At 40.4% G+C, this 55443-nt stretch overlaps 4 protein-coding genes across 5 annotated transcripts in view; 1 reads left to right on the top strand and 3 right to left on the bottom strand.

The window, feature by feature from the left end:
• Positions 1–6223: 6223 nt before the first annotated feature.
• Positions 6224–20808, bottom strand: prodha (proline dehydrogenase (oxidase) 1a). 2 transcript variants are annotated; one of them, XM_076303143.1, is made up of 15 exons: positions 20386–20808; positions 19755–19963; positions 15053–15087; positions 14849–14890; positions 13936–14085; positions 13164–13228; positions 12309–12425; positions 11951–12030; positions 11715–11796; positions 11167–11259; positions 9623–9769; positions 8883–9058; positions 8495–8593; positions 8210–8298; positions 6224–7719 (listed from the first exon to the last, which is right to left on the bottom strand). In XM_076303143.1, the coding sequence occupies exons 1-15, from the start codon at positions 20728–20730 to the stop codon at positions 7529–7531; spliced, it is 1920 nt and encodes a 639-aa protein (XP_076159258.1). In that variant the 5' UTR covers positions 20731–20808; the 3' UTR covers positions 6224–7528. The 2 variants fall into 2 exon arrangements, with proteins under 2 accessions (XP_076159258.1, XP_076159259.1); XM_076303144.1 differs by lacking the exon at positions 14849–14890.
• Positions 20809–33996: 13188 nt separating this feature from the next.
• uqcr10 (ubiquinol-cytochrome c reductase, complex III subunit X) lies at positions 33997–34768 on the bottom strand. The gene is made up of 2 exons (XM_076302611.1): positions 34616–34768; positions 33997–34368 (listed from the first exon to the last, which is right to left on the bottom strand). Exons 1-2 carry the CDS (start codon positions 34754–34756, stop codon positions 34318–34320), a joined length of 192 nt encoding a protein of 63 aa, XP_076158726.1. The 5' UTR covers positions 34757–34768; the 3' UTR covers positions 33997–34317.
• A 478-nt stretch (positions 34769–35246) lies between these two features.
• zmat5 (zinc finger, matrin-type 5) lies at positions 35247–42115 on the top strand. The gene is made up of 5 exons (XM_076303142.1): positions 35247–35582; positions 35772–35834; positions 37518–37598; positions 37927–38044; positions 41101–42115. The coding sequence occupies exons 1-5, from the start codon at positions 35456–35458 to the stop codon at positions 41240–41242; spliced, it is 531 nt and encodes a 176-aa protein (XP_076159257.1). The 5' UTR covers positions 35247–35455; the 3' UTR covers positions 41243–42115.
• A 6212-nt stretch (positions 42116–48327) lies between these two features.
• The window catches only part of cabp7b (calcium binding protein 7b), a 7206-nt gene continuing 90 nt past the window's right edge, over positions 48328–55443 (bottom strand). The window contains exons 1-5 of the mRNA XM_076302609.1: positions 55425–55443; positions 50453–50596; positions 49962–50074; positions 48898–49045; positions 48328–48455 (exon numbers count right to left, since the gene is read on the bottom strand). The exon at positions 55425–55443 is cut by the window's right edge and continues 90 nt beyond it. Of these exons, the coding sequence (XP_076158724.1) occupies positions 48328–48455; positions 48898–49045; positions 49962–50074; positions 50453–50596; positions 55425–55443 (552 nt within the window). The remainder of the gene's footprint in view (positions 48456–48897; positions 49046–49961; positions 50075–50452; positions 50597–55424) is intronic.

Genomic DNA, 55443 nt, shown 5'->3' with positions numbered 1-55443 from the left:
ATACAAGTAAAAAACACCAGAGGTTCTTCTTAGAGCATCAGTGACATACTCCAGATATATAATGTGGATAGATTGGTCTGCTGTAAATTTCTATGACGCAAAGGCACATTTTTTAAAAGTAAGATGCAAAATAAAAGCAAAAGGATGGAAGATTATGTTATGAAGACCTTACACTAGGTATTTGAATCAACCTTTGATGCCATACACTTAAAATAAAAAAGAAGTGCATTTCTTGAAAAGCAAGATGCAAAATAAAGGCAATATGCAGACCTTACATAAGGTATTTGAATCAAAACTGCCTTTCAAACAAATGTAACATGGCTGGTCTTTGTTGCCTTAATGTCGTTTTTTTAGGAGGAGCAGAGCCGCTTCTTCTCCTGTGTTCAAAGCTGATTCGCTTAGAAGGAGCCCGGTCTACTAGGCTACATGGTGCGTCACATGAATTTCGTGTTACATTGCAATCAGAAAAAATGACGAAATCTTTTAATTGTAGCCTAGTGATAAACATAGCCTATTGCCAGTTATATTTAACTGAGTGATGAAATTTGGCTTAAATGATAAGATTTATTATTTGAAATAGCGTACTGTAAATACAACCCCTCAAATGATTTTGTTACAAACTATTTTTTTCAAGCCTGCAAAATACAAATGACAACATAGGCCAACGCTAAGGTAATTAAACTACATAGTAGCCTACATCTAATTAAAAAACAACTGCCCATGTCTGCCTACAGCTAGTAGCATTTTTGTTAAACTGATCAGTTTGCAGTCAGTAGCATGACTTTACAAATGTTTTCGTGTAAAACTTTTACATACCTGATATAATTGTCACACAGGAGAGGGCTACCATACACAAAAGTGGCCGTAGCTCCATGGCCTACCTACAGGCTAGCCTCGTTTGTGTCAACCGGGGACAACTTCTAATGAAGTGTCTTTATTGTTTCAGCTGGTGTTCAATTAGAAGTCTAATTGACGTCAGTCAGCAGTGCGTGACTGGGTAACAAGCATGCCTAATCACTGAAGGATATATATATATATACTTAATCATAACAGTTTACCTACACTACAAACTGTTTAGTGGTGCTTCAGCACTTATAGACAAATGCATGATTTTGATTGTCCGTGATGGTGACCCTCGCTTAACATTTTTGTAATGTTAGTTTGGAACCTGCAGATGGAGTCGTTGTGCTGTTACAGTCCTGTAAGGAATTGTATCATAGAGATCACATAATGTTGACAATGTTTGGGGATATATATTTTCTACAACACAAAAATGCACTTTGACTATTATGTCATTCCACCAATGGAGTGAAATTTATTGTAATAATTTAATTATTTTTAGTTGACAAGTCGAATATTTCTTCCAATAAACAAAATACTTTAGTAAGATATTGGAAATGTGGGCCTCAATGTAGAAACAAATGTAATAAGTATATGTGCTGCTCAATATAGACACTTGTGATGGTTATATCATGACCTGTAAACACTAGAACTTTTTCAGAGTTGACCATTGATCATGTCTGTGGTCATGTCTGCATCATGGCTCTACATCGATAAGAATGTAAACATCTGATTGTGAGACTTTTCAAAGATGGAATACAGAGGAAGATCAGTGATGACCAACTTAAACAAAATTGGTTCAACAATCATGACATTGTTCACTAGGTACATTGAGACTCAGTATGACACAGCGGCTGTCCTAAAGTGACGCCACATTCAGGGTGCTACTTGCACAATCTAACCGAGTGGGAGGAAATGAAAAAACAATAGTGGGAGGAGATAAGATTGTGTAAATAACAAGATTGTGTAAAGCAAGAAGAGGACACCTGGATCTTTACATGATCTTTTTTCCCCCAAAAAAAGCTTGACGGACCATGACGGAGGGATTACCTTTCAGGCATAGGATGGCATGATGCAAATTCCCACAACATAAATTATTTTATCACCAACAAAGAACAGAGGGGAAAATGGAAAGCACACAAGGAATGACATGCAAAAACTTTTCTGGCAACTTTGGAGTTTCATCAACCGCAGATTTCCAAAACAAATACCTTGTGAAAAAGTTGCATAGAATCAATTTCTGAACTTGCTTCAAACTCAAAGGCAATATGAACGCCCTTGAAATTGCATTCCCTTCGCTGGTTGGAGGACTTCAAGGCAGTGCTGTGATCGTCGACTTCAAGGCACCTAACCCTAACCTTAACCTTATTTAACACTTAACCCTAACCCTAACCTAACCTTATGCAGCGCTGCCTGGAAGATGCCGTTAAGTATAGTATACTCTTTTGATCCCGTGAGGGAAATTTGGTCTCTGCATTTATCCCAATCCGTGAATTAGTGAAACACACTCGGCACACAGTGTCACACAGTGAGGTGAAGCACACACTAATCCCGGCGCAGTGAGCTGCCTGCATCAACAGCGGTGCTCGGGGAGCAGTGAGGGGTTAGGTGCCTTGCTCAAGGGCACTTCAGCCGTGCCTACTGGTCAGGGTTCGAACCGGCAACCCTCCGGTTACAGGTCCGAAGTGCTAACCAGTAGGCCCACGGCCGTTGGGGGCTTAAAACACAAACAGAGATAATGGTGTCAGTCTGACCAAACCACAGTGACTGTCCAGTAGCCTACATGCTAAACTGTCGGTGTTGGGACTGCAACCGTGTTGTCAAAAGGGACTGATTTTAGCTGGGCCATTATTGATTCAACATTTGGGCAGCTGGGGCCTACTGGTTAGGGCTTTGGACTTAAAACTGAACGGTTGCCGGTTCAATTCCCCACCAGTGGGTGGAAAAATGTGGTCAGGGTAAGTGGTTGAGCACTGCTCCCCCATGCCCACATCCACGGCTGAAGTGCCCTTGAACCCAACCCCTCACTGCTCCCCAAGTGGCACTGCAACAAGGCAGCTCACTGTTAGTGTGTGCTTCACCTTCACTAATTCTAAATGTAGAGACCAAATTCCTTGTATATGCAAGTGTACTTGGACTATAAACCTGATTTACACTACATTTACATTTACATTGTGTTCCATGTCAGACTGCACATGCACATGTCTGTCAGCAGCACATCTAGCAACAGACTCTATACAGTCTAATATAATATATATGTCAGTTGGACCATCATTATGCAACATGACAGGTCAAAGTGTAACATCCATCAATACCTCTAAGTGCCTGCATGTTTTCCAGAGGGCACTTTGCGATGTTCACATGCAGTGTGTGCAGATTATGTTTCTGGCAGAAAAGCCCTGTAATGTCAAACGGCCAAGAGCTACCAGGGCCCTTTTCCATTATACGTTTGCCTGGCTCTGGAATGCAATGGCAGTCATTCTTGTTCTCATATGGAATGTCTTCTCATTTTGTGATGTGCCTTTTTCTTATGACAGCAATTATTGAGACCTAGAGAAGTGTTCTCTCCAGCATGTCATGCTGTTTGTAGTCACTGCTTCAGCATTCAACACACATTGCAGCCATTTCAAACCAGAGTTGTGACCTCTGTGTAACAGTCTTTTGTCCCTGTTAGCCTTCTTTTGCACCAAAGCCTATTTTTTACCATGTATGTATATAAGTGTTAGAAAATAATGTGTGTATTGGAAATATTTTGCCCCTGTTAGCCTTCTTTTGCACCAAGGCCTATTTTTTACCATGTATGTACAGCGGGGAAAATAAGTATTGAACACGTCAACATTTTTTTCAGTAAGTATACTTCCAGAGAGGCTATTCGCATGAAATTTTCACTGGACATTAGTATTAACTTAGGTCATCCACACATATATAAAAATCCAAACATTAATGTCTAAAAGTAGTGTTATGAGTAAAAAAGTGGAATGGCACAGGGAAAAAGTATTGAACACGCTAAGATAAAGCAGTACACAAACGCAAGGAATGGCAAGGAACAAACTGGAATCTATAAGTAGTTAGAGAAATTATCCCTCCTATCTGTGCAAATTGATATAAGCTGGGTTAGTACATACTGGTGGGCTATAAAAAAAAATTTTGTTAACAAGGTGTCACACAAGAAACATTTCATGATGGGTAAAAGCAAAGAGCTCTCCCAAGATCTTTGCAACCTTATTGTTGCCAAACATATTAATGGAACTGGTTACAGATGCACTTCAAAACTTCAGAATCATCCAGCAAGCAGTATTGGAGCCATTATTTGCAAGTGGAAGGAACATCACTACATCATCAACTGGCAATGCACAGGATCTCCTTGCATGATTTCTGACCAGGAAGTCAGAAGGATAGTCAGAAGAGTAGCCCAAGAGCCAAGGACCACTCTGAGAAAGCTCCAGAAAGATTTGGAGGCAGCAGGTACAATTGTTACAGAGAAAATCATAGGTAATGCACTCCACCGCCATGGCCTCTATGCACGCTCATCCCGCATGACTCTATTGCTGAAGAAAAACATGTCGAAGCTCGTTGAAAGTTTGCTACACAACATCTGAACAATCCTATGAAATACTGAGAGTATGTATTCTGGTTAAAAATTTAACTTTTCGGATGTCATACTACACACCATATTTGGAGGAGAAATGGCACTGTGCATCACCCTAAAAATACCCTACCAACAGTGAGGTTTGGAGGTGGTGGCATCATGGTGTGGGCTGTTTTTCATCTCATGGTACTAGCAGACTTGTTGAAGGAATGATGAATGGAGTAATTTTTTTCTGGGAGAATCTTTACATCCACCAGGATGATGAGGATGAGACATGGCTAGACCTTCCAGTAGGACAATGATCCTAACCATTCAGCAAAGGAAACTCTCAATGGTTTCAGAGAAAGGAAATCAAGGCCCTGACATTCAATGGAACAGTTTTGGAAGTTAACTAAAGATCAGGATTTACAAGAGGGACCCCGGAAATCTTCAATATTAAAGGACTATCTGTTTAAAAGAATGGGCCAAACACACCAGAATACTCTGACTGATTAGTTTCATCATACAGGAAATACCTTGAAGCTGTCATTACGAATAAAGGCTTTTCCACAAAGTATTTAAGAAATGTCAGCAGGCGTGTTCAATACTTTTTTCCTGTGTCATTCCACTTTATTGCACATAACTCTACCTATGGACTTTAATGTTTGGATTTTTTTATATGGGTGGATTATCTGAGTTAATACTAATGTCTGGTGAAAATTTCATGCAAATAGCCTCATTGGAAGTATACTTACTGAAAAAAATGTTGACGTGTTCAATACTTATTTTCCCCGCTGTATATAAGTGTTAGAAAATAAAGTGTGTATTGGAAATATGAGTGAATTGTATTTATGCAAAGGGAAACATTATTATGATGAGGTGTCTTCTTGATGGTATTGATGCCGGTATAGTGAGTCATGTGATTGTCATGTGTGGTATTGCCATAATGATGGTGAATGGATATGTCTGTGGTTGTGAAACCAGCTCCCCTGCATTACCTACCAGCTTGGTTATTCATGGTTCTAAAATGACAGTGTGCCTTTGAGGAATTTGTCAAAGCAAATTTCAAGTTTTACAAATCCTCAAACGTTTTGCCCTGCCATTCAATTAAGCAAGGGTGTGACTAGTTACACATAACATTATACTAATATTTTTTTTTTCATTTGACTTGAAAATATACAACTAATGAGCTGAAAAAGTGTTTTGAAATGTCACTCCACAAACAAACCTAATTTGACGATACTGCCACACACCCAGGACTGTATGCTCCTCTGAATTTCCCCACTCTGTGATGTACATCTTCCCTTATGTTTAGTGCATTTAATTTAATTGCCCCACACCTCTGGGTGCAATAGGTAGCAGGTGTGACTTGGGTGTGGCAGGAGTTGTTTCCCACGTTGGCTGACATTACACGTGTAGGATTCTCTGGTTGTTGCATTGTGTTTTAGTTCTAATGGTTGTATTGAAGATGGTCAATAAAGCTTGACGGCGGGATCAGGATCGGCGATTAGATGATGATTTATTGTAGATGGTACAATAATGAATAACAGAACACAGGCTAAGTCTCGAACAGTAAAACTGTGCAGTCTAACAGTTGTGGTTGTTGTTAGAAGCGGCGGCTGAGCCTTCCGACAGAAGATGCTCCTTGGTCGCTTCCTCGATCCGTCTCCGAGTCAAAGACAAAGCCTGTTATACGTACGTAACGTACACATAGGCCTACCTGTAGTATAGTGTTTTGTAGCCAATCATTAAGTTATTTTAAATTTAAAATAATTAAAAAAAAAACACTAAAGTACAGCAGACAGGACAAACAAAATGTTTAATATTTTTCATTTATTTGTGTTCTGTAAGATTGGTAAAACAACAAACAACAACATGATTATCTTTATAACTATTACAGTTCACAGCTGTACCCTTACATTTCTTTGAATATTTAAAATGAAATGAAATGTAAATTAGGCACTAGACCGTCTATCAAAGCCCAATTACTATAACCTTTTCACAACTAGTACAGAAAAAACACAAGCAGACAAAAATTGACATTAATATGCAATATTCACAAGCAGAAACAGCAGCAATCAGAAAATCCCATGATTTATAAAATGGCTAAACCCTGTAGCACTACACAACCGTTGAAGTAGAGAATCCAGGAACAAGCTCAATGTTGAGCAGTTTACACCAAAGATTCTAGAACAGAGCTCTTTTCTAGAATCTTTGGTTGACACTATTTATACAGTACTAGTGTGTTTTACACTATTTGCTCCATAATTCTTTATGGATCATTCACACCCATGAAAGCAAAAATCATACCACAACACACATTCATGGTACCAAATTCTCTGACCTGTTAAACCAGCAAAGAAACTATTATTTAAATATTAAATACAATCCAAAAATAATATTTATGTGTGATCAAGTACGACACACATTCTACACTAGAAATGATCAGAAGGTAATATATACAAAAATGAATGCTACAGTAGCAAAGGTTTTTTTAAGGAATGTTTGGGAGACTGTTAGGTCCATTCCCTTAGAAACCCACTAAAGCATAACACATGATCTTGTGCATATACACATGAGGAAAGTAGTTTACACCAGTAAGGTCATTTGTGGTTTTTCAAATCATAACAGTTACAGTTCATAACAGTTGTCGCATGGATATAAAAGCATGTAAGTTTAACGGATGCCAGCTAGCTTAGCTGTGCGTGTGGAACGTTGGTAAACCTCATTCCCCGACGCCTCAAGAGTATTGCTGACATGAAAGCTAGTAGCCAGGGCTTTTGGCTCGATAGTGAGTATGCTCGACTCCTGATCCGAGATGCTACTGTTTCGCGGGTTCGAGTCTGGCCGTGTGCAGGACTGAACCGCGCAGGTTCAACACAACGCAGGTTACATACGTTTATGTCCAAACAACCTACCCTGTCTACTGTCTACACCTGTCTACCCGTCTATTACTGTAGTTATTTACACCTCCGTTTCTCTACTCCTCCTCCCTCTACTTTCTTGTGCATCATCAACTTAATGTTTCACTCGTTCACTTCTTTCTGCATTCCTTTGTCCCTCCTTCTCCACCTCTGTGCTTTGTGCCTTAAGTCCTTCTAAAGAACCAGGGTTTCCTCTTCAGTAGGTGGGCTGGTAGCGGATCTGACCGCTGACCAATCGCCGCTTGAGTTCTTTCCACAGCAGGTTGCGCTCGCGGTGGGAGCCCTTCATGAAGCCGCGGTTCTCCAGTGCACGGCGCGACAGGTAGGGGATGACCTCGTTCACCGGTCCGTAAGGCACATATTTGTACACGGGGAATCCAGCCTGACCTGTAGTCACATAGGGGCCAGACAGAAAAACAAAATCAAACACATGCTCACTGACACAGACACACACAGTTAGGCATTTCATTTTGGCAAGGGCCATGTGATTAGCAATATCTGAATGTGATCTGGGACAAATTATTATAAGTGGGACATGGTATCGCCTGCCATTTACATCAGCTTCAGTGACTGGAAGTTCCTGATTTCATTTGATCTTATTTCATTTTTGTGTGTGTTTGAAACATCCATATATTAACTATTTTTACAAAATTATGAATCCAAATGTACCGGTACATATAAATATAACATTATAAACACTCAGATTTATAGACCAACTACTTTTTGTATACCGGTAGTTATATATTTTACATTCATTCATTCAAGAGTACTTTCTATCAGTTCTGCACAGAAAAAAAAGTGAAGAGTCAGACTGGGCACAGGTGGCTGCATACGTAGCCCCAGCAATAACCAGTCCATCCCAGCCCACACCACTCACCCAGGGGGAAACTGACTTGGTCACACATCCCCAGCAGCTGGCCGAAGTACACTTTGTTTTCCTGTGGTAAGAGGCCCATCTGGTTCATCCTATGGGGGCGGGAAAACAGAGGAGCTTCGAGATTACAAGAGTTACAGAGAGAGAGAGAGAGAGAGTTACAGAGTGCATCAGAGACATACAGCTCCATGCAGTGACCCGTTGCGGGAGAGGACCACAGACAGTGGAAAAGCACAGTACAGATGAAAGGGGGTATGTGTTTCGTATTAGGCAATAAGAGGTGCATACTTTTCGAGAGTAAACTTCACGGTGTCTTCGTTGTGTGATGCAACCATGACGTTGGCATTCCTGTAGAGATCAATCTCTTCCAGCACGTACTCCAGGCACCTGATGTAAGATGAGATAGAACCTGTTTAGTCCAGTGGTTTCAATGAGTGTTTCACCAACCTATCACAAGCTAAAAAACTTCACAAGCACATTCCCTACACCATTATTCATTTATATCAATTTTTCAGTTTAACTGTATTCCACATCACATCATATAAACTAATGTCTGCTTTTTATGACTTTATGGCTGTTGCCATCAAAGAAAACTGTACACGGCTGCAAATTATCAAACCTTTAATATACTGGCTTATCACCACACAAGCCGAGTGCAGGTAGTGGAAACCCTTACTTGTGGTACATCCTGTTGGTGGCTTCATAGTCTGGGTTTATGGGGTCCTCGTAGCCAATTTCAGCAGCTCTGGTCCGCTCCTGGTACATGTAGGCCCCACGCACAAGCTTGGCCCCAAAGTACCAGCCTTCACGGCGGGCCAGCTCCACGTCCACCGATACGTTATCATAGGCCTCCTGTGTCGGGGGGAAAAGAGGACAGCCTGTCAGCCGACGACTTAGCCGCAGGAATTTTGCCTACCCCTGATAAGAAACAATTTCACAAGGCTTATCACAAGACTTTTTTTCCTATTTTCCTTGTTTGTTTTACTTCACCTGACCAAATCACCTCATAATTGTCTAGACTCTAGTGCATATAACTGCATATATCATGGTATCACACAGTTGCCCAATTGCTATGGAGTCAAGCAAGTTTATGTGGTGCTTTTACAGTATGTAATATACAACCGAATGATAAGGTAAACCTTCCACTAGGTTTAAAGAGGGAGTCATTCATTCACTTTGGAAAGTTTCAAGTCATGCAACACATGACATCAAATGAATACAATGGTAATTCTTTATCAAAATAAGTCAATGACCTCCCAAACCTGATGCAAAACAAGCATGACCATTTTAATAGGGCTCATTTTCTTTTACACTAAGGTCAACTCTAAACTTACTTATCACGTGAGCATGAAATAATGAAAGCCGGGATAACTGTGGGGTAAACAACCTGCCATAAGAGAGGCAAACTGGACTCACCTTCAGGTAGCACTGATAGGTGTTGAAGATGATGGGCTTCTCCCGGTTAAATTTCCTCTGCATCTCCAGGGTCAGTCGGCTGATGGCAGGCTGGAAATAGGTTTGCTCGGCGTCCACCATGAGTCTCACGCCATGTTCCATTGCATGCTGGGAAGGAAGAAACACAGGAAGTAATGTGCGTGTCTGCACATGCCTGGTATACTGTAATATTCATGATAGACATACTAATTATGGTACTCTTCACTGACAAAAAACACATAATCTGTGTACATTTGTTTTATAGACGAATGAGTAAATTCCAGAGAATCCTAACATTAACTTTAAGATTTGTACTGTAAGGGAACTTGAAAAAACTTCTACCACCTTCAGATCTCCACACCAACCAATCTTGTTCAAATGTAGATTATTTAGACCCTATACTGTTCTACCGCTACAAAGCTCTGCCAACATCACACGTATAAAGTCTACTAATTTGACTCATTGCTAAACCAGAACACTGGAGATTATCCATGAATAAGATTGAGTTTCCTCTTGTTCATTAAATAAAAAAACATTCAAAGCTGACCATGTTCTAGTTTTTGCATCATTACAAATTCATTCCCACATGCCAGTGGATTTCCAAAGATGTTGCACAACAGATGTTTACGCATTTCATGATCTCCCTTTTCAGCCATAATTAAAATACTGGAACTGCCTGAAACATCTCACTCAATATGGTAGAAAAGCGTGGTGCTCAACATTCTTTCCCTGACTCTTTCCCTCTTTCCACTAATTCCTAGACCAGAATGTTCCTGACCAGTAGATATTATGTTGTTTGTTGGCCTAATGGCTAGAGGGGTTGAGGGGTAGAGCATTCTGGATTGATGCCACCCTTCCAGATCACAAAGCAATCTGTTCCGAAGGCACTCAATGTGCCCAACACTGCAGCACTGTTTGGGGTTGCCATGCAGTGCCAAGCTAAAAAGGCTTGCTTTAGAGATAAAAGGCTAACAAACTCACTGATTCATGGCAAATGCGTTGCTAGTGACATCCGGACTCCTTGATGATAATATTTGATTGTTTATAGTTTGTGGCATAAAAAAAAAACCACACATACAGTACTGCTGATCTCAGTTCAATTTTTTTTCAACTAACATTGACATGATGTAAACATAAGAGATTAAACATAAACATGACAGCTAATGCTAAAGGGATACCAGGCAAGCCTGATGCTTTTTCCTCTATGAAACTCCCCCTAGCGTCTGTACGTGTCGATACATGCGCGAGCCCTCACTCGGTCTGAAGCTCAAACAGGATGAACAGCCCAAATAAGAAAAAAGTGACATCACGTTGACAATGACAATGTGACTACTGTTTGGTTGTACTGTATGTACAGTATGTGTTTTGTAAGTGGAAACTAGAAGAATCTTGTTCTTGTATCGTCTTGTTCACTCGGAACGGAGCCTGCAGGTTTGCAAGATTAGCAAAGAACAGCCTCACCAAGCGAGAACCTGCCATGCATGTCCCTGAGGGTGCATGAGTGGGTCAGTGGTCTAGTGGTTTACCTTGGCCAGCACGTCCATCCTCTGCAACATCCTCTTCATCTGTTTCTCCTCCTCCTCAGTGAATTTGTCCAGCAGGGGTTCCAGGTGACCGTTCTAGAAAAAAAGAAATCTTAATAGTTTTCTCATATTAGGGGGCAGCCGTGGCCTACTGGTTAGCGCTTCGGACCGGAGGGTTGGTGGTTCGAACCCCGACCAGTAGGAATGGCTGAAGTGCCCTTGAGCAAGGCACCTAACCCCTCACTGCTCCCCCAGCGCCGCTGTTGTTGCAGGCAGCTTACTGCGCCGGGATTAGTATGTGCTTCACCTCACTGTGTGCTGAGTGTGTTTCACTAATTCACGGATTGGGATAAATGCAGAGATCAAATTTCCCTCATGGGATCAAGAGTATATATACTTATACTATACTTACTTTACATATCTATTGCTCATACAAGACACACAAAAGTCAGTTGCAATTGTTTATGTGTATATACAGTATGTACGAGTTTTCTGTTGATCAGTATGGGGTGGATATGATATGCAGATGTTTTTTTACTTGTGAAACTTACCTCAACATTTGGAATCACAAGCAGATTTGAGATCTTGGTCCTGTCATTGATCAGACTGTTCCAATCAAGGAGGTCAATAGTTCTTTAGGAAAGAGAATAAAATTAACATGGCATCCTTTTCCATGCACACCTGTACACATCTTCATACAATAGCCTATAAAAAATATTTAAAATATGTTATACCAACTGAAGACATGCTGGAGGTCTAAATTATACTAAAAGTTCAAGAGTAATACCCTGATGATCCAAGCTTTTCTCCAGTCAGCCAAGACTCAATGTCAGACTTTGTCCCAACACCAAGCTGAGTCAAACTGTCCTGTGGGGGAAAGTCAGAATTGAGAAATGAAATATAATTTTATATACCGGTATGTTAGTTACAGAACATTCCACCAATAATAAACATATCTTTTTTATTTAATCGCTCTTTGGTTTCACAGATTGCGTCCAAAGCTAACATTTGAGCTTGGCAAAATGTTGTTCAAAAGACATTTGACTCTTGTATAAAGTACAGTTTGTACAGTATGCTCATTTTTTCACTTTCTGTAACATCTAACACCCAGTAATTACAATGTCTGAATAGACTTCACAGCATACCTGCAGTTGCTCCAGCTCGAGTTTCTGCTCCAGAGCAGCCATGCCGTCCTTCCCCTGCTGCGCAGCCAGGAAGTTGAAGAAGCGCCGCCATTTCACCAGAACCTCGGAGAACTGGAGCTGATGGAGGGGAAACACAGCCAGAGAACACTTAGTACTCCTTACGGAGTTGCAGTTTGTAAAGATGTATGGTTATTTATATTATATATATATATATATATATATATATATATATATATATATATATATGGTATATATATATATACGGTGTATATATATATTTGGGCGGTGGGTGGTTGGTGGTAGTGTAGTGGTTAAGGAGCTGGGCTGGCGTGCAGTAGCCTGAAAGTTATCGGATCAATTCCCGGCTTCAACCGTTCTGCCCTTGAGCAAGGCACTTAACCCCAAGTTGCTCCGGGGACAATGTTATCCCTTGTAATATAGCTGACATATTAGGTCACTTTGGTCAAGAAGTGTCTGCTAAATGTAATGTAATGTAATGTAATATATTTATTTATTTAAAGGTTATTATTTATTTATTCTTTTTTCTTTATTAATTTAGACCATATGACTATAATATAAATTATTCATTATTCTGTTAATGTAATGTCTATTGATGTCCCTGTAAGTCACTTTGGACAAAAGCGTCGATGAAACATAAACATGAACACAGACTCAGTGTTGACAAATCAATCGACCTCAGAGAACCAAACCCTGGTGCCCCTGTGTCAGGGACGGAGTGGTGTGAAACATTTGGTGGCACGGTAGTATTTTAATCATTAACAATGTCTGGGGCCAGTTCTTAATGGAACAGCCATCATCTCTGAATGACTACAAGGAGGCGCGGCACACACACACCAGAAACTGTGGACGGCCCAGGGCAGTCATCTTGATCGCAGAGAATCCGTCCACTGCAGCACCCCCTATGAGCACAGTCAGGAGTTTAGTGAAACAGTTACATGGAGATGTCTGCTACAGAGGAAGAGCCCACACAATAGACAAGAAATTAACAGGAAACTGTGAGGAAACTGCAAATGATCACCTCGGCGTTATTACCTCAACAGTTTTACTACTCATTAACCTTTTAAAGGCTAATTCACACCAAAGATTCGCGACAAGACGAAACTGTTGTAGCAGTTAAACGGACATTGTTGCCAGCTGTTGCAAGTCGTTGCAAAAGATTCATCATGTCAGATAGAAGTTTCAAGGTTTTAGAATGCGTTTACCTCAGAGTGAGTATGACGTGTTGTCATTCAGTCGGTCCAGCAGAAACGTAAAGTCAACGTTTTTGCCAAAGGAGAGGCAGAGAAAAACGTATTACAGTTTTTTCTGAATGCTTAAACACATTTTTTGTAACTATGGCTTTTTTTGCAAAACTCTACACACAAATGGCAAAACCACAAATGGCAAAACCAACTTTTTTAAATGTATGTTGCAGCAAGTTGCTGGTTTATAGAGTGTTGCAGCTCGTGTCGTCGTGAATCTTTGGTATAAATTGGCCTTAAGAAGAGGCAGAACCCTCTGTTGGTTGGATACTTTACAACTCTGTAAATATGATCCAACAATAGCAATCAACTATTAAGGCTTGGTCTGTGCTTTCTCTCAGCAGCAGAGCAGCAGACAGACCCACCAGAGGCTCTGATGCAGTTTAGGAAGGTCTCCATGTGCTGGTCACACTTGGCCTCGTCAGCGTAGAAGTATGTGCGGGCGCTGATCACCCCTCCACGGCGGTCCCCAAACCGGCGGTGAGCTTTGTACTTCTTCTCCCTGTGATCCTTGCCTGAAAAATGGTACATCGCTTGGTTACAAATCATCTGACATAAACTACCTGAAAAACAATAGTTGACCTTAAAACATATAACTCATATTGAAAAATACCCTGGACACATGTTCATGTACATGTACATGTTATCTGTAAAAAAATGATAAGCCTAAAATATATTGGACCAAATCTTGTAGATAATAAGTAGTAAAATTACTTCTAGCAGTTTCCCCTTCCTTGAGTTTGCTTTAACTGGGGGGACTAAATGACTTAATATACATTTTTATTTCTTTTTTGAAAAGTGCATTTAAAAGAACACAGACCTTCAAATGCTATGTATACAATAACCTTTAGTGACACTGAACTTTCTACAAGCACATAGCCACATAACGAGCATAAGAACTTCAATACCACGTGAGTTAAAAGTTCAGATGGGAAACAAGGTTAATCAAGGTAAAAGTGTCCAACAGCCAACAAGACACCAGTGGAAAGAAGAAGGGTATGCTGAGCCCTCACACCATGGTACAAAACCTCAATCCAGATCTAACCAGATCCAACAGCCCTTCACCCCCACCCCCCACACCCCTGCCAAAGTGCCGAAACCTAAATGCATCTATTTCAATCCCTGGATGGCTGCCTATACATCTCATGAATAAGCAATGGACCCCTGCTACATTCAACACCTGTAGCAGCCATCCTGGATTGACTGACACAATGAGGTCACACACAGACTTTTCCCTTCACCAAAGATATAGCAAAAGATTCATCAAAATTACAATACAGTCATCGTTGAGGGTCACTGTGTGCAGAGGAGATGATGCTGCTACAAAGAAAATGATTGGATATGTCAAAACTAAGTGGGTCAGGGAAGTTTTCAGGCTGAAATCTGTACTGTGGTGCTGTGCTTCTGGTAATAGGGCTGATCCCTTGGGGATCAATAAAGTATCTATCTATCTATCTATCTATCTTCTAAAAGAAGACATACCTGGACTCTCTTTCTCTGCTGCAGACACACAGGCACTGAAAGGATAAAAAAATGGCCATATTATGATTCTTATTTTAGAAAATCAAAGAATAATGTCTCAAAGAAGAAACATTTTTAAACTTCAAGACAAACAACAGAAAGCATTAAAGTCCTACATGTTACTAAATAAAAATGTTTATGTTGAATTATTAACTCATTACTAATTATTATCTTTAACACCAACATTTGTTTTAAATGTGTAATGATCACCACTGTGAATCACAATGTGATGAAATGCTGCAGTATGTGGTCAGGGTGAGCAAGTCCCGCCACGATGACCCCTCTGTGACGTAAATAACACCCGAGATGCTTGGCAAGCATGCACGTTGCACAAACTCAATGTGTGCACACAGGCATTCTGGTTGCGTCTGGTCACAGTGGCCTTCTCAGATTCACGTGGGGTTGACACATGTCTCATGGTAAGGGTGATGAAGACCAAGACCTGTGATGAAGACCAAGACCTGTGGTTGTGTGTTGCATGCTAAATGAAAGTTTAGGGCGTGATGGGAATCGTTGATTGTGAAAGTAGGCCAAAGCTCCTGAATTTAGAGTTCATAGTTTAGAGATCTGTGATTGGTTATCTTAGTTCCCAGGAGCTATGGTCTGCATTTTGTTGTTCAATATTATTGAAGCTCATTCAAACAATTAAATAAGGTAATAAATATCCATTCCCAATTTCTTATCTGCCGCTTAACTCATTGAGTGCCAAGTTTCCTTTCCATGCGTTGAGTGCCAAAAACGTAATATTACATTTTTAGCTTTTTTTTAAATTACGAAACTAGACACTCTAACACACCTTATATGTGATTTTGGGAACTCTGTGATGAATGGAAATGAAATATATGACGATCGAAAACTCATGAAAACGCACAATCTGGACATTTTATCATAACTCGGTTGCCGCTTTGGGTCGAATCAGTGACACATGCACGTCAGGTCAAAACCAGGCCATTTTCGTGGGTCTATCACTAGGTGGCAGTCTCGCCAGGTCTCGCTGATCACTTCCCGGAAAGTTTACACAAGTAAGTAACAGGCAACACTTCATATTTCATGAAAGACGTTATATCTCCATTTCTAGAAAAAAACAGCGATTTTGATGAAAACTAGCCACTGTTTAGCTTGGGATTTCTCAAGAACAGAGGCGTGTAGAAATACATGGTTTGCACCCACCGAGAGCTTAAAGTCTCACCTTTTAAACGAGCCATTGTATGTGTTCATAGCTATAACACAGAATATGCTGTGGCTGTACAAAAATCATCAACAATGGTCTAGATTGCTGGCACTCCAGGACAAAGCTCCCGAAAACAGCTTGGCATTCAATGAGTTAAGTAAAAGGAAACATATTTTAATTTATTTGTGTGACCACAGAACTTGAGCCTGGAGTAGACATTATTTATTTTTTGCATTAGTCATTTCGTTTGCACAAAGCGTGGGCCCCTTATTTGGAGTTGATGAGCACATGGTGTAGGGGTGCGTGAGTGTGTACAGGGTGCTAGACTAGAACTCGACTTCAATTACTGGAACACTTCAGGGAATTAGAAGTCACAGAAACCTGAGCATGGATGGGGAAGCTCCTCGGCGAACAAAACTAACAGTTCAGCAGTATCACAGACTGCTGCTTTCTATACTAATAATAATCATGCAGCCTACGCCTTTTCTTCAATAACATACTGCTCACTGTACAGTGATAAGTCATTACATGACCTACCACATGGTAATAGTCCAGAATGCCTTGGATGATTTTCTCCTCTTCACTTTTCAAAGGCTTCACTTTTCAACATCTTGAGTCAGTTTCTTATAAAACCATTGGTTTGGGTTCTTACATAACTGGTTCATGGCAATGCTATCCCAGGATGGTGTGTGAGAGGGTCCCCATAACTCATACCATATGTTCCACCATAACATCAAGGCCTAAGTCATAAGCTTGTATCAAACCCACCTAAATCCACACTGTTATTCCAGTATGTCACAATCTTTACATTACATTACATTTAGCAGACACTTCTTGACCAAAGTGACTTACATATGTCAGCTATATTACAAGGGATTACATTGTCCCCGGAGCAACTTGAATTGAACCGACAACTTTCAGGCTACTGCACGCTAGCCCAGCTCCTTAACCACTACACTACCACCGCCCACAATCTTCTACCATTCAATCAAACAAGTCATAAACTAATTATCTGTTTATGCCCAAAATTACAGACTGGAATGAAACATTACACAGCAACAGAATATTTGGGAAAATGCTAAAGTCCTGAATACACACTGAAAACCATCAAGACAAAGATAACCTCCGTCAGTTATATTCTCTTTAACACCAGATAAGCGCAATTATCGCAGCTCCGTGCTACCAGAGAAATGAAAGCACGAACTATCAGTTGCTTAGTTACATGACCAAAGCCGGAGTGTTAAATACTTGGATACATCAGCAGAGGCTGGCAGCTAATATGATCATCAAATTAACACATGCTTAAGAAAAAAAACATTATGCCTATATGGCATTTAACAAACAAAAATATTTTAGTCTGTAATAGACTACTTTGCACAGAAAGTCCCTTTAATGTTTCGGTCTCTAAATTAAACTGGATCCTTCCTGGAGCCATGTGAGAGGGACTGAGCTGTTAACAGAAACAGCAGCCTGCAGTTAACCAAAATTTAAGAGAAATCTACCACGCTACAATGGAAAAACACTATTATAAGGCTGTTCACAGTGAACTCTCTGCAAAGATCACCCTGCGTGCAGCTAAGGGCCACTAAGGTCAGGACTCAGCTTGAAAGAGCGTGGAGGAGATCCTAAACAAACATAGCAACTCTCCTTTTTCCCAAAACACCTTACGCAACACTCACACATGCGCGGTGTTACCCAACAGGCTGGCTCTTTCGCTCCAGCTCATGTGAGTACCAGGGGGCCGGCCAAGAAAGGGGGACAGTTGTCCATCCACCTATCAAGACAAAGGAGGCCTTGGCCAAACCGACCAATCAGGAACGAGCAAAGGCTGAGACTAAAAATACAGCATGGTTTGGTAAGTGCTCGGCATGCCACGGACAGGCAGGCAGCGGACAGAGTGCGTTGCTAGATTACTCCTGGGTGGAAGCCAGAGCATGTAGACAGACACTTTATTGATCCCCGAGGGGAAATTCAAGATTCACATGTTTTGTGTAGAAGAGGGACACCCCACAATTCCCATTTGGGGGTTTAAAAATCTGGTTTAAAACCACATTCATTAACTATGATAATTGTATAATTGTTTAAAAAGTATTTTACATAACAGTGCCCTGGAGGTTTTTCCAACCAAATTACCATGACAACGTGACGTAAATAACAGGCAGTTTAACAACACGTTTGATTTAAATGGTACTAAAGCTCAAACTGCAGCTCCCTCATGTCCTATTTAACATTCACGTTAGTAAAAGGGACGACACAACCGTGTGCCGTGGTGTTATGGACACGTGACATTAACAGCAGCCACCACATATGGCATGGCATCTCTAGAGCAGTACATGGTTTAAAGGGATGGTATTGAACAGGGACACACCCAACAGAATGGAACAGAACAGAACAGCACAGCACAGCCATAGCTGAACAATGAAATCATTATTTGGCAACTTTAATTTACACATCCCAGAAAACTGCCCAACGAAAAATGTAAACAGAGCTATTGGTGATACTGAGGGATACATACTAGCTGTTAAAAACAATAGCTAATCACAATAAGATTATAAGTAATAATAAGTAAGTATATAGTAAGTAATTATATAGATATAGTAATAATAATAATAAAGTGTTTGGCCTTTAAGGCCTGCAGTTTAACACAAATCGATGATCTATTTTGACTGGAATGTTTGGAAAGCTTAAATGTTTACATCTGACGAGCAAGAACGGCAAGTAACCAAACACCAAGTATCACTCTCTCTCACACACACACACACACACACACACACACACACACACACACACACACACACACACACACACACACACACACACACACACACACACACACACACACACACACACACACACACACACACACACACACACACACACACACACACACACTACAAGTAGATTAAATACGGTTAGGTCTACTGTATGTACAGCTATAACATTTAAGCAACACTTCTGGGCATAGACTTGTGCAATCTGTGGTCGTCAATTCCTACACTCAGGACAGTATTTCTGTGTTCCTGTTTCTGTCTGAGTAGTGTGTACAGTATAAGTCTGGATCACATAAGATCCATGTGCCACTGCATAGTTAACTAAAGACATTAGAGTCCTTCCAAAGGGGGTGGGGCACTTGCAAAACCTGAATGACCATTCTGTTGTAAAGGCTGTGCCCGTCTGCGTTCTGCAAATCCTCTGGTTTGGTGCGCATGACTCAAATGTTTGCACAACATTCACTGGAACTGATAAGAGCCAGGCAGCCACCCATCTTTTTGAATAAGTCAGGACAAAACTACCCTATGATCTGATGTTGGGATTTTGTTTTTTTTTATCAGATGGTCATTGACTTTCTGTGTGCTAGTGTGATTTTATTAGATTAAAAGGCATTAGAATGAAAGTGTTTAGATCGGAAATGTGTTCCTGCTGTGGTTAGCCTACTCTTCTTGACTCATGAAGGATATACATAAACGAACCCATGTTGTGGCGCCAACTTACTCCATTTCCTTTTTCTCTGCCTCTTCCTGAGTGAGGTCCTCCTCCACACTGTAGTCAAGTACTGAGCCAACGCCAAAAGCCTGGTTCTTGCTGATCAGAGGCTTGATGGCATGGTGGTCTTCCCCCGCCACAAACTGGCCATAGAAAGTCATCTTCATCATCTTCTCAAACAGTCGTTGGCCCAGAACTTTCTTGCTGAGGTCCATCAGCTAGACAGATCAAAGAAAAGTGAGGATCCGCACACTGAAGAGAAGTTATTTTTATTTAGTGACGTTTCCAGCCCTTCTTCAGACTTCTCAGAGCATGAGCTTTAAACAGAGCATCAATAGTCTATCATGAGTCCTTCCTGTCTCTACAACACATCAAACAATTTCCTTGTTACATGAATGACATTATGTACTCGAAACCACATGGGACTTGCATACAAGAACTTAGCTGCCATCTTAGGTGTGCTTGTCATTATTTTGTCATGAAGAAACGTAGTAGCCTACAATATGCTGAATTATATATTATATTCTGTCCATACACTCTATGCATTTTAAAATGATCTGCATCATAATTTCATTAAGCTACGTCATTTTACTTTAGTCGCACGCACCATAATCGCACCATAATTTCACAATTCACTTACCTCCTTATTTTTGTCCACCAGGAAGTCAATTGTGCACAGCTTAAAGACTAGTAAACTTCTCATGAGTTCTAGAGTGTTTTTGCTCTTGTATGCTTCTTGAGTATTTTCAAAGTCAATTGAAATGTTTGCCTTGCGATTATCTGCATTTTTGGTCTGACTGATAAGGTCCACATCGACTGGTCTCTCGACCATAGTGCATGTTTGGTCGACAGAATCATCTGCTTTCAGCTCTTGGCGCTGAGTTGATGCTACTGTTGATCGGAGCCTTTCTTGAGCAAACCTCATTCGCACTAACTTGTCGGAACTGGCTCTAGCAAAAGCCGGGGCAATCTTTGCGTAAGACATGGTTTTCCCTCTAAGTAAATCTTCTTTTTAAAAGTACAAAGTCAATCACAAGTCTCGGCTCCTTTCCCCTGAAAGATCACGGATGGATGGGCGCTATATAACAGAGCGCGCATGTCGGAAACATGCAAATATATTCAGCATTCTGAGCACGGATTGGCTGCAATGTTCTGACGTCAACCTTATCTCTCGTCTCTGTATGGCGCTGGCGTTATCCACATGTAGGCTACTATGTAAATATAACCACATGTACACGACTGACCAACTGAATATTCTCTCAAATCTCGTCATCTTCTGTATTTCTTGAGTCATATAGCCTAGCCACCGGTCAGACAGAATGTAAAAAGAATGAAGACTGATTGTTTGAAAACTGGTCTGTCTGTCTGTCTGATCAGATCAAGTTGGATCTTAAATTAGTTAATTTAGACTAGGCCTACACTAAAGGCAGCAATATAGCATCAAAGTGCGCGATCAGCTTCCAGTTGGCCCCCAACAACAAGTCTCATCTTCCACATCCTCCATCTCTCGAGCCATTGAATCCATGCATACATGTCTTGTCTGCTGGACATGACCTTTAGCCAGATGATGTGGATGCACTGCGAAAATAAATACTAACAAGCAGAAACAGAGCTCGTCTAAATCAATGATCACTATGTGAGGGGTTTGCTCCTGGGGATTAGCCAACTAATTGAATCTGACACCCCTGTCCCCTATCTGTTCAGTTAGCTTGCTGATTAAAAGTAATAATGTTTGAGGAAAAAGTCAGTGTTTCTAGGCTTTGAAAGAATTGTACGACTACTACTACTACTACTACTATACTGCTAGCCTACCTGCCTACTGATAACAATAATGATCAATTTCAGCTATATCAGAGAAACTAAAGCACCTTTATAAACCACTGTCACTGCACCTTTACAGTGATTTATGTTCTCTCAGTCTGATATTGTTGTTAATTTTGTACTTCAACCACACCAAAGTCTTTTAATAGCCAAAGCACTTTATTGAAGTTGGGCATAAAAAGGTGCAACACATTCACACATACTTTATCGTACTAATTTAGTGCAGTAGATCCAAATGTAGGAGACGTCCATATCTAGCCTGGCGAGCCAGACCCACATTTACATGTAGGGTCTGGACACTGACTGTTCGCAGTGCTCAGTCCAAGGGGCGGGATAATCAGTTGTCTTTCAAATTCCCTCTGCACGCAATAGGACAGCAGCAGAGTCCCATGCGTGTCACACTGTTCGCCAACAGCAACATCCATCTTATTTGTTTTCAAGTAGCAGGGAATTCAAGCCAAACCGTTGCAACTCTGCCATCAATCATTATGTTAAGCCCACCTACCGACTCTATACACGATTTCATTGGCCCGGCGAAGTCTGGGGATCTGGAGCTCACAAGCCAACGGAGAGTTTCTAGACTAGCCCTGGCTGCCGCTAGGGGCGCGTCTAGATTTCTAGGCCAGTGGTTTTCAAAGTGGGGGCCGGGGCCCCCTGGGGGGCCGCGAGGGGGTGCCAGGGGGGCCTTAGCAAGTTGGAAGGAAAAATAAAAGCAACAAATAAATACATTTGAAAAATGTAAAATATACCTATTACTATGAGGGTTGTTATACAATGCCGTTATAATAATTTGTCGCATATCTGAACATTATATTTTCCATGATAATGACTGACAGTAATAGTAAAGTGATAGCTCTCTAGCAAAAAGCCCCAATGCAATTTTTACACACTGCTCCATCGCGAAGTGCTTGTGGCTAAAATAATTATTAGGATTAGCTATGTATTTTTACATTTTCCGTAGTATTGTCGATGGGTTTAATAACACATCAAGGGGGTCCTTGGCCAGAACCTAGTGGGGGCCTTGTCGTGGAAAAGTTTGGGAACCCCTGTTCTAGGCTAGTCCATATCCACAGCCAGAGCCATTTTATCAGTACTGCCTCTGGTAGGCTAGCTGAGAATGGAGGCAAATACCACGTCAGTAACAGTCAAACTGCAGGCCCGACAAACACGGGACGTCCCCCGGACCTTATACCGACATTCAGGACGTCCCCGATTGTTCCCGAACGTCATGTTCTCTAGCGGACGTTCCAGTGACCTTATTGACGTCCGGAGCAAGTTATCGTTTGGTTATTGCGTGACGTCCGGTGCAGGACTTTCTGGGGACGTCACCGTCAGGTACCTCGGATGACATTTGCATTTGGTCATTTCAAATACCTTCTAAGGACCCGACAATAACGTTATACCGGGACATGGGGGGGACGTTTGTTTATTCACACATGGCAGCGGAGTTGAGAGCGCTCCCGCCTGCAGGACGGAGACATCACATCCATGCACGACTTCACGTTACACGTCTGGGGATGACTAAAGTAGGCTATCTATCTATCTAGTCTGTTAGTCTCTCTAGCAGAGGCGTATCAAGCTTTTTAAAAGCGTGGGGGTTGTGGGATAGGAAAATGAAACAACCTGGCCAAATTATAAATAACTCCCTACAGGCACGTTGTAAGTATTTTCTGAGAGGGGTGCGGACTATATTGGTGTCCGGGAGTTTCTCCCCCGAAATGTTTTTGAAATTCTGATTGCTAAACACACCATTTTAATGCAGTTTGGGGGGGACAGAAGAAGCAGCGCCCCTCATATGTGTGGCTCATGTGACATGTAGGCCTACATGATCTACCTGCTATCACTTCACTATTTGACACTACCCTACATGGAGACATATCTCATGTTATAAATCTAGAAATAATTTCAGAAATTATGTTTTGTGCATATGGGTTAGCAGGCTACAATAAATTGCCTAACAGACAGCAGCCTAATTTCGAGGTATCACGGACACAGAATAGTGACAGAACTGTAAGCTCAAATTCAAAAACGTTTGAAGTCTACCCTAACATATGCAAAGGGAATATAAATAAATAGTGTTGCATATAGCCAGCTTAATTAATGTAAATTTAAAGATTATGATTGGCAGTTTCTATGCTTTTTTCATTGATGATTACAGGAAGCTAGGCTAGTTTAAACTATTGTTGCTTCTAGTCCACCTTACCTCCAGTTTCACTTGCTGCAGGGACGCACACATTGCATGAGCGCTCATAAGCGTTCTATTTGAGTTCTACATGCTGGAAATCTTAGTTCTCAGATGTAGAACTCAAATGTGTCTTGACGCCGCCGTTTGTAAGATCAAAATAAGATGTTTTAAATGGAACCCAATCGTATTTAAGACATTAAGATCTCCAGTATGATGTAGCACTACGACATACATTGACAGTGAAATGCCGCCGACGTTTGATCAGATCAAATAAGACGTTCTAAATGGAACACGATGTAATTAAGATGTTCAGATATTTTCCAAGTGTCTTGGAGACGTATGTGTGCTGACTGGGCTATGTCTTGATGACACCAAATTAAAAAGTAGGCCTATTTCTGATTCGGGAAACTTTTAGCCTAGTTTTTTTTTTTTTCATTCCGCGGTTCCATATACATTCAATCTTGCTGCAAATGATCAGACGTGTGAAGCACCGGGCATAACTTAATTTCGCGGCTACGTGGACCAGTAGGTTAATTGTTGAGGAGGCCCATAGTTTGAGAAAAGCTGCAGATCATAGACAGAGAAAACATAATGCTCTGAGAACAGTAGCCAAAAGTTTTTCTGCAGAAACAACAGCCTTGGTGCAGGCACCGCCACTTTCACTTTGTCTCCCTGCATTTCTACATTGTGACAAAAACTGTCATTTGTGTCTCTGTGTTTGCGGTAGATACGGTTCCAACTCTTTACGGGAGCGTTTATTTCCATATTTTACTTTCATTTTAATCTGACAAAAAGTGTGGGGATAGAATCGTGTTCCAGCAAAAGTGTGTAGCGTACGTTATAACACCCACATCCCCCACGCTTGCTACGCGCCTGCTCTCTAGCAGTAGCTGCATTAGCCTACCGTAGTCTAAGGCAAGATATCATACAGTTTATGAAGTTGTGCGTCTATTTGCTCATAGACGCACAACTTCATAAACTGGGAAAAGGGTTGTTAACGTTAAACTCAAAATGTAGGCCTATGTAGCACACACATTTTGAGTTTAACGTTAATGTATAACGTTACAAACTAGAGAAGGGATTTTATCAAATTCATGTTAGCTGATGTGATGTAACGTTAGCAAAGTCTGCGTCTAGCTTAGCCTACAATGCGCATTTCTTCAGATAACTGTCATTATGTGATGCATGTAACATGCTCTAAATAGGCAGTGGTTTATTTAACGTAGTCACGTAGGCTACTTATTATCTGTTTTATTTTCAGAAACACACACACGGCCGAATTGGGACTGAACCGACTTTTGGAGCTGAATTATGATGCAATAAAACTAGAGAAATGTTAAAAACAGACCACGTAGCATTTGTTTAGGGTTGTCTAAGAAGTGACTACTTAATTTGTAAAGCAAAACGATCTAGCTCTACATTGCAGAAGAATTAAGGACACTGCTTCTTCATGACTTGTTTTAAAATGTCATTGTAATTTATTTGACGCATGCTCGCGTTTAAAAGTGTCACGCATAGCTGTCCCCGATGTTACAGCAGCTCCTTGTGGAAACAGCAAAGAGTGCACATATCCGATGAGATTTCTGACGAGGAGCAAGCTCTCTGCCTCACCAGAGCCTTACTGTTTATTACAGTTTTTTCTGAATGCTTAAACACATTTTTTGTAACTATGGCTTTTTTTGCAAAACTCTACACACAAATGGCAAAACCACTCACTGAGTTCGCAAAACTAAAAGCACAAACACTGCTTTGCACTCAGTTTGCAATTTTGTAACACACACTTTGCACAACTGTAGGCACAATGGCTATTATTTACACTATTTTGCCAACTCTCTGGCACACTTTCTCATGTGAAAACTGTTTTAGATAATTAGTTCACTTTGCAATCAGCCTAAGCACTATAAATAAGCCACAGGTAATGTACAATGGGTACAATGGAGGGAACAGGAAGAGTGAGAAGAGAAAGAAACAGCCCTTTTACAGACAAAAAAACAGTCTACATGTGGGGATATTGTCATGTCAGGCCTGGATACGTCATTCTAGAATATATTTTTCCCGGTGCCTTGGACTAGGACATTGCATATGATGTAGACAGAAGTTTGAGAGAGACGACCCGATGTAGACTGATTTGTTTTGTCTCAGTGAAAAGCTATTTTGTGTTTTTACTTGGAAAAACACACTTGTGTTTGTTTTGATGTGTGTAAATAAACACTAATACTTGAAGTTTGGATCCCTGTATGTTTACAGAACTATGACAAAAGTATGACCTCAAACTGACATAGTCTACCTTGTGCACAGAGAAAGCAAAAGCCAGATGTGTTTTTTATTCATACCATCAGTGTGTTGTTGGCACATTGTGTGCTTACTATTGTGATGGCTTGTGTTTACTGTTAGATACGAAAACACCATTTTTACGAAGGTGTGAAGAGTTAAGCAAGGTGTGTTAGCTTTTGCAAGAGAACTACAATGTTTTGCTGATTGGGTGAGAGGTTTTGCCATTTGTGTGTAGAGTTTTGCAAAAAAAGCCATAGTTACAAAAAATGTGCTTAAGCAATCAGAAAAAACTGTAATAAAACAATGATATAGAATAGAAACATCTGGAATCTATTTATTTCATCTTAAAGTTGGCTACAAAGAGCATTCAGAGAAAACGATACATTTTTCTGTATCTGCAATGTTCCAGGACTTACATTTATAGGCTGTCCCTGTTTGATCACAGGTCCAAGAAAACGAGTGGATATAACGTCAATGCATTCTAGTTATGTTTCATGTACTTTATTTCATGTTGAGTTTTGCTTCCCAGCATGCATTGCGATTCATTTAGTATTTTTGGCTATTATTAGTTTTTAATATTTTGAAACAATATGGTTTGAACCATTTATCTTAGGCTAGCCTAGGCCTACTCTGATGATGTTTTGAACAATATGCTACGGGATATGCCCATTAAAACGTCGTATTAGTTTACAGTTTTTTTCTGATTGCTTAAGCACATTTTTTGTAACTATGGCTTTTTTTGCAAAACTCTACACACAAATGGCAAAACCTCTCACCCAATCAGCAAAACATTGTAGTTCTCTTGCAAAAGCTAACACACCTTGCTTAACTCTTCACACCTTCGTAAAAATGGTGTTTTCGTATCTAACAGTAAACACAAGCCATCACAATAGTAAGCACACAATGTGCCAACTACACACTGATGGTATGAATACAGTTTTTTCTGAATGCTTAAACACATTTTTTGTAACTATGGCTTTTTTTGCAAAACTCTACACACAAATGGCAAAACCACTCACTGAGTTCGCAAAACTAAAAGCACAAACACTGCTTTGCACTCAGTTTGCAATTTTGTAACACACACTTTGCACAACTGTAGGCACAATGGCTATTATTTACACTATTTTGCCAACTCTTTGGCACACTTTCTCATGTGAAAACTGTTTTAGATAATTAGTTCACTTTGCAATCAGCCTAAGCACTATAAATAAGCCACAGGTAATGTACAATGGGTACAATGGAGTGAGCAGGAAGAGTGAAAAGAGAAAGAAATAGCCCTTTTACAGACAAAAAAACAGTCTACATGTGGGGATATTGTCATGTCAGGTCTGGATACGTCATTCCAGAATATATTTTTCCCGGTGCCTTGGACTAGGACATTGCATGTGATGTAGACAGAATTTTGAGAGAGACGACCCGATGTAGACTGATTTGTTTTGTCTCAGTGAAATGCTATTTGGTGTTTTGACTTGGAAAAACACACTTGTGTTTGTTTTGATCTGTGTAAATAAACACTAATACTTGAAGTTTGGATCCCTGTATGTTTACAGAACTATGACAAAAGTATGACCTCAAACTGACATAGTCTACCTTGTGCACAGAGAAAGCAAAAGCCAGATGCAAAGTGAACTAATTATCTAAAACAGTTTTCACATGAGAAAGTGTGCCAGAGAGTTGGCAAAATAGTGTAAATAATAGCCATTGTGCCTACAGTTGTGCAAAGTGTGTGTTGCAAAATTGCAAACTGAGTGCAAAGCAGTGTTTGTGCTTTTAGTTTTGCGAACTCAGTGAGTGGTTTTGCCATTTGTGTGTAGAGTTTTGCAAAAAAAGCCATAGTTACAAAAAATGTGTTTAAGCATTCAGAAAAAACTGTATTAAGAAAATGACACCGTAGATGTGAAAGCAGCACATCCTAGCCCGGTATAAATGTCCATGTCTACTCATCATTAGTGTAATGCATTTGGAGGACGTGATTTCATACATGCGTGAAAATATGAGACGAGTGAAGTTGATTGTGTAGTTGTAGAACAAGTCATTAATGCGTGTTCATGTTCCTTCTCTCCTAGCAACGCTGATCGTTACAGGATATAATAGCCTACCATACTAAATCACACTGCATGTTTTTTTTTTTTTTTTACCATCGCGGAAATATAAACGTTGCGCGCATAACGTCGCGGTGACCATTACAGGCCGTCCTCTCAAAGTCTCGTGGACGTCTTTTAGACCTCCCGAACAGAGGTCCGCGGGACGTAAAGGGAACCCTACACAATGTCGAGGAGGTGACGTTCGCCAGGGGACCTTTAGGGGACGTCGCCAGGACTTTATTTTGTTTACTGGGGGTGCTCTGTGTTTTATAGTACAGGATGTTCTTGTGTGATATACATGGCAAGCAAGCAAATGGAGAAACTTCACACTGAACTCAATGAGCAGTCAACAAAAGCTACTGCTTCTCTTTCTTACTTTGTTAAACAAGTGATAACTGTTTCTAAGATAAAAAGCTACCAGATGTCAAGATGGTCTTTGTTAAAATTATGGATTTTCACTTTTGTTCATCAATATAATAAACATCAAGTTGTATTGACCAGAAAAAAGGAAATGAGTAGTTGCATAACTCCCCTCACTAGATGAATCAACATAATGTAATAACTGACCATTGACAAAGGCCTGCTATCTTATTGGTATTTCCTTAATATAGTAGTTTTACCAACATTTTAAAACTGTTCAGTGTTACTTTTTAACTATTGTGTTGCTTTATTTGAAAGTCACTTTAGACAAAAAGCATCTGCTAAATCACATAACCATTACTACCGGGTTAATTGCACACACACACACACACACACACACACACACACACACACACACACACACACACACACACACACACACACACAAACATCCATAGAGGTTCTCTTTCCACTGTTATAAAACAAACTATAAAAACAAGATTATAATTTGGCTCTTTCAAAGCCTTTTCAAAAGAGGCAAGGATACTGGAAGCCAAAGGCTTATGCTGGAGGGATGGGCTATTCTACAAAATCACTTTTGACATTATCACAAAATCCCCAGATTCTGCACATAATTTGTGCACTGAAAATGTTTGTCCTTTGCAGGTCTTAACGTCTCCTAAAGCACCTGAAGGTAGAGTAAATACAAGATAAACAGCCACTGAGCTGTTGTTAGGAACAGGAGGCATGAAAAACAGTCATGGTGTTTCGTCCAACCTGTTTTCTGTGAGAGTAAGGAGTTCAAGGTTTTAGGTTGTTTACCTAGAAGATTTTATATGCACACAATTTGTTGAATAATTAGAGACAAAAACAAGTCTGACAGTTGATGGGAATGCATTTCATATCTCTCTCTCTTTCTTTCTCTCTCTCTCTCTCTCTCTCTCTCTGTGTGTGTGTGTGTGTGTGTAGGCCTATAATAAAAATGAGATGATAACTGATTCTATCTGAAAGCTGTTCAGTGTTAAGTGGCACAGTTTGGTTTGGTTGGAGAGCATACCCTATAAATATTCATCAATATTGTTAGAGACCCTGACATGAGTACATTGAACACAACACTAAAGATTAAAATGCAGTCATAAAATAGGTTATATACACACAATTTAAGAGTTACGAGTACAAAATTAGAAACAAAAACAATACTGTGACAAATGATGTATTTGGCAGTTGATAGTAAACAACAACCTAAAACCTTCTTGCTCTTGACTCCTGAAAGTTTATATGTCTTTTTTTACATTGTAGAATAAAACTAAACACTCAGAACTCTGAAATAACTGTGCCTAAACAAAATAATGTAAATGTTAAAATAGCAAAATATTTTAGACTTTCAAAGTGGACAATGTTTTGATGACAGCATTTCACACTCTTGGCCATAGACTGTATACTCTATATGCTCTTGGCTATCTCCTACCTGAACGGTTCCTATTGGATACATGATGAGGACTTCTTAGCTGCTTCAATCAAACATTCCAGGTGACTATTTCATGAAGCTGGTTATAATGATGCACAAAGCAGTCATGAAGGCCAATGGAGGTTATTTTGAAAAATACATTTATCCTTTTAACAGAAGAAAGCAAAGCCTGATTCATTATATTTTGAGTAGTGACTACAAGGTAAATGTATCCATGCATTAAATCTCTTACTCATTAGATTATGTTCATGGGTAAATCTTTTGATTCGTACAGTGTATAAATTATACACTGACTGTTATAAAGGCCTAAATGTGACGTATTTTAATGAGGCTGAGAAAGTCCAGAATTTTGCACACAACTCTATGAGAACCATTGATTGTCTGTCTCCAGACCTATTATGTATTGAAAATGTGTTGACTCCAAGGGGGTCAATAATATTTTTCATCACTGTATATGTAACATGCTTGTTTCTGAACGCAAAAATATGCATATTTATGCTTAGCTGGCAAACCTGGTGGTTTGACTTTGATGTTCCAACTGTTATCTGTTTTAACTTGATTAAAGTACTGTAGTGACACCTTGTGGCCACTTTATTGAAAGAGGGATATGGACTAGCCTCAAATTTAGATGCTGCTCATAATGGGCTTTTAGAGGGAGAAGGAAATCAATACAGTGTAGTTTGAGATAGGCCAATCATAGATAGTTTTACATAGCATTTGTTGGCTGAATACTTATTAAGATGAAACCATCTACAAGACTAGGACCTGTTCCCCATGACTAGGGCCTAGTCCCCATGTACATGGATTAAAGGAAAATTCCGGTGTGATATTGACCTAAAGTGTGTTGAAACATGATACCGAGTGTGAACGTATGTCTCATAGCCCATCTCGGCTTGTCCCCTGCACTCCAAAATCTGGCGCTAGTTAGCCGATGCTACCAACAGCTTTTTCAATGGTGGTGCTTCGGCATCGGGCTAGCCATGCAAATAAATCACTGTTTTACACCATTTACGAGGCTCAATGTATCTCCACACTTCATTGGTAGACTACCGAAGGCCCTGACATTTAAAACGAGACATTGAGAACTTTGAAAAAGCACTGGTAGTTTACTTACAAGACGATTTATACAGACAGTATCTTCACGAAGTTTAGCGTTTGCAGCCATCTTGAGTATCTTGAATTTAGTCACGATAAGTCGAGCGACGAGTAAGAATGAACAGGTATGATAAGGGATCAGATTCCAAAAATAATTCAGTGGAAATGCATGGATTCCAATTGCTGAAGAAACTGGAATCCATGCATTTCCACTGAATTATTTTTCACTCTCGGTATCATGTTTCAACACACTTTAGGTCAATATCACACCGGAATTCTCCTTTAAGGCTAGCCCTGAATGCTTCATAAAACAAGGCAACACATAGTCTCCGCAATTGTGTTGCAATCTACTAAAAAATACCTTAAATGAAGAATCTTGATGAATGCAATGCAACCCCTCCCCCTCCCTCCCATGTAGACTATAATGTAATACTGTTCCCTCATGTTATTTCATTAATTATGGGATGTGTGGACACAACTTGTTTTTAAAAACTATATATCTTTAAGGACCTTGGCTGACAAAACCTCAGGTAGTTAAAGTACTAGTGAATAGTGACACCTTGTGGCCAATTTTTGTTTGCAAAGTGTAGGCTATCCACTAAAATGTAGATGTCCTTTTAAAGGAGAACTTGGCAACTATTTCAACGTAATAAACCCATTTAGAAATCATTCGGATAGTTAAATGACCTGTTCCGGTGAAAATGGTGACTTTCCCCGCTGCACCTAGCGTCCCCAGGCGGAAAACCAACCTTGCAACATTGAGACTTACCGTCCCGGAAAGAGAAGTGAGAAACAAGAAACTCGTTTTAAATCGCGTTTCTTACCTGGTAACATCCACATAGTTCTGCCAAACTTATGCTAACCGTTCGCTAGCTTGTAAACAAATCCATGTGCTTTATCGTTACCTTTTCCCACAGTTTGAAATAGCATAATGCACAATTTCTCCAGCAGAGGGGGAAATCCTGCCAATTTTCCCTTTAAGAAGTGACATGTGTTGGGCTTGGTGCTAAGTTACGCTGGATTGAGTGATTTGTCCAGAGATGGTAAAAGAACAAACCCATAATATTTTAGAGCAGATCTGACTCAGGGGCCAACTACAACGCTCTTGTTACCGTTGTGCCATATGGCATTCACTAGTTTGCCCTCCACCGTTCAAAGCAATTGTTCTTTACAGACACTCACCCAAAACAGTAACTTTGGGGTTCATGAAATTGTGTGTAGGTGTTTTCATGACAGAATTTATCAATTAATGGCACAATCGGCGACAATGCAGCATTTTCATCACATTGATTTCCTTAAATGTGATGCACATCTGCTATAGTGTTAAAATCTACATATGGGGCAGCTGTGTGGTTAGTGCTTCAGACTTGTAACCGGAGAGTTGCCGGTTCAAACCCCGACCAGTAGGCACGGCTGAAGTGCCCTTGAGCAAGGCACCTAACCCCTCACTGCTCCCCGAGCGCCGCTGTTGTTGCAGGCAGCTCACTGTGCTGGGATTAGTGTGTGCTTCACCTCACTGTGAGTGTTTCACTATTTCATGGATTGGGATAAATGCAGAGACCAAATTTCCCTCACAGGATCAAAAGAGTATATATACTTATATATAAAAGCCAATTAAACAATGATTTCTTAAGTTTGACTTGCACAGACCAGAGATAACCTACATGGCCTTGGCAGAGATCTGCACTCCGAGTGACCTTGTAGTTCTTACTTATCTTCAGTTGCCTGAACACCAATTAAGCTGCAACTGCTCTAAGTCCACATGAAGCCAGAATTTGAGTTTTGAGTGATGACTATTATCAATGTAGGCCTACAATATAATACTATATTGATATACCTAGCACCTAAGGATGGGTATGTGTCTGCTAAATCTAATATAATATCCACAACAGCAAGGGATTATCAGTAAAATCTGAACAATATAACGGGGAAAGTGGCTGAGCACTGCTCTCCTATGCCCACATCCATGGCTGAAGTGCCCTTGAGTAAGGCACCTAACCCCTCACTGCTCTCCGAGCGCCGCTGTAGCAGGCAGCTCACTGCTCTGGGTTAGTGTGTGCTTTACCTCACTTTGTGCTGTGTGTGTTTCACACATTCATGGATTGGGATAAATGCAGAGGCCAAATTTCCCGCATGGGAGTATACTTATACTTACTATATACTTCTCATGCTTGCCTTTCATAACTTAATCTTATATGTCCAGTCTTGCCTTAAAGGTATGAAAGGGCAAGTTAAAATTATGCAATACCACACTTCTGGTTTCTAAACTTCACACTTGGTCCACCAAGTGGCAAATACTTTTGTCAACCTAGCTTCATAAAACTGAATCTAACCAGTCTTTTCAGACTAGCTTCATAAAACCAAATCTAAAAAGTGTTATTTTAATTATGCTCGATGGTGTTTTATGCCCCCAATGTCGTCTTCCAGGCAGCGCTCTAACCGCTGACTTAAAGGCACCTAATCCTAAAACAAACCTCAACCCTAACCCTAAACCATGCCTAACCCTAGTGCATTCCAGGCAGCGCTGCCTTGGAGACGTTGAGAACGTTGGGGGCATACAACAACAAGAAACTTGAATTATGCTCTGCTGGTGTCCTTTAAAGACTCTTCAAAGTCACAGGGCAAGATTTAAAGCCTGTGGATTACGCAAACTTCAGGTATGAGGACACTAAATATGCCAGATCTTTAGCGCATTTGCCATACAGGACAGGCCAAATCTAATGGATAGAAATTACATTTCCCTATGTTTGATCTACGCACACAAGTGAAAGGTCTGGTTTAAGTAGTAGCACAAAGACTGAAGTGCCATATTTACCCCAGTCAAGAAGGATGGTACAATGATTTATTTATGAGTGCCCATCTGAACTCTTTACTGAACCACTGTAGGCAGCAGTCAGTTGTGGAGGAGGCACATAGTCTATCCTATTTCTATCTGCAAAATGTCAGTAACACAAAACACATGTCTAAGTGTAGGTAACTGTTAGATTTATTAACGTTAACATAAAATTAGCCATTTCCACACAAAGTAATAGACATGACGACGACATGGGAGGCTGCATTAAAGTATGACGAAGGAGGAAGAGGAGGCGACACCAACAATCCAGGACTTTTGAATCCTTCAAAGTCTTTAACATAAACGTTATATTCCCACACACTTGGGCTTTGTGCCAGATGACGATGGTTGTGGCAGATGAGGACACAGTCCATGGTGCTGGTGTTGTCAGGGTCAACTCTGGGAATGGGAATGCAGCCGGCCTCAGACCCACTGAACGCTGTTTCTCGAAGTTATTCTTCGTCTTTCTCTTCGTAGTTGTGTTTGATGTGTTTCCACAGTTTCTGTCAACAAAATCGACAAACAATACCATATACTCAAATTTGTCAACATTGAATATCAATGTTAAACCAGCTCTCGATCAACTAGCTACAGCGCGTTTGCTAACCATACCGCTAGAATGCTGCAGTATCTGATGAGACTGTCAGCTAGCAGCTAACGCTGGGTTTATAAGCTAACGTCAGACGTCCTCTCTTACGAAAGGTCAGGCCGAAACCCCGGTCATCTTATTTTAATATATTCAATACTCACCCCGCGATTTATCTGCTCAAATATCGCGTCTCCACCTTGGTCAAACATTCGCTCAAAGACGATAGCTCCAACCATAATGGTTATGGCGAAGGTTGACGTCCTCCTGAAGAGCAAGTTGTAGACACTCTTTGCTAGCGCCATGTTGGTAGAAAGAATGACGTTAAGGAAATCAGCCTGGATAAGTAGAAAAAAGAAAGTCGAGACCATTTTTGTCTTTCAAAATAAAAGTTTGATACTTCTCTTAGCCCGTCCAGACATTCTCTGGTTTTAGCCATGGTTTTACCATTAGTCTGGGGTTTACGCAAGGAGAGAATGCTGTCAATTAGTAGACATCGATGGGAGTTTTGATAATTAACATTGTTGATATCCTAACATTGTCGACCTTTGGGTGTGGTTAGATTTGAATACTCATCAATAAATACCCAAGCTGCTCTGCTTTCTGCAATCAGAGAAATTCTCCTTCTCTGCATAGTTTGGCATGTGAAATGTTTACAACAAAATAACTAACAATCAAAATTGGTAAGTGACAGATAGCTTCAGTTCATGCTATTTAAAATGCAATATTGACGCGACTTTTAATTTGATGACATAGCTGTAGTGACCTGGAAGTTATATGAGCTCATATCGGAAAATGGTTTGTGTGTAACGCCGTGGTCAACAGAAAGAAAATAAGCGCTAGATTCTAAGGAAATTGTATAAAATGCTGTTCATTCAACTTGCCATATGTCATAAAAGGACTTTTAACGTTAGATGTAGATAACGTGTTGGTTGAGCCTAACGTCCGTTATTCGTTAGTGTAAGTAAGTTAGCCTAATTAACATTGGCTAACGAGAAGTGACCATGGGGAAGCGTTACTACTGTGATTACTGTGACCGAAGTTTTCAGGACAACATGCATAACAGGAAAAAACATTTAAACGGTGTTCAACATCACAGAGCAAAGAAGGCATGGTTTGACAATTTCCGAGGTAAGGACTGTACCATTACTAATTTTCTGTGTTCATAGTAACCCATTCTTTCTTATTCACAGAACATAAACACACGTGTCCACTTCAGCCTCGAACACGAGATATTATTATGACAGTGTGTAACAGCTTGCACATGAACAGAAGTGGATGTTAAGTTTGGGTGATTTTTTTTTTGTTGCCTGTCCACAGACGCTGCAGCCATTCTTACAGATGAACAGACAAAGAAACCTTGTAGGAAATTCCTTCAGACAGGTGAGAGGCCGTGCACCCATCAGTGACATCCCATTCTAAATCCATAGGCATTAATGTGGAACTGGTCCCATAACAGCTTCCACTAATCTGGGAAGGCTTTCCACAAGATTTTTGAGCGTCTGTGTAAACATTACTTGGTGCATTTAGATCTTTGGGAAATATATCACTAAATAGGGTTAGAAATTGTGGTCCGCGACTTTCGTTCAATGACGGTAATGTTTTTGAATGAGTCTTAGGCAACCCTTGGGTGACTGACAATCAGTAGGCCTACTTATTTACCCCTAATGTATACAAAAGGATATCAGAGTAGGGTTTAAGTGCATTTATCTCTTCAACAAAGATGAATGCACATTTGAGAGCTCACTGGCGCAAAAAACATATTCACTGCTCTACACAGAGATGTGGAAAAGCGATAAAGTTGGATGAGGCACCCTTCACCAAACTCTTCAAGAAGTGGGCAAGTGCATCTGTGGCGTACATCACGAGTAGATGAAAAATGAAGGGAGGACACACACATCCCCAAACACTATGTGTTGGGAGCAGAGTCAAAGCAAGTGTAAAAAAAAAAAAACTCACACCGAAAAACAGCTCCCATCTATACTTATGTGTGTGATGTTTCAGACTGCTTTTGCTATGCCATTTTAAATGCATATGACATGACGCACAATGCGCCTATTCTCGATTTATATAATTAAAACTTATTTTAAGCTCAGAAAAATATGTACAGTGATAACACAGTGTACAAGATTAGCCTATACATAGAAGTGGATAGTACTTTTCACATTCATGCAATATATTTCTATCATTTCTATCTATGTAAAGATAACAGATTAAGGGCCTGACCTTGGGCTCAGTGAACACCTTAAAAAAATAGTCCATTAACGTAGAACAAATAATGTGTGAAAACATTGATACACTGACATTGTATGCACATCACAGAAAATTTTGATATCAAAATCTTCCTTAAGGCCTTTAGGAGCAAGAGTACCTAACACAACACTGGGAAGAAATGGAACACTAAAAATGAGTCCTGTTTAGTGGTCTAACTCCACAAGTTAGCACCACACAGTTTGCAGTCTCTTGACACATTTTTTCAGGAGTAGCTTCCTAACCTATACATGATATTGTCTCACTGACAGTGAGGTGATCTGGAGGCTCTGCTGTTCCAGAGATTTGTAGAAACTGTGCTGAGGTGCATTGAAGTTGTTCTGGCAGCTTGTGTTGTCCCAAATTCTTACTAAGACACATTATGCTATTTTATTCTATTTGTCACCTGCCAATATAAGGAGGGGATCAGTTACTTAGCAACAGTGGAGACACACAAAGCATTTTTATGTTGGTTGATCCTATTAGCAAAATGATTAACTCGTTGATGTGTATCGGTTGTATGATGTAAGGAATGTGCTTTCATGGTTGGCTGATTTAGATGGAATATGTTTTATCATCACAAAGAGAAGATTGTGACCAAAGTCATGAAAAAAACCCCATAGTAATTTTAAGTAAAATAGGAATTTATGAAGTAAATCAGTGCTGAATGGCACATACATTTGTTTTGTGGTTTCAACTGTTGTTCACCCAATTTATTTTACACAACATATATACAGTTTACATTATTTTGGATGTTTCTTGAATGTTATCGATGCTTTAAATGTACTCACATTGTGGTCTTCTGCTTTGTTTCAGGCCAGTGCGTGTTTGGCACAAACTGCCGTTTTTCTCACATGACTGAGCGAGAAATTGAACATTTGAAGAGATTGGCAGCAGGTACATGATTGGCGATGCTCAATACTGCCCTCAAGTGGTAGCCAGCCAATCATCTTAGATTGCCTCTATACTCACAACATGGGCCTATTCCATTGAATATAATACTGGTTAAATGGATTAAGTTTACTAATCACGTTTGAGTTCAGATGGTTCAAGAGTTCAAGAATGATGCCATGCCAGATGCACAGATACAGTTCTTCCGATTGCGCTTAGTTGAGTGCTCGCTCAACATTATCATTAGTGGATAAGTCACCTGTGCACTGTTCCTTAATAGAGCTCCTCAGAGTATAACACTGTCATGATCGCAGATCTTTTCACGTTGGCCCAGGTTCAGATGGCAGGGACCCCAAGGCTGCGTCTGGACGGAGAGGGGCCGTGTCTGAGCCTTCAGTGGACGAATGGCTGGCCCGGAGGGAGAAGAGGAGGGCTGCTCAGGGCAGCGGAAGGTTGGTGTCAGACGCGGACAGTGGTGGTCCATTTAAAGGAAAAATCCGGAGTAAAAACAACCGAGGGTCTATTTATGGATGATAATGAGTTTGAACTTTCACTTGGGAGCACTGTCACTATCCACAAATATACTCTAGGGCAGCGGTCCCCAACCACCGGGCCTAACCGGGCCGTAGCCTACGACAAGAGTTAAAAAAAAAATGCATGCAAACTAAATAAACTCAATTTAATTCGCAATAATGTCACATTCGCAATAATACCCACTGACGATGGTGAGCCAGATACCTCAAAGAAAAAGAAGGGGTCATTCAATACGAAATATGACGGAGTCATATTTAAAATATGGTTTCGCAGAGACCGGTGACTCGCATGCACCAAGTCCTTTATGTGTGGTATTTGCCGATAAGTTGTCAAACGAAGCAATGAAACCATCATAGCTAATTCAACATCTAGAGTCCAAGTATCCTACACTTAAAGACAAACCCCTTGAGTTTTTTGAGCGTAAGAAACGCGAGCAAGAAGGACAAAAAACTAGTGCGTAAAGCAACCACATCGGTGAACGTGGCTGCGCTAAAAGCCTTATAGTGGCTAGTCGGATTGCTAAATCTAAGAAGCCCTTTACTATTGGGGAAGAGTTAATTCTGCCTGCTGGTAAAGGCATGTGCAATAACCTCCTTGGGGAGGCTGCAGCTAAAAAAATAGCTCAGGTACCGCTTTCTGCAAGCACTGTCCATAGGCGAATTGATGATATGTCAGAGGATATTGAGGCACAGTTGTTAGAGAGGGTGAATGGGTCACCGTGGTACGCTATCCAAGTTGGTTGGTTGCAGGTCACTGGCCAGACTGTTTGAGTTGCGAGAGCCGCTGCAAAGATTTCTTACAGGAAAAAAGTCACCGTTAGCTGCATATTTTAGTGATGAGGGCTGGGTGTCAAAACTCGCTTACCTGTGTGTGACATATTCGGGTTGCTTAATGACCTCAACCTGTCACTGCAGGGGAGAATGACGACTGTCTTTAAACTGGCAGATAAAGTCGCTGCATTTAAAGCCAAGCTTGATTTGTGGGTACGATGAGTGGATCGGGGTGTATTTGATATGTTCCAAACAGTAGTGGGGGTTTTGGGAGAGACTGAGGCAGGCCCTTTCTCTTGCAGCTGGTGCGCGATCACCTTGTTGCGCTTTCAAATGAGTTTGATCGTTACTTCCCATCCTCCAAAGATCCACGGCAAACCAATGAGTGGGTCCGCAACCCATTTGTCAATATCCCGAATAGTCCTAACTTGTCAACGCAGGAGGAAGAGCAGTTGATCGAAATTGCAAATGACGGTGATCTTAAGAGTGTGTAGGCTATGAGGAAACCTCTCTGGCGGGTTTTTGGATGAAAACCAAAGCAGAATATCCCGAGAAAAGCGCTGAAAACGTTGCTACCATTTTCCACCACGTATCTATGCGAGGCCAGGTTTTTGGCAATGACTGCAACTAAGACCAAATTGCGCAATCGACTGGACATTTCAAACACACTGAGGGTGTCACTGTCTTCCATCACCCCCAGATGGAACCTTCTTGTTGCAGGGAAACAAGCACAGGGCTCCCACTGATTATATTCGTAATGCACGTTTAGTTCCCATGTTTTGTTACCATATTTTGTTAAGCATGTTCACACATGATAGATGTAGCTTCAAGTTGTTCAATTTTCACTTCTTCAAGTTCACGTTTTTCACATTTTTAAGAGTTTGTTACCTTCACTGTTCATACATAACTGGAGCTAGTTCTTTTCAAGTAATGCATGCACAACACGGAACATGGAACCCCCGAACCCCACCCCCCCCCCTCCACCGGTCCGTGAAAAAAAAAAAGTGAATCAAACCGCTCCATGGTACATAAAAGGTTGGGGACCCCTGCTCTAGGGTATTCTTACTCCTGATTATTCCTTTAAAGAGCACTGGTCACTTTTTTTGGTAATTTTTTTTTTACCAAAGTGAAATCGGCAGGTTCATGAACAGGACAATATGTCTTATGTCAGTTTCCATAGCATACCTTGTTGCATTTTCAAAGCTCTGTAGTATTGAATGTGGTTGAGCAATTTCTTTAAATCTTTGCGTACCATCTCTGTTGTTACTGCTGGTGCATTTCACCATCTTCTCCAAGCTGTCTTGTGTGAAATCACGTTGGTTCCTATGTTATGTGATCAGATTAGGGTATTTCGCTGAAAAGTTGTGCAGGCACTTATAATCAGCACGTGGGGCAACATTAATATCCGTTGTCCTCCTTCTCCTTCATGCATTGTTGCACATAATTATGCAGTCGCCTAAACTCATCAAATCAACAGCAAGGCAGTGGCTGGCTTGCATATGATAAATGTAGGATTCAAAGTAAAACTATGAAGGCAACATGCTGACATGTCATGACATGTCCAAAGGCAAACAAAAAAAATATTGCTCTGAATATGTCAATGGTATCAAAACCTGTTCATCACAAAACAATGATGTTTGCTTCAGGCAGTCAGAAAGTTCATGTAGACAAAGAACACATACTAATGCTTGCAGGGCTGTCTTGTGCCCAGGAACTAACTGTTAAACACACACACACACACACACACACACACACACACAAATGTTGACCTTTTAATGGCCCCAAGGACGTTTCGGCCAGTCGCCCTTTTTCAGCGACCGATGTGGAAATCATCAGTGTAGTCTGAAGAAGTATGGCCTGAAATATCTGGCCTGAAATATCAGTGGGTCGATAAAAACGTTTTAAAAGTACTGTTCAGTGCTGTTCTTGATTTAAAATGTTATATTCATTACCTGAAGGATTCAGCACCCAGTCTAACTGAGATTAAGGTGTTGAGCGTGGTATTCCAATTTTTCCAAACACATTAGACACAAGACAGCTTGACAAAAGCTGGCCACTGAATAGCTGAATGAATCATCACCTAGAAAAAACAGGGCTTTGAGGGAATGTAGTGATGTCATCAACAGGACTGTGGTTTGTTTTAGAGATTTGTTTGTTTATTAGCCATGTCATGTTCACCTGTCAAATTGGGAATCTTGTCTTAGTGTCCTCAGTGATGAGGAAGACGAGAAGCCCCTGGGTCTGGACCTTCCACATCACTTCCTCTCCATCCCAGACCTCCCTCCCTCTTTGATGCCTCCGCCCCCTAGTGGATGGACCACCACACTGCAGTCCCAATGGGGATGAGCTCCACTCAACTCTACTTCAATCAACACATTCATGCCCTTAGGTGCTGGCATATGCAGAGTCTGGTCGGTGGAGCTAGGATTGCCTGGACCACCGGCTTTTCCCCAAAGTGCACTCATGAATGACTCAGAATGCCATTTCATCTCCTCACTGGGCAGAAAAGGATGATTGCTGACCAGTCTTCATGGTTCTTGAGGAAACGTCTGCGTTCTGGCTGTGTCAGTTGTCCTATATTTAGACATTCAGAGTGGGGTGTCTTGGCACGGCAAACCTTTGAGAACCATCTGAAGCATGTCTGCTCTGCCTGATACCCAGGCAAATGTGAGCTGACAGAGGATTTGGTCCCTGTGGTTCATTAAATGACTTCTGCCAGCTGCCATCATCTATATTGGTGGTAGTGGAGACGTATGGATTTCTAGAATTTTCTGTGGAACAGCCTCGTAGACACGACCGGCTGTGAGTTTCTACAGATGCTTATCTAGATAACTCTCACGTCTTGAGGATCTGTGTCACATTAGCATTTTGATTACATAACATTTTATTGACTAGGTTACAGATATTTTGGCAGAAAATATGTTCTACTTTTGATGAATTAATCTGTTTTATAAGTTTTGTACGTCTCCTCTGTATATTGTGATTAAATGACTATGGACTATGGAGGAAATAAATGAGTTTGTGTGCCTTTGCAGTGGTGTGTTTCAGCCTTAGACCATCAGTTAGTGCCACTACATAATAGATACTGCAGTTGGGAGTGTAGTTAAATTGTTTCGCAACGATATATCCAGACATAATCAATCCATATTTAGGTTTGTCTAGATGGAGCCCAAAATACTGTTGCGTAGGTGCTGTAAAGGAGCCTCCCAAAATAACCTGGGCATAGACAGTTCTACCCTGTGGCAGCCGGACTCTTTATTCTTGTTGTCTGACTTGTTGGCTCCAGGGAAGGGCCAGCGTTTGTGCTTCGACACGCTCTCAGAAAGAAACCTCACCGGGCCCTCTGATGCGTGCATGCGCACTCTCCCGACCTGCACGGCACCGTTTCCTTCGGGATGGCGGGGCGGAAGCAGTAGGTGTGAACTCGAGACAGTCTGCCAGGCTCCCGCGTTGATTGATACACCCCCGTGGGGAAAGCTGGATGCTCCTCCGATGATTGACAGCTCTGCCAGGGGGCGAGGGTCGGCTGCCTCCGTATCTGTCTTGTACCATCACGTCAGATTTCCCTCAGCCCCCCCCCCCACACACACACACGTCTGACATGTGATAATATCAGCCAGCCAGCCGGCAGTGGAGATGGACTCTATTACCCACTCTCTGAGTTCAGTTAAGCAATTGAAAATGTCCACAGAAAGAGGAAGACTATTTCCCCCCTCTTCACAGCTGGAGAGAAAATATGGCCTCACAGCCCACTTCCTTCACCCAACAGGGAACAGGGGAGTATAAATTCGTCTTGCGTTTTTCTGGTTGCTCTGTTCCCCTGTTTAGTGATGCAGAGACTGCTTTTATTAGTTGGAGGAAAAGCTACAGGCTGCAGCGATCCATCCCCTTTCTCTGTTTATTCCGAAAGCACGTCTATCTGATTTAAAGTGATCTATTCAGTCGATGTGGAGCGCACTGTGCTTTTTTATTTCTTCTATGGGCACCAACAACCAATTAGCATAAAGTCACGGCGGCAAGCCTCAGTCATTTCAAAAAGATCGTGTCCTCCCCTTTCTACTCCATCCAGGATGGCATGCTGAATATTTAGGCTTCCTTAACGATGCCGCTCCGAAGTTTCAAAGACATATAAGGCCTCCCAGCGGGACCATTCCCACTGAGACTAAAAGGAACTGCTCAGAGAAAGGAACAACAGTTTGTTTCTGCCCTATGTTACTGATCCGAGAAAAAAGCTGTTTTGCTCACATACTTAGTGTATGTATTTATTTATTCATTTAATTTATTTAATTTATTTGTGATGTGGTGTAAGATGGAGTGTTGAGGTAATTGTAGACTTGGCCTAAATCCTGCACTGAATGACATGCAGGTTTATTGTGAATCTCTATCCACTTCGGGGAGAGAGTAGCCAAGTCCCAAAGCTCTCTAGTCTAGGCAGCCTGACAGCCCAGAGAGAGAGAGAGAGAGTGGCAGGGCTCTACGCCAGAGGCACCAAAAGGAGCTCTGAGAGGCTCTTATGCGTTCAGTATATTGATCTGGCAGATAAATATAATCTGTTTTCAGGAAAAAAAAGACTTTGTGATTACCACTGTTGAAATAGCGCCCTGCAATGAATAGCTTTTTACACGCTCGAAGGCCCTCTTGCTGGACAAAAGAAATTAAGATACAATTCAAATTAACAGAGACTGGTATAACAATTAAATAAGCAGCATTTACCATCCAAATTAAGTTTCAGGCCCTGGAGGAAAACAGCACATTCCCTACTGAACTTGTGATGAGCTTTTTAGGGATTCTCTTTTTCTCGGTGTTGACAATTATCCGTTGGCTGTGAATAATTTCTGAAGGCATCGCTAATGGGTGCTGAATCGCACTGCTGATAAATATTCCGTCCTTCACGGCAAGCCATGAGACTGCACTTGCATTCACCAAGCCTTTGTGACTCATCAGCTTTCTCTCTCAATCTCTCTCTCACACACACGCAGGAAAAAACACACCTTTGGAGACATGGAAAGATTTCTTAGACATTTCTCTGAATTTCATCATCTCGGGTCCATCAGCCTAGTCATTAACCACCTGTGATGTCACACTGTGTTGTTTTGTGGTATAATAAATAAATGACATTGTTGCAGTCATAAATTCATAAAGGGCATCAAAGAGAAAAGCAGGATGGAGTTTCAAATGTAGTTATAGGAGGTAGGATGTACAGAATCTAATTTATTCTTATTCTTAATCTAATTTAATTTATCTAGTTTAATTTATTTAGGATATTGTATATGCTGTTGGTTGCACACAGGAAGATTACATGAAAGCCCCAGAGCATTTAGGGACATTTTATTGTTTGCCAGTAGGCACACTAACCCTTTTGACAGGTTAATTTTACGTATATAGTTTTATATTTTCACCAAGGCCTTGACCTTATACATGTTTGGGCTGTAGGGCCAACTCCTAGACCATTAGACAAATCTGCTGCCCAAATTCAGTTTGAAATTCATTAGTATGCAGCGATCTTCGAAAGAGCCTGCCCTACATTTCACATTTCACCACATTTCTCCAGTCTCCACTGATATCCGTCAGACAGCTTGGAGCACTGCCATACCCTCCAGCTCAGAAAGAGAGACCGAGCGAGAGAGTGAGAGAGCGAGCCCTGTGAGAAGTGCAGCCGAGAGTGCCAGCACTGTCAGCCTCTGTGTGTGATAAACGGATGTAAACAAGAGATTTCTGCGGGCCCAATGTAGCAGATGCTTCGGTGTTTACTGTCTGCTTTTTGCGATGTGTTACAAACGCTGGGGATGCTCCGTAATTATGCCGAGAGACACGATGGCTCGTAGGTTCAAGACAAGCAAATTCAACCAGTCAGGACACACACCATGACGAATGCATCAACTACCTTTATAATTGTTTTTCAACACCAAAAACATCATTGAAAGGGTTACACAGTGATCTATATTTGCTTTTACACATACATATATTCATATAGTCATTCACCATAACATTTCTTCAGGTACCAATAAATATATGGTGAAAAGCTGTGAAAAAGGCAGAGAATTTTCTGTATTGGTAAACATTAAAATGCATAATGTCTTTCTCATCATAATTCCCCTGTTATTGCTGTTACGTCTTTGTATAGTCTTTATTCCAAAAGAAGACATAAAACTGTACTTATAGAAAACAATTTATAAATAAAAGGATGTCATTAAAATCAGAAAATACTAATAATCAAATCAACTGAAAATATAAGTCACAACATTTATAACATTCTGACACTACCATTTAGAAAAAGCCAACTAATAATCATCTCTATTGTCTCTATAAGCCAATTGTTATCAGTTATATATCATGACTTTTCAGTGTTCGTTTGTAGCCCCAGATTTCAGATGCATGTGCAAGTCATCTTATATCTCGATAACAAAGTTTGCTCAAAGTATGTTTGAGCAATGTATTATATTTTTAGGAATGCCCTCTATCTTGGGTCAGAAATAGTGTTTTAATACAATGGTAAACCTTTTAAATCTGCATTGTATTAAGATATTGCATAATTAAAATGATGAGATGAGTATAAACTCACATTTCAATACATCACACTATCTGTTGATATACACACATGAGAAGTTACTATAGACACTAGGAACTAGTTCACATTATGGAATTCTACTAACTGCTTTGAGATAGATAACTGCTTCCTATAGGCCTAAGGGTATGTTGCATTAATAGAATGACAGTGTGATGACATTATATATCAAATGGTATTAGAATTTGCATAACTTCTTCTCATGTATTCACTTGTACAAATATTTTGGAACAATATGACAGGGTTCATTGAAATGTAGGTTTGACATAAGCACAGAAACATGTTGTAACTATTTATACACATGCCCAGTATGTTGAATCCAATGTTTCCAAATCCAAAATGAATCCAAAAATGAATTAAATCAAAACAAAACAAAACAGACGAAAATCCAAACACATATGTTGATAATTAGGCTACTGAAACAATCCCTCATTATCGTCGATTCGATTATCAAATTGACCACAATGATGGACTTACTGGCTATGATTGGTCCAAAGACTACATAACTAACATTTACCATTTAACATTCACATTAAGTTTCCCATGCAAGCTACTGAGAGCAGCACAGCACTAGTGAATTTAGGCACAGACATATTACAATTGTGACAGTTAAAGACTTCATTCAGACGGCAGGGTCTCTAGATATTATAAAAAAATACAAGGACTTCTTTTAATTATTTATCCTCAAACAATTTAAACCTTAGTCTTTAAATCTTAAATATTCTTGTCGACTTTGGGAAGTATCTGCGATCAGCGCCACACTACATCTTCTCACGAGTCTGGAAAAATCCTTAGTTTAGTTTGCTGTCTTATCTGGACCTCTAGAAAGTCATTATAGCAGTCCAGGGTCACCTTCAACAATTGGACCTAAATATTTTAGCTAATTCTTTTTTTTGTCCTGCAATGTGCCAAAGTGTAAGCACAATAAATATTTGGGCGACTTGACTAACAACATGAGACACCATGTGCATTCATGTGCATTACCAGTTGATTCCCCATAGGACACTTTCATGACACCTTCTCAATCGCTTCAAAGCTGAGGTAGCTAACACTTTCTATTCATTTACACAATTCTATATATTTTTTTTGTTTTAATAGAAATTAAACTTTCATCTTCATGTCAGTGGGGAATACATTGTCATCAGGTCTAGATATTAAGCACTATTCATTAAGCACTTTATGGGGAATATGAGATGAACTATTTAAAACAAACACTTTGGCAACAGCTGGGTACTTCTATGTGTATTTACCACCAAGAGATGCAATATTGCACTTTCCAAACAAGAAATGTGTGATCATCTCTCAAAACTAGGGCATACAATTTAGATGCAAGCTAATAAACTCCCCTCTTGAAAATTGTATTATGATCAGTTGCTATTGTGTGTGTGTGTGTGTGTGTGTGTGTGTGTGTGTGTGTGTGTGTGTGATTTGCATTAAACTAAATGTAAATTGAGAGGGTTTAGTTGAGATTTTCAGAGGGGATTAGATGGGCACTGTTTTGGGTGATGGGATCATTGTAATTTATTTGACTTAATCCTACCTATTACATCTTAAAGACTATAAAATGTAATATCCTCCTGTTTTGCTTTGCTTAGTTTAGGGAGTCATATCCTTCTACTTTGAAATACTTGAAGAAGCCTTTCAACAGCTCATGAATACACTACCAGCGGCAGCAGCAGGAAGTCTTCCCTCTGAGCAGATGTAATACAATTAGAGGATGGCATGGTAAACTCAACAAGGTCAAACAGACAATGATAAAACATAACATGGAAGACCAGACTGTGATCTGATTTGAGGACAACTTCTTCATTCTAGCTAAGAATAAATGATGATCTTCTCTGATAATCTTATTAAGCACAGTGGATGGTCGATGTTGAAATGAGGGGCAATTTTTAATATGTGCAGAGTTCCAATGCATATGAATTAATTATAAAATGATACTATTATAATGTGTGTGCACAGTTTATGTACACATTGGAATTTCACATTCAATACTTTTTGCTTGTCAGGTGTTGATTTCTAGCAAGCCAGAATGCTAGAATGCCTAACACTGATTTTCTGAGTGTTTTCGGAAGACATGTACTGCATAAGCTGCATTCTACTGAATGCTCTTTTTTTAAAAAAAAAAAAAAAGAAAAAAAGAAATTGTTCTTCGCTCGTCCCTGTAGATCAGGTTTGTTTTGGAGAGGTCTGGTCCTAAGAGCCCAGTTACACCCTCAGTAGTCCACTGGTAGAATTGGCCAGGGTTACTCCCAGAGACGCATCGGAGGCTTAACATCCTTTGGAAATAGTGAGAAGAAATGTGCCAATTCAGATTAATGTCTCAGTGACTCCAGAGCTCAAGAAATATTTTTATGTTTTCCATCTACCCACGAATGTTCAGGGTGTTACAAAGATGGTTGGGATCAAGATTTATAAATACAGAGGATGTACTACATGAGATATATACACAATAAGTGTCCTAAAGTTTAACAACAACTAACATTTTTTTGTCTTTTTCCTCATTGCCTCTGCATCCTAAAATACTTAATGTTTTCACTACTACCCTGACTTCTTACATCATGTTTCACAACATGTTTTTGAAAACCCACATAAATATACGTACATTTATTTTCTGTTTAATACATGCAATTTATGCATTATTCATGACTGTTATCAGTGGACATCAATTTGAGGGCCTTCGCCTTCTCTGAATGGTGAGTCATTATCTGTGGACATGAGGGCAGTTCTGGGATGATAAATATTTTTGACTTTCACTTGGTTGGTGTCTGAGTCATTGAACCAGGGTATCACGGGATAAGAGGAAGCATCCAATTTTCCGATCGGGTTGCACCGATCGATCTTCTTCCTTTTCTGAGGATGGCGCTTACTTCATCCCCCTGCGGAGCATCTGATTGGCTGCGATGAGCATGACGCTGATGATGAATGCAATGGCGAAGGCACATATCAGGCTTTTCCGCACGCACGTGTGTTTCATCTGATGTTTTGGGCTCGCTGTCAAAAGTAACATTAAGGAGATTACAGGTCAGTTACTGAGTTACTCAGGAGATGCAAACAATGACAATAAACGTCATCTTTATGGCCACTTTGGACAAATAAAATACGTCACACGCAGATCTTCAAAGGGTTCTACAAACGTTTCCCATCATTAGAGGGCCCTCCTTTAATGAACGTTTCTACATGACAGGTTTTTGAAGAGTAAAGGAAATCAAAACATGGCAAAAACAGTTTTAATGAGGCAATCAGTAGATATCATATCCACATATAAAACTGTTTTTGCCAATCATTTCCAATATTAGTCCTCCACAACAGCAGTCATATCAAACACTGCACACCACTACCACCATCGCCATCTCAACCACATCACTAAGACTTTTCAAAGCTCTGTCCATGCCCAGTAAACTTTTGACGGTTTTATAAAATGGTAATCTCTTACTGTTAATATCCACTTGACACTCTGGGCTGTCCAAGTGGCTTTCTTCTGTCATAATGATGTTCTCGATGTCTTTCATGGTCAGGTGATCGCAGAAGGTGTCATAAAGAAGCCTCTTGAGTTCATCCACTGTCAGCTTTTGCATGTCGCACTGGGAATAGCACAAGACAAGATGGACTGTAAATGAAGTGGCAGACAGTTAATAGTCAAGTGCTATCTCTCAAGGGGTCAAAGAGGTGCCATTACAGGCCATACATAATTCCACACCTCGGGCTGCTTTAAAGTCTGCTCGACTTGTCCCACAATTTAGCACAAGTGTGGGCTTGTTCTCCACTTTGGCGAGCCTGATGAGGAAGAGCTGCAGCCCGCACTGCCATTTGTTCTTGTTATCCTGTAGCAGCACCCTCTGCCCGTTCTGCCAGTGAACACGTCAGCCATGATTTCGTCCCTGACCCACTAGTGGTAGTCGGGGGAGATAAGGCAAGGGAATTGCAGTCTTACCGGATTCACATTGATGCTGATGTTGACAGGTGCTAACATTGTTATTTACAACTGAATCTATTAGACTCTCTGGGAAGATAGGCTGATATGTTCACTCCTCTGGTCATATCCTTGACCTGCTCCTATTAATGTGTGCTGGAGACGGTAATGCATTCATGCAATAGCGTGAAAGCCAAACTGCCTGACCGTTGACCTTTCTTTCTTTGTGATGTTTTTGTGTTGCCAGGAGCTATTGGACATGTAGCACCTTTGGTTAGTTTGGTCCACTGCAATTTTATCCAATAAAATATAAGGGCGTGTCACATAGAACTGTGAAATAAAAGGGATGGGTCAAAGTAGTATTAAAACCAATTGATGGCTGTATCAATGTGAAAGGACACATAAAATGTGATGCTCTCTCTCTCTTAAAATGGCCAATTTTGAACCGAATGACAGGACATTCTCTTATGTTGTCTTGTAAAGGCTGTTCAATCAGTCAATGCTCTTACTGGCCAATAGATTGGTACAAAGACAGATTTGTGGACAGATAAATATCAAAACATAATTAAAGACATTTCAAAGTATACCTTCCAGAAGACAGAATCAAAGTCCGCTCCATGAAACTTGTCTGGCATGGTTGTCGCTGACAGCTTTGGCCCTAGCAATGTGACAAACTCCTCAAAGTCGACCTGACCATCGCCTGCAACCACAAAACAGAGAAAAATAACACAAATGCATTTGGACAAAGACAAATAGTCAGAGTTGAAAATGCGAAATATTTCCCTCATCTTTTCACGTAGGCGGCCTTCTATTGGTTCAGGTGGTGTAAAGTGAAAGTAAGGCATCTGATATTTTTAAAATGTAGAGTAATGTGGTCTTAAATTATTTTCATTTTTTACCATTTGATGATCTCAGTCTTTATATGGAGAATGCGTACAGGTGAATAAAATATGAAGATATCTATTGCATCAGGCAATCAGCTCTAGTCATCAAGGTGATTTAACAAATTAAATGTAACAAACAATGAATTATATATAAAAGCAGAGGCTGAGGTTTAAAGCAAAGTGATATGACTCACCGTCCATGTCTAGTCGCTGGATGATGACCTCCAGCTCCACCTCGTTGGGCATGTAGCCCAGGGAGCGCATGGCCATGCCCAGCTCCTGCTTGGAGATGAAGCCGTTCCCATCACGGTCAAACACCTTGAAGGCCTCACGGATCTCTGCATGGAATGGTGAAGGGAGAGTCAGAATATTTGAATATTAGCATGGATTCAAATTATAAATCCAGCACACAGATCCTAATGGCAGATTGGCAAGCTAAGGGTTACTTATTTTAACCTTAACCTCTAATGTGATATGATTGACAACAACAGTTGTGCTTGTACATTATAACTCATGCAGTTTGTATATGTATATGGTAATTCTATTTTGTCTATTAAAACACACACACACACACACACACACACATCATATAACTATAAACTGTTCATTTGAATGTTAAGGTAATGCTTATTGATCTATAGGGATTTCGTCACATACTGCAGGTAAAACTTTTACAGGGAGGTCTTTTTAAGACAAGATATTGCAATCTAAATCACGCAGAGGCAAGATGCTGCAGAGAAGGCCGTTCTCCAGGAGAGGTTGCATATAATGAGATTAAGAAGGAAGATGAGAAAGAATTAAATGAGCAATAAATTGGCCTTTTCAAGTCAACTTAATTAGGCCTGGTCATAATTGCTTGCTTGCTTTAATAAGCATTTGAAGTAATTTGATTAAAATGGATGTATATGTGTCTCAGTTGTATCACTACCATATCAGCACAGTGCCGTAGGTTCATAAATATACAACACATTTTGGTTATCCAAGATGACGTGCATATTTTGTTATTGAAATGTATTTGTATACTGGAATAAATATGACACAATGGAAAAACATAATGCATGAAACGTTCCAATTAACACAGATGCAGAGACACACACACACGCACGCCATTCCCTTTGATCCATTTCATGTCAAAACTCATGCCATCACCAAAGGGTACTGGGAAAAAAAACATTCTCAGATCATTAAAACATCTTATGTGTCAAAACACCCAGACTTGTGTCCCCAACATATCACTGGGATAAGATTGAATGGTTTGATGTTCCATCAGAGTAGTGGCCCTACTCCCTAGAGACAGATCGATACATCAAACCAGCAGTGATGTGAGATGCCATGTCACATTAATGGCTCACTCAGTCTAAGACTTATGGCACTTCTTTTGTAACAAAGACATGAGAAAATCAACGTGATTTGTGGAAGACTACATATTCTGTATTGTTTTGATTAGAGGTTTTACACGTGTGACGATTAAATCACACTGGAACACTCATATGGTAGCCTGGAAAATCCAGACCCTGATAATCTAGATAGATAGATAGATAGATAGATACTTTATTGATCCCCAGGGGAGAAAGATTAAGGGTCTGGCAAAGAACAATGTAATGGCCCAACTCGAGAGGCGGCAACAAGCATGCATTTAAAAATCTTACTGCACGCAATTGGATAACACTAGACCATGTTTACTCTGAATGATTTCAGACTTCGACGAAATCGGATAACACTACGACCAATGTGTACTGTCCTTCAACGTTGCAGCGCTGTCTTCATCAGTTTAGCTGGTTCCCCGGAATGTTGGGGTAAAAGTAACGTGCATCATTGCTCTTTGCCAGAGTGTCTCGCAGAGACAATTCCATTGTGCTCTCGCGTGAACTCTGGATTTCCAGGGTACTCATATGGATTAAGACAGTTCAAATTGTGTACTGGCAATGCAGGGCATGTAAGCCCCAAAACTCACCCTGCCAAAATGTGATCACTCATAACTCATAACAAACAACAGAGGCTTGTGACAGTGGTAGACTAAAAGCACAGGCTTATATCAACCTGGTACCTGGAGTTTGCGACACAGATGGAAAACTTCAGAGTTCAAATCTCACTGAAATTACTTTTGTTATGAGTTTGTTATTCAAGGCACACATGCAACTACTGTAGGTATCAACATCACAAGTATGAAAAGGGTCTGTTTGTGTAAAAATACTGGCAGTATTGTATTAAAATATATGGTGCATGCTTACACCATAAGTCTACAGGCGTAAGTGTTAGACTGATGAATGATAAAGATGTTTTTCAGCTTAATGGTTTATGTTACGCCTACTAATAAATTGATTTAAAAATATCTTGTCAATCTACATTTTGTAATTAAGGTTAATTGTTTTTGTATCATCAGTCACCTGCCGAGGACACTCCAGGGCTCTGGTAGGTTTAACACAACACTTTGCAAACTATGGATTCATGTCTTAGCACTAATAATGGACTGGACTCATAAATCAAGCAGAGCTGTAGTTCACTTTCTCCTGCTTTGTCTAAAGCAATTTATTTTCTTAGCATTGTTGTGTTGTGTTCTTTTCTGGTGAGTGAAGGTCAGTAATAAGCTTAGGGGCCGTTGGAGAAAACTCACTGCTTTCTTGACATATTTTGCATATTTGATTGATAGAGATCCCCCAGACGTGGCATCTCTGCAACAATGTCCCGACATTGCTAATCACGGACCCACTTAAATTCATAATTACCAAACGCTTGGTTCATGAACTATTAGCATTTCTGTATCTGTTAATTACATGAGTGGCCAGATAGCTGAATAATTAAGTAAGATGATTACCATAAACATGCAGGAAAATGACTTTCATTGACTGGCACTGTGATGACACTGAAATACATCCAATGGAGTTTTATAGATTCATGTCTCTGTAAACAAGTTACGGTTCATAAGGGCCTAAACAACTGTTTCCCTTTGGGCCCTGAAGAGAATTCTGGTAAATCCCAAGAACCTGAGTTGGACTTCAAAGCTGTGTATGTTAATAGGTAGATATGTGCTTGAGCAATTCATTTGTGATTCATTTGTGTTAGGCGTGTATGGTGTAACTGCAAAATTCTTAGACAAAAAAAAAAAAGAATCATGTCGTGAATATAGAGAAAAATGGTCATGTGAAACTTTATCTTCTACCAAGGCTTAGTTCCATTCAGATTTAGTACTTGCGAGCTGTAGTGTTTCCCAGTGATGTCTAACAAATCCTTTTTTGGAACGGTGATCTTCTGTTGATAAGGGCAGTGTCATCTCAGCAGAACTTAATCCTGCTATGATCAAGAATGCCTGTTACACTGCACGAGGGGAGGGAGATCGCTTCAAATCATTAGAATGGGATTGTCATTGACCTTGGCTTCCGAGGGGATGAGTGCTCTATAGGGACTGTGGACTATTAGACAGCACAGCAGATAGAGGAAATGTGCGTGTGTGGGTGTGTGTGTGTATGTGTGTGTGTGTTAGGGCAGGGGGTAAATGATTGATCACTTTGTTCAGTTGAAGCAAATACAACAAAGACAAAACAAATCTGTATTTAAAAGAACATCAAGATCAATAATGGCCTCTGGCTCATTGTGGCAGTGAAGATGTGGAGAGCACTAAAAACAGGACATTTCTCCCAAAATAAACTTCAAAGTTTGACTAAAGCCATTGCCTGCATAGAAAAGTAATACTGAAACATTTGCATAAAGTAGTGTGTATATTTGCTGCAAGCAAACACTTAGCCATCTGCTCTGGGGAACACCTTATGCTGTGCTGTTCCACACGGTGTTCTTATACAGACTCTGCATGCATTTCCAAGGAGTGAAACATAGACTGGAATCACTGAAATCGATCGACCTAAAATAAACCTTGCATACTCACACCTGCACACTCACACCCCTGTGTGTGTGTGCAGTTAAGTATTCTACATGCATGTTCGACAGAAATTAATATTCAATGACATACCCTTAAATAAACATGTCAAAAATATTCTGTTTTCTAGAATTTTGGCAGCTGGATCAGGAGGCCAACAGGTCAACCAGCAATTCAAGAACCTTTAGTATAGTCCATGGCTTGATGTCCAAGTGTCCTTGAGTTAGACACCGAACTCCTGTCTGATTCCAGTGAGTAAGCTTCGCCCTTGGCAGGAGAGTGAGAGGCATTACCTGCGAAGTATGTTCAGGGTGGAAACTGTGCTATATTAATGCAGTCCATTTGCTGTTTCCCCTCATCACCTGAGCCCGCACAAACCACATGTGCTTCATCAAAATCAAGAAGGGACCATTTTTTGAAGACAGGCAATCTTCAAATGTCATTCCTCCACTACCACCATATAGCTCAGGATCTCTTATCTGAACAACTGATCACCATTATAGCTCAAAGCAAATCAATAGAAATGAATGGCATGTTGCAAGATGCCGTATAGCCGCAAGGTGTAAAAACATGGTATTTTTTCCAAGGATCATTCCATTCATAGCTGCCGCAATGATTCAACTGCCTGCTATAACCTACACTAGGCTTTGCTTTAATCATTTCATCTTAAACAGACTTGACTGGAGTCCTGCTCTGGACTGCATGTAAATGTGCAAAGAGCTTTTATTTCTTTAACACCAAGGGAATATTTCTGCTGAGACCAAAGATGTTGTATTGTAAATTACATGACATGATTTGATATTCTAAAGGCCAATTCATTTTAACAACCAAATTAATTAGGCCTATGGCTTGAATCAATCTGGTATGCACAAGACGTATTTCCACTAAGTTATGATTAATGTAGATTTTCCTTTTCTATAAAACAAGAACCACATGGTTTCTAATAAGCATACATTGGCGGTCTTGCAATCCAGTGACTGCAATTTACTCTCTAAGAAACTTCACTAATGATTTATCAGCAATATACCTCTTTATATAATATTTTTTTGGCAATTGATATCCAATGCAGCTTTGAAATTTCAATTATGTAGGTTCACATTTTATTCAAAATGCACCTCAGCCAGCAAGTGGTTGAACGGCACCTACAAACAGCGCATAAGAGCTCTCCAAGGTGCTGAAGTTTCAACTGAGAGAAACGCATAATAGCTCCCTTAACCCAATAATCGATGGCAGCTGCCAGTCAGACATACACGATAAGGTCCATTATTTCATAACATGTTGCGTCTTTGACTTACCTTCTACCTCATCGTCCGG

Source organism: Alosa pseudoharengus, unplaced genomic scaffold (assembly GCF_046254945.1).
Source record: "Alosa pseudoharengus isolate Yale_2024_CS ecotype anadromous, Long Island Sound unplaced genomic scaffold, YU_APseudo_1.1 YU_APseudo_1.1_scf_24, whole genome shotgun sequence".
NCBI lineage: Eukaryota > Metazoa > Chordata > Actinopteri > Clupeiformes > Clupeidae > Alosa > Alosa pseudoharengus.
The sequence above is the reverse complement of the archived record's forward strand: the minus strand, read 5'-3'. Positions and strand labels throughout refer to the sequence as shown.

Bases quoted from the DNA above. Each gene is read 5' to 3' on its own strand.
- prodha (XM_076303143.1), bottom strand. From the start codon at position 20,730: ATGTCTTACGCAAAGATTGCCCCGGCTTTTGCTAGAGCCAGTTCCGAC. The intron at 14,086-14,848 runs GTATTGTAATTT...ACCATTTTTCAG, and splicing joins AGTGACCCTCAACGATGACT to GCAAGGATCACAGGGAGAAG. The intron at 7,720-8,209 runs GTGAGTGGTGTG...ATGTGACTACAG, and splicing joins CCAAGTCAGTTTCCCCCTGG to GTCAGGCTGGATTCCCCGTG.
- uqcr10 (XM_076302611.1), bottom strand. From the start codon at position 34,756: ATGGCGCTAGCAAAGAGTGTCTACAACTTGCTCTTCAGGAGGACGTCA. The intron at 34,369-34,615 runs GTGAGTATTGAA...TTTTGTTGACAG, and splicing joins TTGAGCAGATAAATCGCGGG to AAACTGTGGAAACACATCAA.
- zmat5 (XM_076303142.1), top strand. From the start codon at position 35,456: ATGGGGAAGCGTTACTACTGTGATTACTGTGACCGAAGTTTTCAGGAC. The intron at 35,583-35,771 runs GTAAGGACTGTA...GCCTGTCCACAG, and splicing joins ATGGTTTGACAATTTCCGAG to ACGCTGCAGCCATTCTTACA. The intron at 35,835-37,517 runs GTGAGAGGCCGT...GCTTTGTTTCAG, and splicing joins TAGGAAATTCCTTCAGACAG to GCCAGTGCGTGTTTGGCACA.